General features: G+C 45.6%; 2 protein-coding genes across 3 annotated transcripts; both read right to left on the bottom strand.

The window, feature by feature from the left end:
* Positions 1–2,545: 2,545 nt before the first annotated feature.
* JPT1 (Jupiter microtubule associated homolog 1) lies at positions 2,546–15,313 on the bottom strand. Of its 2 annotated transcripts, none has more exons than XM_044298399.1 (5): positions 15,179–15,313; positions 9,367–9,518; positions 7,712–7,797; positions 2,974–2,992; positions 2,546–2,878 (listed from the first exon to the last, which is right to left on the bottom strand). In XM_044298399.1, exons 1-5 carry the CDS (start codon positions 15,232–15,234, stop codon positions 2,766–2,768), a joined length of 426 nt encoding a protein of 141 aa, XP_044154334.1. In that variant the 5' UTR covers positions 15,235–15,313; the 3' UTR covers positions 2,546–2,765. The 2 variants fall into 2 exon arrangements, with proteins under 2 accessions (XP_044154334.1, XP_044154333.1); XM_044298398.1 differs by lacking the exon at positions 15,179–15,313 and adding an exon at positions 13,513–13,861.
* Positions 15,314–42,374: 27,061 nt separating this feature from the next.
* On the bottom strand, positions 42,375–52,223 carry SUMO2 (small ubiquitin like modifier 2). Its single transcript, XM_044296997.1, has 4 exons — positions 52,077–52,223; positions 49,333–49,464; positions 46,039–46,110; positions 42,375–43,051 (listed from the first exon to the last, which is right to left on the bottom strand). The coding sequence occupies exons 1-4, from the start codon at positions 52,095–52,097 to the stop codon at positions 42,989–42,991; spliced, it is 288 nt and encodes a 95-aa protein (XP_044152932.1). The 5' UTR covers positions 52,098–52,223; the 3' UTR covers positions 42,375–42,988.
* Positions 52,224–72,089: the final 19,866 nt, after the last annotated feature.

Below are 72,089 nucleotides of genomic sequence, written 5' to 3'. Positions count from 1 at the left end.
CGTCACTTCAGCCGCCTTTCCACTCAGCATAAAGCCCACATTTGGGGGGGGGGGGGGGGTAATCCTTCCTTGACAGGACAAACCACTGGCGATGAGGGGGAGGTGTTTTTTGTGCAGCAGTGTGTGCCGTCATGGAGACTGGGAACTACAAATACTTTTGGGGGGGTATATTACAAGAATGCATGCTGAAAGTTTCTACAAGGGATTGCGTAGACCATGTCTTTAGAACAGGGATCAGGAACCTCTGGCACTCCAGTTCTAAAACTACAACTCCCAGAATCCTCCTTTCACTTCTGTGGGAGTTCGAATAGCCACCAAGTAAGTTTGGATGCTGGGAGTTGTAGGTTCACAGCTACTGGAGCACCGAAGTTTGCTGATCCCTGCCTTAGAACATTGAGGTTTGACATGTTCTAAAAGTTGTTTCACACAGTTGTGACTTGGGGCACTGGTGTAAGAATTAATGATTTTGGGTATGGCTACAGCTGTCAGACAGGAGTGTAGTGGTGGTCCCATAGAAATGAATGGGCTTCCAGTGCAAATTGCATGTGTGCAGCAGCAACCAGTCAATTAGGAGAAAAAAAAAAAGTCCCAACTGCTAGATTTTCTTTTTGTGGTTTAGGGGTTAGTTGCAGCATGCTGCACCCCCATTAATTTCCATAGCATGGTCATACCCTTTAAACAGGATTAATAAGTTGATTGAGAGCAGGAGGTGTTGCTGTCTGAGAACTGGGAAGTTGTTTAATATGATGGCAGATAGTCCACGTCATCACTCATTGGTAGCACAGCTTAGTACTTTCAGCAATAGTGTAGTACAGACAGGTATAGGAGTTCTTTCCTTCCCAAGGCAATTACTCTGTATATTGGGTTGCTATCCTATCTTAGTATTAAAGGGGTTGTCCGGGTTCAGAGCTGAACCCGGACATACCCTTATTTTCACCCCGGCAGCCCCCCTGAGCCTAGCATCGGAGCATCTCATGCTCCGATGCGCTCCAGTGCCCTGCGCTAGATCGCGCAGGGCACAGGCTTTGTTTTTAATAACACACTGCTGGGCGGTAACTTCTGCCCAGCAGTGTGTTCGGTGATGTCACTGGCTCTGAGGGGCAGGCTTTAGCTCTGCCCTAGCTGTTTTACTGGCTAGGGCAGAGCCAAATCCCACCCATCAGTGCCGGTGACATCACCGGGGTTCCTGTCAGCCCCATAGGAGAGCCTGGTACGTCACCGGAACTCTGGAAAATGCCTTTGCCCTGCGCGATTTAGTGCAGGGCAAAGGAGAGCATCGGAGCATGAACTGCTCCGATGCTCATGTCAGGGTGGCTGCCGGGGTGAAAATGGAGGGCTATCCAGGTTCAGCTCTGAACCTGGACAACTCCTTTAAGGCTGAACCAGGAGTATTGTATTTTTCACTGTATCCATCTTGGGTCCACATCAGAGTTGAAAGAAAAAAAAAAAGAAAAAAAAAAAGTCCTATTCTTGTCCATTTTGCAGACAATAGGCATATTTCTATAGTGTGATGCCTGTTCCACATATTACAGAACACACAGGGTGGCAGTGTTTTGTGGATCCACAATTTGCAGACCGCAAGACACTTCACGGTCGTCGTGTGCATGTAGCCTTAAGGTGTATTGGTACCTTATAAAAAGGGGTTGGCCCCTTGATACAGTAGTGGCATATCCTAGCGACATGCCACCAGTGTCCGATAGGTGCAGGTCCCAGAGGTGGGACCAGTGCTCTCTAGGATGGCGTTTGCAAAGTGGAGGATAGCAGATCATTTTCATGAGTGCATGCGGCTCAGCTATTGTCAAAGTCCCACAGAAATTAAAGGGAACCTGTCATCAGTTTTATGGTGTCCTAACTAAGGGCAACATAAATGGCGACTGATTCTCTAAGCAAAATGCTGGATCACTTTCTTTAATTGACCCAGTCAATCTGCCAACATCTTGTATTGAAAAGCGCCAGCTGATAATGATGAGTCATACATATTTATCAGCTCCTGACTCTCCCTGCTGAGTGACAGTGTTTTCCATATGAAATCAGCAGGTGGGCAGGGGAGAGGCTATAGCTCTGAATTAAATAAACGCTGGACTCACTGACATCATGCTGGACTCAAATCAGCTCATTAGAATGTGGCATCTGTGTGTATATTATGAGGTAACCATCTGTCACACCAGTACGTGACTACATCTAAGGCACTTTTTAGTAGTTAATGATTATATATAATTAGTTTGATTATAATCAAATATCCACATGACAGGTTCCCTTTAATGTCAAGCACAGCCACGGCTATTTGCCTCTATGGGGCTTACAGAAATTGCCAAAAAGATGAGCGCTAGCTTGGCTGTCTTATAAATGAGTTAAGGGCAGCCACAATCCACTATCCTTCACTCTGCAGGAGACTAGAGCTTCACATAGGCTGCTAATGTATGAGATGGGACAGCCCCTTTAAAAGTTGATTCATGCTGTCATTTTACACCACTAGTAGGATTAAGCCATGTGTGAATGCACCCCTAGGCCGCCTGCTTATAATAAAGGCATGAGGCGTGCTGACTGTAGATTAAACATTTAAATATTCTTTATTATGTCAAACATTAAGAAAACATGGCTACCAGAAAAACACATTCAAGCCTCTTCTAGTAGTTCCAGGGAAATGGGAAAAATACATGTAACCATTTGTACAAAAGTCAGGAAAAAAAGTGCTTTAAACCAAGGAGAGATGTACAGACATACATGGAAAAAAAAAACAAAAAAACCCTTAGTGGTGTAACTGTTCAGCCCAAGACCAGACTGGACTTTCCTCCAGGAGGGTTTCTTCTGCTGGGTACAGCGACGGGTGGAGCGGGCTGTGCGGGTTCTCCACAAGCCTCTTTTGCGGGCTCCGTTTCTACAGAAATAATTACCAGGATTAGAACATGAACAAAGCTATTGATAGAAACAAGACAATATGAAGGACAAGCACATCAGATGTCTACTACTTACCAGGTTCTTCTGCTTCACCCTAAAAGAGAACACAGATGAAGGGGTTATAGGTAAGACGTTTCCACTGATTGTACAATAATGCCCTCCAAGGGGACAGATACTCTGTAGTCTCAAACATTCAAGAGCAACTGTCAGCATGATCAACCCCATTAAGCCAGGCATACTGCCAGTAGGGTTGATTATGCAGATTTAAGTGCACTGGTTCTGTAACACCCCTATAAGCAACTCCATGTGTATTCCATTTCTGTTCCGCCAAAAAAAAAAAAAAAAAAAGTTATTAGAACATGTCCTATTATTGTCCACATTATGGACAAGAATAGGACTGTTCTATTAGGGGGTCAGCCGTTCAGTTAGGCAAAATACAGAATGCACACCAACATCTATTTTCTGTGGACCGCAAAATACATATGGTCGTGTGCATGAGGCCTAACTGTTCCTGCACCATGGCTCAGCAGCAGATCCACTGCACAAGTGCCATTTCCTGAGCAGCTCAGAACCAGTCTGCACATGAGCTGATGACAAGACTGCTCCCGGAAACTGATGCGCTGGTTTGGGCTTAGCCCTGTAAAATCAGAGTATGCACAGCACAGAGGAGTTACAGAGATGGTGCACCAAGCACTTTGTTCAGCCCCTTGGTGCTCAAACCAGCTCATTTGCATATGACCAAACATCTTGGCATGGTTTTATATACAGACATTACAAGCATTTTAATCAGCATGACCAACCCTACCAGTATGCATGCCTGGTTTAATAGGGTTGATTGTGCAGACAGGGGCTCCTGCACCTTTTAGAAGATGTCTTTCAAGATCTGCCATTGGACGGTCCTCCTTTAGTAGGGCATCCACTTAAGAGTTATCCAACACTGAACCCCCCACAACGCCCAGACCCACAATACTGACAATTATCTGGTCCCTGACTAGGCTTTCCTTCCAGACTGCTGATCACATCTATCAATAGGAAGGGGGTGGGTGTAGAGGTGCAGCCCCAAAAGCAAGCTGCATCATGTGACGCAAGGCAAGCAGGTCAGCGCTGCAAACCCTGTCTAGGGATGTTATCTGCACACAGGGGAGATACAAAGACTGCTGCAGAGTGATCTGGAAGGAAACCAGGCAAGTATTATTGTGGGTCTTGGCATTGTTGGGGGTGGGGTTGGTTAGTGTTAACTAGGGATCGACTGATTTTTTTTTTTTAGAGCCGATACAGATAACTTGTGAACTTTCAGGCTGATAGATGATATTCTGAGCATTTTCATTTAAAAAAAATAATTCTGTTCTGGCATTCACATTTCTTTATTGTTTATACATTTTATGTAAAATTAGGAAAGGGGGTGATTTATACTTTTTTTATTATTTAAATAACCATTTCCCCCTTAGGGGCTAGAACCCTTGTCCTCCATTAGGGCGAATAGGACTTCTCCCTGCTGCCCTGTGCACACAGAAGCAGGGAGCTTACCATGGCAGCCAGGGCTTCAGTAGCATCCTGGCTGCCATGGTAACCAATCATCGCCCCAGGATTACACTGCTGGGGCTCTGATCAGAAGCTGCCATCGCCACCAATGAGGAGGAGGAGACCCTGTGGCCACTGCTACCAATGATTTTAATACTGGGGAGGGGGCACACTGCTACCAATGATAATTAACCCTTAAATACATGAGGCAGAATCATAGCCTCCACCCTGCCTCTGACAGGGAGCTTCGATCAGCGGCAGCAGTTAACCCCTCAGGTGCAGCACATTAACTGCTGCTGATTGCAGCTTCCTGTCATAGGCTGGGCACCGCCTCCTTTATTTGTATTAGATGTTAATCATTGGTGGCACAGTGCGCCCACCCCTCATTGGCAGTGCAGCACAGGAGGGAGGGAGACACCAACTCCTTCCCTGTGCTGCTGTCAGCGCACTCATGTTCTAGACGCATTATCGTTAAGGTTAGATGCCGACAACTTTGAATATTGGCCAATATTGGTAACTGATAGTTGATCCCTAGTGTTAAAACCTTTAAACCAGTTGTACAGGGAAGGAACATATTGTCAGCTCAATGTTAAAAAAAATTACTACCTTGTCCCAGAAGTGGAGACCATGTACCATGTTACTAGTCCCAGAAGTGGAGACCAGCAGGAAACAGACAAGTGTTGGGGAAATTGGTAAAGGATCATTTGATGTCCTAATACATTATCCCTGCTAGACAACCCCTTTAAAATGGGGTTCAGTACAGCAACCAAACATGCCATGTACGCTAACCACTGGTCTTTCTTTGGGATCACATGGCTAGCATGTCACTCAGAACAGATTTGGCCCCCCATTCACTTCAAAGGGAGCAGCACTGCATTAACCATCTCCACCTGCTACAGAAATGGACAGCAGTTCCAATGCTGGAGCCACTGCAGAACAGCCGATTGGAAGGAATGCAGGACCCCGCCAGATACTGATAGCAGTATTATTAATGCACCACAAGCCTTCTTTGAGTAGGTCTTAAAGGGGTTTTCCAAGAGTGCCGATGATAATGATCTGCGCCGATGACAGGTCATCAGTATCTGATCAGCAGTGGTCCCGGTGTCTAACCCCCACGATCAGATACCGATAACCAATCCTCAGGATAGGTCATTAGGTATCAATCTCAGAAAACCCTTTTAAAATGTGCCATGTGCCCTACTGTAGAGGCAAGTCCTGTAAAAAATAAATAAATAAATAATCCTCAAGCAGAAGCTATATTGATGGCTATGAATGTACAAGTATAATGGTCATTAGCCGATCATGCCAGCTTTCCCATCTAATTGTTGGCACACATCAGTCCAGTTAGGCAACACCGCCAGCTTATTCCTTTGTCCACCCGTGGCAATAGGGTAAACCAAGCAGTACATAACCAGTTAATCACAATATATGGTCTGTCTGTAAAATGCACAGAATGTCAGACTGCGCTCAACATCTCCACTGCCGTACAGAGGTGCGGACACAATAGCACTAAACATGGCAGCGAGCCCATGGGTGCCTTTCACTGGGGACAATATGTCACTCTAGTTACAGGAGAAATCAGCAATAATTAAAAGTTAAAACATCCACAAGTTGCCTTGGATGACCTTATTGGGGGCACAATATATAAAATAGACAGTAAATGTCTGGTCATGAAAGGGTTAATCAACCACACCAAGTGGATGAATCCCGATTATAGGAAGTGAGACATGAAGGAAGAATGCACCTTCCACATCAGCGAGGTCACCGGGCATGAGTCACGACATGCTAACACAGCAGGTCAGGATGTCACAATGTGGTGTCGGCAGATCCCTATGACACATCCAGTTAAAACCCCATTACAAGTGCAGTAGTGTCCAGTGTGAAGGTTTGGTACTGGACCCACCCGATTGGACTTAAGGACCACTAACTCTTGCAACTTCGACCCTTCTTGGAGAAAACACACTGAAGGTGGAACGTATACCTGCAGAGCTGTGGACTATAAAGATACTACTGGCGCCAGTAAGTGAGGAACTTTGATTGTTCAATTGAAAAACAGCTTGTTGAAAACTCTCTGCAAAATCTACTAGGAGTTATCAAAGACTATTCCATTGTGAAGTTGAGGCTCACACGTACAAGCGGAGATCATACCCTGACCATTACGCGGGACGCCGCGGATTGCTGATCTGAGCCGCCTAAGTACATTTATTATGCGAGTAGACTATAATACAACTGACAAATAATCCATTTGGAAATTAACGCTGTTACTTTGAACTGTGCGAACATATTTGTATTCAGGACTATTAGTCTCTGCAAAAGATCTCAGGATATCGGATCGACTATTTCATCCGTCCTTTTTGTATATGGCACACTTCTGATATTGGACTGAACATTCGGATAGTTCTCATCCTCCATATATGTGAATTATTGGTCACATCCGATTTTTTTTTATATATATATCAAATAGGTCCTTTTACCATTGTGTTACAGTGATTATATATTTTAGATATTATTATTGATGTGTATGAATGTGTGTTAGAATATGTGTTTTTAATATAAAAATTGATTTTATTCAATAAAGTACCACGGCTACTAGATATAGTGAGTGCCCAGCCCTTTCTTTTGTATAATTTTTTGTTTGTTAGATTGGGTGAATCTGCAGGCTGTGAGCACCCATCCAGGTTTCCCCATACAGTAGTGTGAGCCATCATCTGTGAATTAACCCAGTGTGAAGGTTAGGCTTCAAAGAGACCATCATGATCAGGGGCTTCATGGGCAGTTTTCCCCACAAAGTGTTATAAAGCTTCAGATCAGCCTCTCATGCAAACAGCTGAGCATCAGGGGTACCAGGAGCCAGACCCCTGACAATCCCAAGTGATGGGGGGGGGGGGGGGGGAATCATGCACACAAGCATATGTTTAGTCCACATCTGATCTGCATTTTTTTTTGCAGGTTGAATGTGGACCCGTTGGTTTCACATGTCCATTCCATGGCCCTGCAAAAGAGATGGGTGTCCCATTCTTGTGTTTTGTGGTCAAGTATAAGACATTTCTACTGAAGTGAAGAAAAACACTTCTAGGATCAGGGCAAGGAGATCATCAATAGATTGGTGGGGTCCAACATCTAGAGCATCAGTAGGTAAAAGCAATGCCGGAGCCACAGCCCTGTAAGCACTACAGTCCACTCTTCGGATGGGAGGGGGATCCCACAGGTTAGATCCCCACAGGTACCACATCACGAGATGGGAATAAGCCTTAGAACTGCGCTAGATCGTCTAACCAATGACTATACTCACTTCTGTGTGTTCTGTGGCATCGCTGTATTCATCCTCTGTACATGTTCGGTGTGGATCATCCCCACAAGCTGCGCTTTCAGAAACTCCTAGAGGGCAGAGAACATCTTTATTATGGTGGAAACAAGCATTTACCAAATCAGAAGTGTCAGGAGAGGGGACATGTCCACATTAAAGGGCATCTGTCAGGAGATTGGCTGACCTGTTGGCAGCCAAAGACATCCGTGTTGGTCACATGTTCATATGTGTCCACATTGCTGAGAAAATGATGTTTTAATATATGCAAATGAGCTTCTAGGTGCATTGGGGGCGTTGCTGTTACACCTAGAGGCTCTGCACTTTGATAGGGCCAAGTAGTGCAAATGTGATCACACCTAGCCCTGTAAAAGTGCACAAGGCATGGTACTTAGACCAGGTGTAATGGTAACGCCCCCATTGCTCCTAGAGGCTAATTTGCACATTTAAAGACATTTTTCTCAGCAATGCAGGCACATATGAACATGGCACCAACACAGATTTCTTCAGGTCAGCCAGTTTCATATGTACAGATCTGACAACAGATGCCCTTTAAAGCTTAGCTCCCTATGAAGCACAGGACAGCAGATCACTCAAGGACTTTTAGTCCATCTAGATCAGACAAAAAGACATTTAAAGCCATTTGTGTAACCCACTTTAAAGGTCGAGGAGCTTCCCAGCATCTAAAGATTTCAGGTCCAGCTTCAGTTTGCAGGCACACAAGCTCACCCCAGTTATCTGCAATTCACCCCAAGTTAGGCTACTTTCCCACTTGTGTTTGGTGTGGATCCATCATGGATCTGCACAGATTGATCCGTTCAGATAATACAACCGCATGCATCCGTTCAGAACAGATCCGTTTGTATTATCTGTAACCTAGCCAAGATGAATCAGTCTTGAACACCATTGAAAAAGTCAATTGAGGATGGATCCATTTTCAATTGTGCCAGATTGTGTCAGTGAAACCAGATCAGTTCTCCATTGTGCCAGGACAGATCTGTTTGGCTCAGTTTCGTCAGGCGGACAGTTTTGGTGTCCGCCTCCAAAGCGGAATGGAGACCGATCGGAGGCAAACTGATGCATTCTATTCGGATCCTTTTTCATTCAGAATGCATTAGGGCAAAACCGATCCGTTTTGGACCGCTTGTGAGCTCTGAACGGATCTCACAAATGGAAAGCCAAAACGCCAGTGTGAAAGTAGTCTTACAAGCTAGCTGATCATTTCTGGAGACCTTTCTAGGGAAGCTGACCATCACTAATCTTACACAACCTTCACTAGTGTAAGGGACAGGAGAGGCGAGAACTGATTATCTATCACCACTACACCACCCTGCTGAAGAACTAAGGGCCTTAGATTAATAGAACATTTTGATTAACATTTTTAAACTTTCCCAAGTGTAGATGGAAGTTAATAAATGACACAGTATTACATAATCAGTACAGCTTTGACACAACAGCCCTGATTAAAACCAGGACTGGTGGAATGATCCTCCTTCCACATATGTAACCTGACCAGCCGTCTACAATTACATCTCATACAGGTAAAGGGCAGCACAAATAACAGGAGTTATGAAGCTCATCTGCCTTGTGCCACCAGCACCGATCTACAGTTAACTATGCAGATTTACATAGGACTGCTTTACCTGGCTCAGAAGCACAGGACGTGGGGGCCGGTTCGTTGTCTGGTATGCCAAATATGTTGGAAGCCATCATGTGTCGTCTAGCTGGTTGTTGTTGCTGTTTTGCACCTTCACCGAAGACGAAGCTGGAGCCACCGCCAGGAGGTCTCAAGACCCTAAACAAGAGAGTCACTGGGTTTAGCCAACCAGAAGTTGAAGCATCAGGAATTGCATGCAAGCTGGCCTACAAGTAATCGTTAAAGTGGTTTTCCAAGACTTAAGGAGGTTCTGTATCTTTCCTGATGACCCATCCTCTGGATAGATCAGCATCTGATTGGCAGGGGTCCTGGATGTTTACCAAGGCCAGCAGCGATACAATGTACAGCCATGCTACTGCCAGCACCTTCTCAATAGCTGCTCAGTGGGGGTCCTGTGTGCCAGACCCTCACTGATCAGATACTGATGACCTACTCATTAAATAGGTCATCAATTGTAAAGTCTTGGAAAACCCTTTTATTGTTTACTCGAGATAAACATTTTATCCAGCTCATATTCTGGCTTCCAATCATGCTAAAGATAACAGGAAGTTCAGCCATATTTGTAGTCACCGACATCCTTCCCAGTAATTGAGCGTTCCAGCAAAAAAAAAAAAAGAAGTATTACAGGGGATTGCCATCCAGATCTCAATTTACCCTTAAATGATACCAATGAAAACTACCTCACACAGCTCTATAGGAAGGGGGGGAGGGGGGGGGGGCAGTATGGGTCTTAGTAAAACAAAAAACTAAATGTATTTGGCATCTATCCACACACACACACACACCTCATCAGTAAGTCCAAAAAAACCTTGCTCCCGCAGGTTCCCCACAGGTGACACTAAGGAGACTCATTCCAGTCACGGCCTGCTATTAGCTGCCCCCACCCCCCTCATTTTCATACGAAGCCACTCCCCCTCGTCTGCCCGCCCTTAGTCTCTGCTCTAACCTCCCTCCTCCCGTCCGTAATCCCGCGCATGCGCCGTTGAACGAGCACAGTGGGGCCGGGGCATTGCAGTTTACCGTGCATTATCGCGTTCATCGGCGCATGTGCAGGGTTATGGACAGGAGGAGGGAGGTTAGAGAAGAGACTAAGGGCGGGCAGTCGCGGCGGTGGGGGGAGTGCCTTTGTGTTAGGCCTGCACAATATAGCGCCAAAGCAATCGCAATCAATCGCCATATTGCAATCGCCAATTGGCCTGCTCAAAAATGCTGCAATTGTATTACCATATTTTTTGCTTTATAAGACAAACTTTTCCCCCCCCCAAAAGTGGGGGAAAAGTGGCAGTGCGTCTTATAAAGCAATGGTTGACTTTTTACGTGGCTGACACGGATGTATCGCCGGCCGCTATGCTGCACAGCGTGGCCGGCGATATATCAGTTAGGCTACTTTCACACTTGCGTTCGGGGCTCCGCTTGAGAGTTCCATTTGAAGGCTCTCACAAGCGACCCCGAACGGATCCGTCCAGCCCTAATGCATTCTGAGGGGATGCGGATCCGCTCAGAATTCCTCAGTCTGGCACTGTTTGTCCTCCGCTCAGCAGGCGGACACCCGAACGCAGCTGGCAGCGTTCGGGTGTCCACCTGGCCGTGCGGAGGCAAACTGATCCGTCCAGACTTACAATGCAAGTCAATGGGGACGGATCCGTTTGAAGTTGACACAGTATGGCTCAATTTTCAAATGGATTCGTCCCCCATTGACTTTCAATGTAAAGTCAAAACTGACCCGTTTGCACTATAATTTTTGTTCATGGTAATGCAAACGGATCCGTTCTGAACGGATCTAAGCGTTTGCATTATAGGTGCGGATCCGTCTGTGCAGACACCAGATGGATCCGCTCCGAACGCAAGTGTGAAAGTAGCCTTACAGTATGGGGAGGGAGGAGGGGCTGAAGGCAAGTCGTTATTTTAATGAACAAATGTTCTTCTATTTATTTTATTGATCTGTTCTGTGCAGCGCTATTAAGAAAATGGCAAGTTGTATTTTGTACTTTTGCAGTAATGCAAATGTGTTATTTAATTTAGTAAAAGATGTTTTATTTTGAAAAACACTGCATTTCAGTTCTGGAGTTAAGCATAACTACATTTCTGCATTATCAGTAATGTCTGTGTGCTTTTGCCTTGAAAATCCAAGCAAATAGACCTAGGACAATACCCTTAAAATAGCGCATCGCAATTTTTAGGGCCCTAGTCGCACAAAATTCCCATATCGTGCAGCCCTACTTCATAAAAAAATGACCCAGGGGCCTGAGCACCGGCTGTTGTAACACCGCCCCTGGGCACCTTCACAGCCTCATTTGCATACGGATTAAAAGTGTTTTTCTGCACAACGATGCTAGCAAGGAACTAACGTAAGCTCAGTTTTAATAGGGGGGATGCTGTGGACATAACACTGTTATTAGGTTAATGGGGTGAGTAAAGCCAGAGATGTGCAGCACATCCAGCAGCTCAGAACATGTGGCTTTTGCTGCAGATTTCCCCCTCTGCATAGCAAAGTGCGAAACCTCTGGAAGCTGACATGCCACAGAACCTAAGGGCTACGTGCAGATGTCCTTGTGGACGCTACAGCATGTGGAGGAGGTTCTGTACATGCATCCACGTGTTCATATCAAATGTCTAAGAGGGAAATACTCACTTTAAAAGGCATTTTCCAGGAGCAAAATATTGCCTTGGCCACATGAGAGATGAATGTGACACTGATTTAGGAAGAGGCCGCTGGACCTCCGCTGATCAGCACCAAAGCCCTTGTCAGTGCTGCAGCCTCCTTGCAGCTTACCAAGCACATTGTACAGCGGCTCAGCCCCATTCACTTCTATGGGGCTGAGCTGCGCCTAGACCACATGACTGATGAATGTGGCATCACTGGCCTAGACTAAACCAAGAGAAGGCCACAATGCAAGCGCTTGTGCCTTCTCAAACAACTGATCAGCAGGGGTCCCGATGTCAGACCATCACTGATGACCTATCCAGAGGATTGGCAGCAAGTATACAAGTCTCAGAAAACCCCTTTAATACAAGGCACTTTGGCTACTTTCACATTTGCAGCAGCAATTCCAGCAGAGAACAGCCTTCTGGAATTGAAAACGGAATGCCCACCGGCCCGATTAAGTAAAGTGGGGTCCGGCAGAGAATCAGCAAAAAAATGAGCCGGTTTGTGCTCAGCCGATTCCTGCCATTTTGTCGGATCTGTCGCAGATGTGAAACTAGCCATACTAATGTATTGTGATTGTCCATATTGATTCCTTTGCTGGCTGGATTCATTTTTCCATCACATTATACTCTGCTCGTTTCCATGATTACGACCACCGCTGCAGCGCAGACACGGGGTGGCCAGGACGGGAGCTGCTGCACATGCGTGCTCCCACAGTCCCTACAGTATGCAAGCATGACCACCACTGCTGGATTACAGGCTAGTCGTAACCATGGCTACAAGCAGCTAATGTGATGGAAAAATGTGCCTTGCATTGCCCTTCTCTACATAATTGCCATTTTCTGAAGTGAGACAACCCCTTTAAGAGCTACATAGCCACATTTACTGTCCCTACTGAAGCCAAGCCTGGAGGAGTTATCAGTTATTGGGAAAAAAAAAAAAACTTATGCAACTCATCAGGACTTACATATACATTAGCTAGGAAAAACCCATACTTACACCTGCATAGTTCTGTTATTCATGCTGTGTTTACATGCTGCAGCAAAATTGTGGAGGCGTGTAACCGTGACTCAGCTCTCCCTCATGAATATTCATGGGCGTGAATAATCTGTCCTTCCCCGCCCCCTGCACATCCCAACTTTGCATAAAAATGAAAATCTCCTAGCTCACAGGCAGATAGATATAGATCACCCCCAAGCTATATGGCCGCTACATATATCCCCAAGCTATACGGCCGCTACATCCACCCAAGCTGCTATGGGATCTAGACAGTGATAAAGCTAGCTGCATATGGTGCCTACCCCCAGCGTACCCTAACTGCAGGAAAATAACCAGAGCTGCCCGTACAGAAACCCATCCTCAACATCCACTAGTGCACACTGGGAGTTGTAGTGCACAGAGCAGTAATAAAGTTGCCGGCACTACCTGAAGCCGCCGTACAGTCTAGCCTCGTGTCTCGGCGTGCAGGTGCTGCCTGCCTCTCACCTGCCACCTCCAGAGCCTGCGTCAGCACCGTCCAAATCCCAGCAACCGCTTTTGGCAGAGCGCATTTTACATTGAGGCACATCACTTCCCGAGCCGCAGAGGTGGTCGCCTCTTCTTGCCGGAGTCCTAGGTGCTGGCCATAGGTATTGTATGGATGAGCCTGGCGACCTAGCAGTAGTCCCAGCTGATGCGCAGGTGCCACGCCTGGCTTTCTGCAAGCTGAGCTTCTATACAAGGATGCTGGTTCAGAGCCCACTGAGGATGCTGGTGGATCACAGGGAGGGAGCAGGCACACCATTGAATCTTTCCGCACAGCTGCCGACACTGGCAAGGATCGCGCATAAGCGATGCCTCACGGGAGCCGCGGCAGCCAGAGGGGGGGCAGGCACGCAAGGCTCTGACGTCTCATGTATAGAGCCGGGCCACTCCCTAAGGTAGGGAGAAGCCTGTACACGAAACGAGCCTGGTGGATGACGTCAGGGGGCACGTGACCAGCATCTGCCGTGCAGAAACACGGCAGAATCAATAACCGTATGCAAGTAAATTATAAATGTATTGTTAATAATGTTATAAGCCACCATAACAGCTATAACGCGGACAACCCCTTTAAGTAGCGCATCCTAACCGCCCCCCAGACAATTGTCATCTGCATGACTAGCAGCAGCGCACAGGTCCAGCCATGCTGGGAGGACGCACACGTGACACTGCTACATTTCCTTTGTTAAAATCTTCTCTGGGAATAGAGCAGCTGAGGCGCCTCACCCTTCATAACTGGGACACAAATCAGGACTACTCCCCCCCCCCCCCCCCTTCCAGATGACAGCAGCACAAAATTCCCAACGGGAACCCCACCCAGAAGGGAAAAAAAAAAAAAGTAACCCATGACGGAACGAGAGCCAGAGAGGCGGAGAAGCAACAATAGAAAAGACTCAATATACAATTGCAAGAAAGGCTGATCTTCAGGGGGGAGAGGATCTCAGGGGTCCACATGGAAGATTTAGGGTTCATTAGAAAGGGCTAACATGGGGTGAGTGATGGCATATAGGGCATCACATAATTAGATGCCATACGGTGGCCTCCAACACCCATAGGGAGGGACCATTCCCTTCACAGCCCAGGACAGACATGAAGAACTCACATGTGAACAGGGACTAAGCTACACATTACTGGATGCCGCATCATTGGCAGTAGACAGAGGCCAAAAAAAAAACAAGAACATCTGGACACACTTAGCCTTCTACATCACAAAGCCAGCCCAAGATATGGTTCATCATCCCAAATTTTGGCAGCAGAATAAGAGATATGCCTGAGACCAGTCACACCCATGCACCCCCAGAACACAGCCTAATAGAGAAGAGCTTGCATTAACGCAGAATGCACTGGGTTCTACCAGCACAGCGCCTCCTTTGCCTGCAGGGTGATGTGATGAACTACAGGTCATTAGCATGAATGCGTCTGATCTAGAACCTCCTAGCATTTTTAAAAGGAGCTAACCTGGAAGCAGGAGTGAGTAAGTAACCATTAAAACTGGAATATAACCCATTGATCAATACGCAGGTACATGCTGGTATCTGTAGTGCCCCCCCAAAGCAAGAGACTACACCCAGTAGACTGCGTAAGGCATGCAGTAAGTGAGCTCCCCCCACCTAGCTCTGGATAGTATTACCTAGAGCTGCTGCGACAGTCGGGGTCAAGCCCTTGGAACATAGACGTGGTCGTCATATCGTCTACCGGCAGCTACTGACAAGCAAAATGAAACGTTACCGCATTTATATAGTGGACCACGCCCCTGGTGGCGTCTTATTGGTTGCTTCGAACCGTTACGCCTCGTCTGATTGGCTGGCTGCCGTGCTCCGCCTGGACAGTTGGCGGTTACGACTGTCACTCTAGCATGATTTTTAGTGCGTGGTCCCTGCTTCAAGTCCCGCCTTCCAACATAAATCCACCAAAGAAGAAGCCGCTTTCACCTCAGTTCTCTTACTGGCTATTGAGCTTGTCAGTCATTTCTCCCCCCAGTCTTTCTTTGTGAGCGGATGCTGGCGTGCTCCAGCAGTGTGAGGTCACTGGGAGGATAATTTGGGTGGGGTGTCTGGAGATGGATAGCAGCGTCTATGAGTAGCACATTAGCAATGCGGTACACAGAGTGCGGGGATGTCGGTCAGTAGTGAGGAGTGTGTTGAAGAAGTGGCGCCAGCTTCTCATTTCTAGGCACTGGTCCATGATGCCTTTGTTGCCCATAACAACCAATCACAGCGCAGCTTTCATTTTCAAAGAGCAGAATGCGAAATAAAAGCAGCACTGTGATTGGTTATGTTTTTTTTTCTTTTGCCTATAGAAACCAATCACATCGCAGCTTTCATTTTTCTAGAGAAGAATGCAACATAAAAGCAGCACTGTGATTGTTTTTTTTTTCTTTTGCCCATAGAAACCAATCACATCGCAGCTTTCATTTTTCTAAAGAAGAATGCAAAATAAAAGCAGCACTGTGATTGTTTTTTTTTTTTTTCTTTTGCCCATAGACACCAATCACATTGAGTTCATTTTTCTAGAGCAGAATGCAAAAAAAAAAAAAAAAGCAACAAAGACAGTTTAAGTGGGTTCTCCTTCTCCAGGAATTAAAACATATAAAAATAAAATTGAAATATTATTTTATGATAAATATATTCACAATTACCTTTCATTACTTATAATGGCTAATTTTGTCTAGGGAGCAATCATTAGGAGAAATAAAATGGCCGCCGTCCTATCAGTACACACATAACCTGTCCTAATCACACAGCAGGACAAGTTACTTCACAACACTGAGCTAAAGAGCTGCCTCGTCCTCTTCTCTGCTCATGATCCTGAATACAGGTGAATCTGTAGGAATGGAGAAGGTGAGGAGACATGAGAGGAGGTGAGGCTAATTAGCAGCAGCACTTGTATGCAGTCTCCATTACCACAGCAACACATCGCCACAGTCTGTCCTGTCCGTCTGCTATGTACTTCATGTCTCTTCATGAACTAAATTCCCCAGAGATTCTTATCAGCTCTATTAAAGTTCTTATCAGCTGTATTCAGGGTCATAATCCCTGACATGTAGAGAGGAGGATGAGGCAGCTCTTTACCTCAGTGCTGTAAAGTAACTTGTCTGCTGTGAACTAGCCAGATCAGAAAAAAGGTTGTAGTCAACATTTCTTTGCCCCACTGGAGGTAAACTACACCGGATCTCGGCACTTTGCTACAATTCCAAGTTTATTTTTCTTTTAGGACACATATAGCAAAATACAAATTTTAGTTACCATTACACCTAGAGGCTCCGCACTCTCTGCAAATGTGGCACCTTCTGCACTTTGATTGATAGCACCAGGCAGTCAGTGAAAACATCATCACACCAGGCCCTGTCATTCAAAGTGCAGAGGGCGCAGCAGTTGCAGAGAGAGCAGAGCCTCTAGGTGTAATGATAACGCCCCCATTGTCCCTAGTGGCTCATTTGCATGTATTAAAACATCATTTTTCTCAGTAATGCGGGTGTCACGGCCTTTGCTGTGTGCCCCGTGACACTGGTGCCATGCTTGCTGCTGCCGATGGCAACGTCTTGCTGTTATGTGGTGGCAGTGTCTCGGCTTTGGCTGTGTGCGCCGTGACATGGTTGCCACGCTTGCTGTTGCCGGGGGCAATGTTGTGGCTGGTGTGTGCACTTCCCCTTTAAGTTGTAGCCTTCCCCTGTCTGGTGCAGTAAAAGTTAACTACCTGGCTGGGTGTGGTCACTAGGTGCTTCTTATACCTGTGGCCTTTGGCCAGGAGTCAGTTGTACTCCAGCCTTGGTGTGTGCTGGGGTTATGCTCCTTGTCTGGTTGTTCCAGCTCCCAGTGTGAGGGCCATCTAGTGGGACATTGATGTCTTCTCGTTCTATCCTCCATGTTCCCCTACCTTACCTGTGTGGGTTTATGTTCAGGGTTTGGTGTCTTGTTGTTGTCACATATCTGGTAAGTTGGCGTTTTATGTCCAGCATGTATGCAAGTTGTACCCTCTTAGTTGTGTCTGCCAAGTCTGGGTGCTGTTGCTGGTTCCTGTGTGTCAGTACATACTGCATCTGCTTGGTGTTTGGATTGCAGTACGTTTGTATGGGTTCCAGTTTACCTTGGTGTGGTGTTTATCTGTCATTCCACTTGCCTTCCTTTCCCTGCTGCTAGGCCATTTGAGACTCTTGTTTATCCGTGTCTAGGAAGAACAGGTCGTCTCTCCCCTGCTCCTATGTGAGGGATTATCAGGGCGACTCGGGGCCAAAGGTATCCTGGGTAGGAGCCGCCCTACCATCGGGGTCCGCTCATACGGTGAGGATTAGGGACGCTGTAGGAGGTGACCTGATCCTGGCCTAGCTGCTTCATTATTATACCTTACATTGTACGGTGGGGGGTTTCCCCCACTCCCCACGTGACAGCGGGCACATGGGACCAACACCGATGTCTTCAGCTACCAAGTGCACATGTAACAGGTCAGCCAGGGTCATAGGGACAAGTCTGCTGACAGATGCCCTTTAAGAATATTTTATTGAAGGCACCACGATCTTGGCTGTGACACCCTTCATACTACCAAAGATTGCTGTGTAGCAGTGCATCCATTAAACTGAATGGGATGCAAGTTACTGTGACCCCAGAATCAAAAAATAAAATAAAAAATCCAACACTGCTGGGGTCTCAGTGGCACTACTACGCCATTCACTTCAGTGGCGGCAATGCTACACACAGATCTTTGGTCATGCGGTGGGTGTCATGGACAAGATCACCATGTATCTGTAGGTCTATTCAATAGTCACCAAAGTTGCAGGGGTCGGGGGTATGTGAACTATTCCAAACAGCCTACTTTGATTACACTAGATGTCAAAGAAATATGTGGGGGGTGTCCCTGTTGTGTCAGGTTGTTGCACATTTGTCCTTTCAGTCAGTAAATCATTAGTGTTACCCTTCTCTGGGTCTGGGGTCTTATTACTTACAGCTGACCACCAAAAAGATGTGGATCGCACTTATTAGATAAAAATCGCCACAAATAGACTATCATCTTTATAAAATTGTACACCAATTATCGCAGTTGCTGATGACGATCAATATCTGCCAAAGTATCGTCATCGGATGAATGTAGGTATGGTGTGATTATGGTCAATCGTTCACCACTTTTCACAAGTGCATTTGGGTTTTTAAAGGGGCTGTGCAAGAATGGGGTCATGCTTCTGACTTGCCTGCTTCCCGGCACTGGCTCCTTCTCCTCCCTGCCTGCGAGGCTCCACTGGACTCCAGTGATGTCAGCATCCAGTTTGACTTCGCCTCAGCCAATCACAAGCCGTGGCTGTCGCACAACATATGTCGGCATGTAGCCCCAGAGCGCCAGGCTTACTTCAGTTGTTTTTTTTTAACCATGATGGCATCCCTCAATAAAACAGTGTTTTATTTTTTTATTTTAACCTTCCTCTGAAAAAAAAAAAAAAAAAAAAAAGACACATTGACAGGATTCATAAGCATTAGCATCAAAATGGCAGAAAAGCAACCATAAAATGCCATGCCCAGAAACCACTGCAATTTGTGAAAAACACCATGACACCCCCCCCCAAAAAAAAGAAACAAAACAGAAAAACGCATGTGTGTACTACGTTCAGGGGCGTAGCTATAGGAGGTGCAGAGGTAGCAGTCGCTACCGGACCCAGGAGCCTGAGGGGCTCAAAGACCCTTGTGCCACATAAGACACTGGTATTATAGAAAGTGTATGCATGTTACACCTCTGGCTGGACAGAAGGGGTTAGGTTAAGAATTTGGTATGGAGGGGGGGGGGGTGCAGTTTCAATTTTTGCCTCATGCAGCATGAACGTTTGAGGGAAGGGGGGCCCAAGCTGAACTCTTGCACCAGGGCCCATGAGCCTTTAGCTACGCCCCTGACTACGTTTCATAAATTACTATAGACTTCATTTTCCAAAATGAAGCCAGTTTTCCTTTACATCAGTTGTGATAAATCTCCCCAACTGTGTCTTACCACTAGTGTTTTATTCATGGTACTTTCCCCTACAGAAATATAAAAATTCCTGAAAAATCGCCAAGAACTCCAGCACACTGCGTTTTTGAAAAGAAGACAAAAATTGCTTCCTAATAAACAAAAACTCCAAGAGCTAAAACACCAGGATCCCTTGTTTCCCCTCCTGTGTTTCCTGTTTCCCCTCCTGTGTTTCCTATTTCCCATAGACCTTCAGCTAACATCTGGTGCTGGTGTGCTGGCGAAAAACAATGCCAAAAACATTGGTTAAAAAAAATCCACCAAAAAAACGTAAAAACAGCAAAGCACATTACTAAAAGCCTACAACAGAATTTATCTTTTACCCCGCACCATTTTTTTTGTTGTAAAAATTTAGCAAACATCGTGTTTCCAACTTTTCAAACCCCAATGCGCCTAAATCTAGGCGGAAGTAGCATTGGTAGGGAGGGGGCATAGCCAGCGGTCCTGGCAAATTTATCCTTTTTTACTCCTAGTTTTCTGAAATAAAAGAAAACTTAAATCTACAACATCTCCAAGCTGCTGTAAATTTCAGTCTAGGCGCATGGACAGCCGGAGGATCCGCCTAATTAATGATGAAGAGTGAGCCGTGAATAGGCACATTCTCCGGCAGCACAAGGGATATCATAGACTGGTTAAAACCGTTGGGTGTGTGCTAAATTTTCCCTGTGGGGTTGTTTTTGTTTTTTTGGATTTTAATGTTGTTGGCCTACCCTCAGTATAGTCCATCATTATCAGATCAGCGGTGGTCTGACAGCGCACATCAATCTGCTGGTACCGTGTAGCTCCAGAGCCTGAAGAACTGCACAGCTCCCCCCATTCTGTAGTGGCCAGAGCTGGTTACTGCAACGCTGCTCTCATTGGAGTGACAAGTTCTTTTTCAAAGCCAACTTACGATGCAAGAGCTGCAAGGTAACAACTGATCGGCGTGGGGTGCAGGATGTCGTTGCTTTGCTAATCTGATATTGATGGCCCCTCCTGACGGGTTTTCCAGGATTTTTATATTGGTAACCTATCCTCAGGAAAAGACATCAATATCGGATCAGCGGGGGTCCGACAGCTGGCACTCCGGCCGATCAGCTGGTTGAAGAGCAGGCCGCGCTTCGTGCGAGAACCGCCTTCCCTTTATTGTTTACCTGCTCGTTATCGACAGCGCAGCGGTGAGCAGTGTAATTACAAGCAGTCCCAATTAGGGATGAGCAAACTTGTGTTTTCAAGTTCGGCGTACAAGGTTCGCGTTTGGGTTATCTAAGAATTCCGTTATGGATTCCGCTATCACGGACCATAACTTATGGTCCGTGGTAGCAGAATCCATAACGGAATTCTTAGGTAACCCGAACCTCGTACACCGAAGTTCGCTCATCCCTAGTCCTAATGACTTCGATGGGACGGCTCCTTCCTATTCAAGTGTATAGGAACAAGCCGCCCATAGAAGTGAATGTCCACCCCCGCTGTTCTGATGTTGATCACCTATCCTGAGGATAGGTCAACAATATTAAAATCCTGGAAAACCCCTTTAAGATTACTTTACTGTAAATGGATTATGCGTTTTGAAAACAGTGTGGTTTCTTCACAACAGAAAGACCCTTCTAATCACTAGATCAGCAAGGGTGACCACCACACAGTAGATCAGGGATCAGTAGTAAACCACTGGATCACTAGGGACTGGGTATGCTGATGGTACTGGTTCTGACACTATACTGTACAGTGAGGAACAGAAGTATTTGAACACCCTGCGATTTTGCAAGTTTTCCCACTTAGAAATCATGGAGGGGTCTGAAATTCACATTCTAGGTGCAGTCCCACCTTATGGACCAGACAGATTTTTGCAAAATGTGTCACTTTATGTGGTGATAACTTTAAAACGCTTTTACTTATCCAAGCCATTCTGAGATTGTTTTCTCGTCACATATTGTACTTCATGACAGTGGTAAATTTGAATCAAAATATTTCATTTTTATTTATAAAAAAAATGCAAAATTTACCAAAAATGTGGAAAAATTTGCAACTTTCCAAATTTCTATTTCTCTGCTTTTAAAACAGATAGTGATATCTCATATAATAGTTATTACTTTACAATTCCCATATGTCTACTTTTTAAGGACCAGCTCAGGTCGAAAATCACTTTGTGAGGCTTACATAATATAAACCACCCAAAAATGACCCCATTTTAGAAACTACACCCCTCAAGGTTTTCAAAACTGATTTTACAAACTTTTCTAACCCTTTAGGTGTTCCACAAGAATTTATTAAAAAAGGAGATGAAATTTCAGAATTTTCTTGGCAGATTTTCCATTTTAATCATTTTTTCCGCTAACAAAGCAAGGATTAACAGCCAAACTAAACCTAATATTTATTGCCCTGATTCTGTAGTTTACAGAAACATCCCATATGTGGTCTTAAACTGCTGTACAGGCACACGGCAGGGCGCAGAAGGAAAGGAACGCCATATGGTTTTTGAAGGGCAGATTTCACTGGGATAATTTTAACTTGCCATGTCACATTTAAATACCCCCTGATGCACGCCTAGAGTAGAAACTACAAAAAAGTGACCCCATTTTGGAAACTACGGGATAAGGTGGCAGTTTTGTTTGTACTATTTTAGGGTACAGATGATTTTCGGTTGCTCTATATTACACTTTTTGTGAGGCAAGGTAACAAAAAAATAGCTGTTTTGGCACAGTTTTTATGTTTTGTTATTTACAGCGTTCATCTGACAGGTTAGATCATGAGCTATTTTTATAGAGCAGGTTGTTACGGACGCGACAATAACAAATATGACTATCTTTTTTTGGTTGTTTCGTTTCAGTTTTACATAATAAAGCATTTTTGAAAGAAATGATTTTTTGTGTCTTCATATTCTCAAAAGCCATATTTATTTTTATTTTTGGAGTGACTGTCTTATGAGAGGGGCTAATTTGTTTTCAGTATGAGATGACGGTTTGATTGGTACAATTTTGGGGTGCATATGATTTTTTGATCGCTCGCTATTACACTTTTTGTGATGTAAGGTGACAAAATGGCTTTTTGACATCGTTTAATTTTGTTACAGTGTTAACCTGAGGGGTTAAATCATGTAATATATTTATAGAAAAGGGTATTACGGACGTGGCGATACCTAATATGTATACTTTTTATTTATTTAAGTTTTATACACGAATATAATTTTTTAAACAAAAAAAATCATGTTTTAGTGTCGCCATAGTTTTTTTTATTTTTTGGGTGATTCTCTTAGGTAGTGTATTATTTTTGCGGGATGATATGACGGTTTGATTGGTACGATTTTGGGGTGCATATTACTTTTTGATTGCTTGCTATTACACTTTTTGTGATGTAAGGTGACAATGGCTTTTTGACACCGTTTATTTTTTTACAGTGTTCATCTGAGGGGTTAACTCACGTGATATGTTTATAGAGAAGGTTGTTATGGACGCAGCGATAACTAATATGTATACAGTTTTTTTTTTTGTTTTTTTTTACATTTAACACAATAAAAGCATTTTTGAAAAAAAATAAAAAATCATGTTTTAGTGTCTCCATAGTCAGAGCCATAGTTTTTTTTTATTTTTTGGGCCATTGTCCTATGTGGGGGCTAATTTTTTGCGGAATGATGTGATGGTTAGATTAGTACTATTTTGGGGGGCATACACCTTTTTGATCGCTTGGTGTTGCACTTTTAGTGATGTTAGGAGACAAAAATAGCTTTTTTTTTACACAGTTTATTATTTTTTATGGTGTCTATCGGACTGGGTGGATCATGTGATATATTTATAGAGCCGGTCATTATGGACGCGGCGATACCTAATAATATGTGCTTTTTTTCCTTTTTTTTTCTTATAAAATCAGGGGAAAGGGCGTTTTTTTTTCTTTTTTTAACTTAAAACTTTATTTTTTTATTCAAAACACTTTTTTAACTTAAAACTTAAGTTAAAAAAAGTGTTTTGAATAAAAATTTTTTTTAAAAACTTTATTTCTGTTCCACTCTGGGACTTTAACTTTTGGGGGTTTGATCCCCTCTGCAATGCATTACAATACATCTGTATTGTAATGCATTGCCTGTTAGTGTATGACACTGAGTCATACACTAACAGGTTGCCTAGGAGACCCATACCAATGCCGTGCAAGGCATTGGGCAGCCTCTGCACGGCATCGGGCTGCCTTCTGACACATTAAGTCACCGCCACAGCAGCGCGGGGACTCGATGCGCTCACTCACCCGCCGGAAACAACTTCTATGTCGCGAACCGCAGGGACCCGGCTACCAGGCACTGCCGGACGCCTGCAGTGATCGAGCGCGCACCGGTCCGGTGCCTGCCAGGCATGTACGGCGGAATGCATTCTGGCAATGCTTCCCCCGCCGTACATGCACGACATTTTGCGTTAAGGGGTTAAAGAATTTTTTGGTCTTGCACTGCTGAACATAAGTATTTCAACACCTGACAAAATCTGTGTTAATATTTGGCATACAGGGAGTGCAGAATTATTAGGCAAGTTGTATTTTTGAGGATTAATTTTATTATTGAAGCAACAACCCTGTTCTCAATGAACCCAAAAAACTCATTAATATCAAAGCTGAATATTTTTGGAAGTAGTTTTTAGTTTGTGTGTGCAGGTGACTATTACTGTGCATAATTATAAGGCAACTTAACAAAAAACAAATATATACCCATTTCAATTATTTATTTTTACCAGTGAAACCAATATAACATCTCAACATTCACAAATATACATTTCTGACATTCAAAAACAAAACAAAAACAAATCAGTGACCAATATAGCCACCTTTCTTTGCAAGGACACTCAAAAGCCTGCCATCCATGGATTCTGTCAGTGTTTTGATCTGTTCACCATCAACATTGCGTGCAGCAGCAACCACAGCCTCCCAGACACTGTTCAGAGAGGTGTACTGTTTTCCCTCCTTGTAAATCTCACATTTGATGATGGACCACAGGTTCTCAATGGGGTTCAGATCAGGTGAACAAGGAGGCCATGTCATTAGATTTTCTTCTTTTATACCCTTTCTTGCCAGCCACGCTGTGGAGTACTTGGACGCGTGTGATGGAGCATTGTCCTGCATGAAAATCATGTTTTTCTTGAAGGATGCAGACTTCTTCCTGTACCACTGCTTGAAGAAGGTGTCTTCCAGAAACTGGCAGTAGGACTGGGAGTTGAGCTTGACTCCATCCTCAACCCGAAAAGGCCCCACAAGCTCATCTTTGATGATACCAGCCCAAACCAGTACTCCACTTCCACCTTGCTGGCGTCTGAGTCGGACTGGAGCTCTCTACCCTTTACCAATCCAGCCATGGGCCCATCCATCTGGCCCATCAAGACTCACTCTCATTTCATCAGTCCATAAAACCTTAGAAAAGTCTTGAGATATTTCTTGGCCCAGTCTTGACGTTTCAGCTTGTGTGTCTTGTTCAGTGGTGGTCGTCTTTCAGCCTTTCTTACCTTGGCCATGTCTCTGAGTATTGCACACCTTGTGCTTTTGGGCACTCCAGTGATGTTGCAGCTCTGAAATATGGCCAAACTGGTGGCAAGTGGCATCTTGGCAGCTGCACGCTTGACTTTTCTCAGTTCATGGCCAGTTATTTTGCGCCTTGGTTTTTCCACACGCTTCTTGCGACCCTGTTGACTATTTTGAATGAAACGCTTGATTGTTCGATGATCACGCTTCAGAAGCTTTGCAATTTTAAGAGTGCTGCATCCCTCTGCAAGATATCTCACTATTTTTGACTTTTCTGAGCCTGTCAAGTCCTTCTTTTGACCCATTTTGCCAAAGGAAAGGAAGTTGCCTAATAATTATGCACACCTGATATAGGGTGTTGATGTCATTAGACCACACCCCTTCTCATTACAGAGATGCACATCACCTAATATGCTTAATTGGTAGTAGGCTTTCGAGCCTATACAGCTTGGAGTAAGACAACATGCATAAAGAGGATGATGTGGTCAAAATACTCATTTGCCTAATAATTCTGCACTCCCTGTAGAAGCCTTTGTTTGCAATTAGAGGTCAAACGTTTCCTGTAGGTCTTGACCAGGTTTGCACACAGGGATTTTAGGCCCAATCCTCCACACAGATCTCCTCTAGATCTGTCAGGTTTTAGGGCTGCCGCTGAGCAACATGGAGTTTCAGCTCCCTCCAAAGATGTTCTATTGGATTTAGATCTGGAGACTGGCTAGGCCACTGCAGAACCTTGATATGCTTTTTACGGAGCCACTCCTTGGTTATCCTGGAAGACCCAGCCATGACCCAGCATCTTCAATGCTCTGGCCCCATTCACCCTCTCCTTAATACAGTGCAGTCAACCTGTCCCCTTTTCAGAAAAGCACCCCCAAAGCATGATGTTACCACCCCCATGCTTCACAGTAGGGATGGTGTTCTTGGGATGCAACTCATCCTTCTTTTTCCTCCAAACACGAGTGAAGTTTAGACCAAAATGTTCTACTTTGGTCTCATCTGACCACATGACTTTCTCCCATGCCTCCTCTGGATAATCCAGATGATCATTGGCAAACTTCAGATGGGCCTGGACATGTGATGACCTGAGCAGGGGAACCTTCCGTGCAATGTATGATTTGAAACCATGACGGCGTAGTGTTCTACCGACCTTTGAAACTGTGGTCCCATCTCTCTCTTCATGTCATTGACCAGCTCCTCCCTTGTAGTTCTGGGCTGATTGCTCACTTTTCTTATCTTCAGTGATGCCCCACGAGGTGAGATCTTGCATGGAGCCCCAGTCCGAGGGAGACTGACAGTCGTCTTTAGCCTCTTCCATTTTCTAACAATTGCTCCAACAGTTGATCTATTTTCACCAAGCTGCTTGGCAATTGCCCCGTAGCCCTTTCCAGCCTTGTGGAGGTCCACAATTTTGTCTCTGGTGTCTTTTCACAGCTTTTTGGTCTTGCCTATGGTAGTAGCTGGAGTCTGACTGACTGTGGGGTGGACAGGTGTCTTTAAAGAGCTCAGACAGGTGCTACTAAGTTAGATTAATGAGTAGAATAGAGGTGGACTTTTTAAAGGCACAGTAACAGGTCTTTGAGAGCCAGAATTCTTGCTGTTTCTCAGGTGTTCAGCAGTGCAAGACAAATACATTCTTTTAAAATTATACAATGTGATTTCCTGAATTTTTTTTTTTTTATTCTCTCAGAATGGGAATACACCTACAATGTGAATTTCAGACCACTGCATGATTTCTAAGTGGGAGAACTTGCAAAATCGCAGGGTGTTCAAATACTTCTGTTCCTCACTGTATATAGTCGGCTATGTGATTATAAATACAATATTCTTTATATTTTCTAATGTAACTGGGATCCTTGGCATTAAATAAAGTGATGCAGCACATTTTGCAGATGCTGTGTGCAATTTGTGCCAGGAGGGGTTCAGTGCCAACTCCTAGTGTTCTCCTCTGTCCTGTGGCTGCGATCCTCCAGACCAGCATAAAGAAGAATGCCTGTGATCGCAGTGACAGCTGTGGATGTAGATATGGCAGGGCTTCTCTGCCTGTACTCCGCTGCTGGGCATATCTGCTGCAGTCACTTCTTACTGTAATTCTATTTGAAAAGATTGGATCATGACTGAAAGTGGCTGTTTCATCTTAGACAGCCCCTTTAAGATATAAGCTGCTGCATCGATCATCTGATTGCTGCGGGTTCAGCTCCCGGCATGCCCAGCTAACAGCTCCATTGAGGTGGGACCTCAATCACACATTGATTGTCTTTAGGAGACAACGTCTTAAAGGGAACCTGTCACTGGGATTTTGTGTATAGAGCTGAGGACATGGGTTGCTAGATGGCCGCTATCACATCCGCAATACCCAGTCCCCATAGCTCTGTGTGCTTTTATTGTGGGAAAAAAGCAATTTAATCCAAATGCAAATTTCTCTGAGATGTGTCCTGTACGTGAGATGAGTCCAGCGTGAAGGAGCCAGCACCTCCCCGCATTCTCAGAATCTCCTCTATGATCCCCGACGTCAGACAGCCAGAGCGCAGTAATCTGGCGATACGCGAGCTAGCGCATGCGCAGTGTCCTCATAGTGTTCCTTCCCTGTGCTGGCATCAGCCTCAGGGAAGGAACTGCGCATGTGCTAGCTTGCGCATCACGAGATTACGGCGCTCTGGCGGTGCTGACCCGCTCTCGGTTTAGCTCCATTGAAATATTCTATTATAGTACAGATAGACTAAAAAATGCAGACTCATTCGTTTAATTAGGGCTCGCTGCATTCTGTACGGCCACGCGGTGTCAACGAAAGCGCAACACGACCACACCATGGTGGTACCCTAACAGTTAAATGTCTGGCACGTGCCCATTTAGCGATCAGCCTTCAACCCGACGTCTTCATATCCCGACTGCTATGTGATTTGTCATCGAATGCTTTCCTGCGACAGGTGAGGATAACCCTGCCAGCTGTCACTCTGTTTTCTCAGCCTCCAGATAATGGCACGTTGGCATCCATGCAAATCAGCAGCTGTGCCCCAAGCGGTAACCCCATCTACAGAGTAAAATAAAAAATGGCACGAGGCATGACTAAACGTGCGACAGGGAGATGAGCATTACATTCCAATGTCAATGTTTCATGTTAATATCGTGCTGGGGGTTCTGAGCAAGGAAGGGGTTAAAATAATAAAACAAGTTATACTTACCTGTTCAAACGCGAGCCCTCCCTCAACCCCGGTCCAGTCCTCCTCGCCATTGACCTCGGCGGTATACATCACTGAAGCCAATGATTGGCTGCAGTGGCCAAGTGCAGAATACAGTCACGTCACTGCTGCAGCCATGTAAAGAAAGCCAGAATGATGACGCTGGGGCGGAGGGGGGTTGAAAGAGTAACTTGTTTCTATTATTTTTAACCCCTTCTCTGCCATTTTGCCATTTTTATTTGAACTTTTATTTTAAAGGGAATGTAAGTTTAAAAAAAAACTACTGTTAAAATGAAGTTTTTATGTTAAACATTTTTTTAGTTCCCCATGTCACTGACATATGACATCTGACATTTTGCTGTATTATTTAGAAATCCTTTCTCAGTTATATCCAATCGCTTAGGTTTATTGCACACATGGCCGTATTGCAGACTGCATTTGCGGATCCGCAATACACGTGTGCATTCCGCATGACGGATGCAGACCCATTCCCTTCAATGGGTCCGCAAATCGGCACCGGCCGTGTTCGCAATGTATCACGGATGTGGACCCATTGAAGTGCATGAAACACCGGCCGTCTGCGCACTGTATCACGGATGTGGACCCATTCACTTGACTGGGTCCGCAAACCAGAAGATATGGAGTAGAGGCAGAGAGTGGAAGGCCACGGAAGCACTATGGAGCGCTTCTGTGGCACTTCGGTCCGTGCCTCCGCACTGCAAAAAATTGAACATGTTCTATTTTTTTTGCGGTGCAGACGGATTTCGGACGCATTGAAGTTGACTGGGTTGCATCCGTTAGCGCAAGCCACACGGAGGGTGCCAATGCATTAGGGACCGCAACTTGCTGTCCCCAATACACAGCACGGGTGGCATACGTTCATGTGCATGAGCCCTAACAGACTGCCTGTCGGCCTCAGGGGTTGTTCGCATCATGTTTTGTCCCACATTTATTATATACATTGCGAATAATAAAGGATGCAGAAGTGTAGTACACCACACTGCTATCCTGCTGAGTCCAGAAAAAATTCAAGAAAATGTTAACAGGTACTTTTTTTTTTTACAGTGGAACCCTATGGTGATGTATGCCGCTGTATGATGTCCATCTGAGGCATCCGTTTAATGCATACTCCATGTGTATACGTTAAACATTGGATCAAAAATTTGCGGTCCCCAATGCATGGGCACTATCCGTGCAGCTCCCGCAACGGATCCAGAACCATTAAACCTGAATGAGTCTGTGATCTGTCCTCACTGGGGCCGCAATACGGGCACGGCTGTGTGCATGAGGCCTAATACAGAAGTAGGAGCAGCGTTCAGTCCAGGAAATAACATAAGACGAATCTAGGATATAGATAAGGGAAAAAATATATATTCCATCAGACCTCAGATCAAACCCTCAATCCTCATGAGACCCATTTTCCTCGTCAGACCTCAGATCAAACCCAAAACATGAAATGAACTTAGTTCTCCTGTTCTGGACGGTGCCACCGCTCTGCAGATCCGGTGGTCTCTCCTGCACTCACCACTCCCTGGTCTTTTTCTGGCCCGCTCTGCAGTGTGTCCTGATATCGCACAGCATCAGGTCATAGTGCGCTCCTATGTGCTGACACGCTACACAGTCAGGACACACTGCAGAGCAGGCCAAAAGACCAGGGAGCATACTAATGAGCTATTGTATGCCTCCTGCATACCAATGAGCGCTTCTTTAGGGCCCATTCAGACGGCTGTAGTGCTTTGCGGATCCGCAAAACACGGATACTGGCCGTGTGCGTTCCGCAGTTTGCACACCGCACATGGCTGCAACCATAATAGAAAATGGCTATTCTTGTCCGTGATTGCGGACAAGATAGGACATGTTCTACCTTTTCCATGGAATGGAACCACAGATACGGACAGCACGCGGTGTGCTGTCCACATCTTTTGGGGCCCCATTGAAATGAATGGGTCTGCACCCGTTCCGCAAAATTGCAGAACGGATGCGGACTCATTCATACGGCCGTCTGCATGAGCCCTTAATGGAAGGGCTCATTAGTATTCGTTCCATAAGACACACTGCCACCCCCACCCTTCATTCATTCATTCCTATGTCTAACTTCAAAGAAATATATCGCTATGTCTCTTTCTGGACAGCGGAGAAGCAAATTGTGGGGGTGTCACATGCCACCTGTATCTCTGGGGTGAGGGACTATTTTCTATGCAGGGGTTAACAAAAGCTGATTGCAGTGCATCCTGGGAGATGTAGGCACTTGATGGTCTCACGTGACTAGCTGCTGCTGTTCACTGAAAGAAAAGACACACGTCCTCCAGGTAATGCGAGTTAGGCCTCATTCACATGACCGTATGTTTTTTTGCGGTCTGCAAACAATACGGATGACATCCATGTTGCATCAGTTGTTTTTTTGCGGACCCATTGTAACAATGCCCATTCTTATCCGCAAAACAGACAAGAAGAGGACATATTCTATCTTTTTTGTGGGACTACGGAACGGACATACGGATGTGGACAGCACGCGGTACCGACACATTGAAACGAGTCCACATGCAATCCGCAAAAAATGCACAAATGAGCATGGAGAAGGCTACGGAACTCACAGGAACACTAGTGTCAGACCCCCATCGGTCATGACTTACCGTATTTTTCGCCCCATAAGATGCATTCCTCCCCCCCAAAAGTGGGGGGAAAATGCCCCTGCGTCTTATGGGGCGAATACTAATGAGTGCTTCCATTATGGAAGCGCTCATTAGTACCGGAGGACCAGGAAGCGGTGAAGGCTCTGTACTCACCTCTTCCTGGTCGTCGACTGTGAACAGCGTGAGGGCGCTCTGTGACCTAACGCTGTGCGCGTCAGATCACAGCACAGCCGACAGCAGGAGAAAGCGGATCGCGATGTAGGTGAGGAGTGGTGGCGTCCAGGAGCAGGAGAGGTAAGTGTTTTTTTTCTTTTATAAAACATGAGGCTGCTGGGGGCACAATGGCTGATAATGGGGGCAGAGAGGCATAATGGCTGATAATGGGGGCAGAGAGGCATAATGGCTGATAATGGGGGCAGAGAGGCATAATGGCTGATAATGGGGGCAGAGAGGCATAATGGCTGATAATGGGGGCAGAGAGGCATAATGGCTGATAATGGGGGCAGAGAGGCATAATGGCTGATAATGGGGGCAGAGAGGCATAATGGCTGATAATGGGGGCAGAGAGGCATAATGGCTGATAATGGGGGCAGAGAGGCATAATGGCTGATAATGGGGGCAGAGAGGCATAATGGCTGATAATGGGGGCAGAGAGGCATAATGGCTGATAATGGGGGCAGAGAGGCATAATGGCTGATAATGGGGGCTGAGAGGCATAATGGCTGATAATGGGGGCTGAGAGGCATAATGGCTGATAATGGGGGCAGAGAGGCATAATGGCTGATAATGGGGGCAGAGAGGCATAATGGCTGATAATGGGGGCAGAGAGGCATAATGGCTGATAATGGGGGCTGAGAGGCATAATGGCTGATAATGGGGGCTGAGAGGCATAATGGCTGATAATGGGGGCTGAGAGGCATAATGGCTGATAATGGGGGCAGAGAGGCATAATGGCTGATAATGGGGGCAGAGAGGCATAATGGCTGATAATGGGGCTGAGAGGCATAATGGCTGATAATAGGGGGCTGAGAGGCATAATGGCTGATAATGGGGGCTGAGAGGCATAATGGCTGATAATGGGGGCTGAGAGGCATAATGGCTGATAATGGGGGCTGAGAGGCATAATGGCTGATAATGGGGGCTGAGAGGCATAATGGCTGATAATGGGGGCTGAGAGGCATAATGGCTGATAATGGGGGCTGAGAGGCATAATGGCTGATAATGGGGGCTGAGAGGCATAATGGCTGATAATGGGGGCTGAGAGGCATAATGGCTGATAATGGGGGCTGAGAGGCATAATGGCTGATAATGGGGGCTGAGAGGCATAATGGCTGATAATGGGGGCTGAGAGGCATAATGGCTGATAATGGGGGCAGAGAGGCATAATGGCTGATAATGGGGGCAGAGAGGCATAACGGCTGATAATGGGGGCAGAGAGGCATAATGGCTGATAATGGGAGCAGAGAGGCATAATGGCTGATAATAGGGGGCTGAGAGGCATAATGGCTGATAATGGGGGCTGAGAGGCATAATGGCTGATAATGGGGGCAGAGAGGCATAATGGCTGATAATGGGGGCTGAGAGGCATAATGGCTGATAATGGGGGGCTGAGAGGCATAATGGCTGATAATGGGGGCTGAGAGGCATAATGGCTGATAATGGGGGCTGAGAGGCATAATGGCTGATAATGGGGGCTGAGAGGCATAATGGCTGATAATGGGGGCTGAGAGGCATAATGGCTGATAATGGGGGCTGAGAGGCATAATGGCTGATAATGGGGGCAGAGAGGCATAATGGCTGATAATGGGGGCAGAGAGGCATAATGGCTGATAATGGGGGCTGAGAGGCATAATGGCTGATAATGGGGGCTGAGAGGCATAATGGCTGATAATGGAGGCTGAGAGGCATAATGGCTGATAATGGGGGCTGAGAGGCATAACGGCTGATAATGGGAGCAGAGAGGCATAACGGCTGATAATGGGGGCTGAGAGGCATAATGGCTGATAATGGGGGCTGAGAGGCATAATGGCTGATAATGGGGGCTGAGAGGCATAATGGCTGATAATGGGGGCTGAGAGGCATAATGGCTGATAATGGGGGCTGAGAGGCATAATGGCTGATAATGGGGGCAGAGAGGCATAATGGTGATGAGAGGCATAAGGGATGATATGGGGCTGATGAGAGGCATGGGGGTCATTTACATTGGGGTCTGATTTGAGGTCTTATTAACATTGGGGGTCTGATTGCTGGTCTGATGTGAGGTGTAATTAAAAATATTTTTTTCTTATTGTCCTCCTCTTAAATCTAGGCGCGTCTTATAGGGCAGAAAAACTGATTGAACTTGTCTGCAAAACCACCAGTTTTTCCCTCAACAGATCCTGACAAAATCCGTATTGCTAATGTGAAAGAGGCCTTATGGCCTTTTTCACACAGTCAGTGTTTGGTCAGTGATTTCCATCAGTGATTTTGAGCCAAAAACAAGTGCGGGTCCAAAACACAGAACAGGTGCAGATCTTTCCCTTCTACCTTATGTCTGTGTAGGATCCACTCCTGGTTTTGGCTCACAATTACTGATGGAAATCACTGACCAAACACTGACTGTGTGAATGAAGCCTATAGCAGGGATCAGCAACCTTCGGCGCTCCAGCTGCTGTGAAACTACAACTCCCAGCATGCAAACCTGCTCAGCTTGTAACTCCCACAGAAGTGAATGAAGCATTCTAGGAGTTGTAGTTTATGAACGGCTGGAGTGCCGGAGGTTGCTGATCCCTGCCTTATAGTCTACGAGTCCGTGAAATAACATGGATGACATCTGTATTTTGTCCGTGCTTCACGAATCATTGCTAGGAGATGCTCTTAAAATGACGCACAGATCAAACATAGATCCTTCACCAGGGCTGAACCACTGACCATCTTGTTACGAATATGGCCTTAATTTAGCAGAAAATTTATATATTTGCACACTAGCTGCAAGGATTGACTTGATTTACACAACTATGCTTGGTCCAGGAAACAGCCCGTGTTGGCCGCATTTCCCGGACAAAGAGGCTTCCCTGATCCGAGCGGACTGCATCATAGCGATTTATGATCCAGTCAGTTCCTATATGATCCTGGGTCTGTTGTCCTGTACTCACATCATCATGCATACATCATGGGCTGTTTCCGGGACCAAACATGGCCGTGTGAATCAGTCCTTAACCCCTTAAGGACGCAGGGCGTACCGGTACGTCCTAACTTTAACTAGGCATTCCGGCGCCGCAGGGGTTAATCGCAACGGGATGCCGGCTGAAATCATTCAGCCGACATCCTGTCACAACTCCAGGGGGGGTCATGTGACCCCGCCGTATCGGCGATCGCTGCAAACCGCAAGTCAATTCAGACCTGCGGTTTGCTGCGATTTCTGATACCCGTGGTCCCTGACCGCGGGGATCAGAAACTTTTAAAATGCCCAAAATGATTTGCACCCCTGCATGATTTATGTGGGCGGGTGGTGCAAGGGGGGTGTCGCAGGCGGGAGTCGCAGGCGTTGCGGGAGGCGGGCGGTGCGGCAAGCGGGATCGCGATCCCCCGCCCCCCTCCCCTTGAAAATTCATTGGCTTCTAGTGGTTATACCAGGGTGTCAGCACATTGCGGTATGGAAAAGGTTAACTGTCAGGGTCAGGGAGCTCCCTCCCTCTCCCATCGGGGGGCTGCTGTGCCTTTGCAGCCCCCCGATGGAGAGAGCTCCCAGACAGCCCCCCGCCAACCCTTCCCCGTCTGCGAAGTTGTGGCGGACGGGGAAGGTTCCCATGGCAACAGGACTCCTTCTCAGGCGTCCTGCTGTCCATGGTGCTGAACAGATCTATGCTAAAAGCATAGATCTGTTCAGTGTAAGTAAAATACAGTACAGAACCCTATATAGGGTTCTGTACTGTATTATACAGACATAAGACCCACTGGATCTTCAAGAACCAAGTGGGTCTGGGTCAAAATAAGTGAAAAAAGTTAAGAAAAAAAAAAAATCACTGAATAAAAAAAATAAAAAAACAATTCCCTACACATGTTTGGTATCGCCGCGTCCGTAACGACCTGATCTATAAAACGATCATGTTACTTTGCCCGCACGGTGAACGCCATAAAAATAAAAAAATAAAAACTATGAGAAAATTGCAATTTTGCCCACCTTACTTCCCAAAAAAGGTAATAAAAGTGATCAAAAAAGTTGCATGTACGCCAAAATAGTACCAATCAAACCATCATCTCATCCCGCAAAAATCATACCCTACCCAAGATAATCACCGAAAAACTGAAAAAACTATGGCTCTTAGACTATGGAAACACTAAAACGTGATTTTTTTTTGTTTCAAAAATGAAATCATTGTGTAAAACTTACATAAATAAAAATAAAGTATGCATATTAGGTATCGCCGCGTCCGTATCGACCGGCTCTATAAAAATATCACATGACCTAACCCCTCAGGTGACCACCGTAAAAAAATAAAAATGGTGTAAAAAAAGCAATTTTTGTCATCTTAAGTCACAAAAAGTGTAATAGCAAGCGATCAAAAAGTCATATGCACCCCAAAATAGTGCCAATCAAACCGTCATCTCATCCCGCAAAAATTGAGACCCTATATAAGATAATCGCCAAAAAACTGAAAAAACTATGGCTCTTAGACTATGGAGACACAAAAACATTTTTTTGGTTTTAAAAATGAAGTCATTGTATAAAACTTACATAAATAAAAATTTTTATACATATTAGGTATCACCGCGTCCGTGAAAACCTGCTCTATAAAATTACCACATGATCTAACCTGTCATATGAATGGTGTAAATAACAAAAAAAAACGTGCCAAAAAAGCTATTTCTTGTTACCTTGCCGCACTAAAAGTGTAATATAGAGCAACCGAAAATCATATGTACCCTAAACTAGTACCAAAATAACTGCCACCCTATCCCGTAGTCTCTAAAATGGGGTCACTTTTTTGATGTTTCTACTCTAGGGTTGCACTACTCTAGGGTTGCATCAGGGGGGCTTCAAATGGGACATGGTGTCAAAAAACCAGTTCAGCAAAATCTGGCTTCCAAAAACCATACGGCGCACCTTTCACTCTACGCCCCGCTGTGTGGCCGTACAGTAGTTTACGGCCACATATGGGGTGTTTCTGTAAACTACAGAATTAGGGCCATAAATAATGAGTTTTGTTTGGCTGTTAACCCTTGCTTTGTAACTGGAAAAAAAATATAAAAATGGAAAATCTGCCAAAAAAGTGAAATTTTGAAATTGTATCTCTATATTCCATTAAATCTTGTGCAACACCTAAAGGGTTAACAAAGTTTGTAAAATCAGTTTTGAATACCTTGAGGGGTGTAGTTTACAGAATGGGGTCATTTTTGGGCGGTTTCTATAATGTAAGCCTCGCAAAGTGACTTCAGACCTGTAGTGGTCCCTAAAAATTGTTTTTTTGTAAATTTCAGAAAAATTTCAAGATTTGCTTCTAAATTTCTAAGCCTTGTAACATCCCCAAAAAATAAAATATCATTCCCAAAATAATTTAAACATGAAGTAGACATATGGGGAATGTAAAGTCATCACAATTTTTGGGGGCATTACTATGTATTACAGAAGTAGAGAAACAAACTTTGAAATTTGCTAATTTTTCAAAATTTTTGGTGAATTAGGTATTTTTTTTAGGCAAAAAAAATTAATTTTTTTGACTTCATTTTACCAGTGTCATGAAGTACAATATGTGACGAAAAAACAATCTCAGAATGGCCTGTATAAGTCAAAGTGTTTTAAAGTTATGAGCACTTAAAGTGACACTGGTCAGATTTGCAAAAAATGGCCAAGTCCTTAAGGTGAAATAGGGCTGAGTCCTTATGGGGTTATCCCACGATTAATGTAAAAAATGAAAATCATAGAACACGACAATCTCTTTCTAACAAAGCTAGAACCAGCCCTGTACCTCACATGAATCCAGAGATCACCATATTCATTGATCTGCTAGATTTATATCAAGCTGACAGCTCAAGGGGCGTGTCCATTCTGCTGCAGTTCTCTCCCTATTACAACTCAGGAGGCAGCTGAAGGATTAAACTGAGCATGTGCGGCCATCTCAGTGAGCAGGACAAAGAAATTAAAAAAAGAACAAACAGTAGGTGGCGCTATACACATACATGAATAAGGGCTCCTTCACACTTGCGGAAGGACGGATCCGGCAGGCTGGTCTCCCTGGTCCTTCCGCTGTTTCACCGAGCCGACGGACCGCCGCTCCGTCCCCATTGACTATAATGGGGACGGGGGCTGAGCTCCGGTGCAGCACGGCGAAAGCCGCCGGACTAAAAAGTCCTGCATGTCCGACTTTTTAGTCTGGCGGCTTTTGCCGCGCACTGCCGTGCTGCGCGGGAGCTCAGCCCCCCATCCCCATTATAGTCAATGGGGCCGGAGCGGCGGTCCGGCAAAACAGCAGAAGGACGGATCCGACAGGTAGACCAGCCTGCCGGATCCGTCCTGCCGCAAGTGTGAAGGAGCCCTAACTCACTGGCTATACAAAATTTTTAATGACAGGCAATTACAAAAGTATTCAGATCCAGATGCTGGTTTGAAAAAAATAAGTTGAATATTCCTCTTGGTTAAACACCTTTAAAGCACAGCTCCCATGGGGGAAAAATGATGATACGTGGCCTCCTGGTAATGCTCCCCAGCTCAATTCACTTGATATAAATGGGTATTACTCCCCCTCCATTGTCAGTAGGTGTCCCTGTACACTGGCAGGGTCACCGTACAGAGACACACCACATGCCAAAGAGAAAAGCAATGATCAGTTGTCAATATATTCCTACATTTCAAGGAGGAATAACAGAGGAATGTGACAACACAAAGGTAATATTATGGGGAATGCAAGGATTTGCTAAAGCAGACAAGTCAGGAGAGCTACAGGTCTTCCCTAGACCTGATGAAAAGTGGATTGGTTTACCAGTGTGACAACAACATGGAGACTCAGGGGAGCACTAATTGTAGGTGGCTGGCAAATACCCTGATGGCAGTGAGATCCCTTAAAGGCCACTGATTGGCGCAGTTGGAGCTCTTTAATATACTCCGCTCATGTCATCACCCGCAATAGGCTGGGCCCAGACTCTGATATCTGCCACAACGGACAGTACAAGCAGATGTTTTTTTTAAACCACATATACCAGAAAAATTGCACATGGAAATTGGAGCATAAGGCTACTACCACATACGCGCTTTGCATTCCAGCTGTGAGATCCGGCAGAGGATCTCAAAACCGGAGCAAAACGCTTCAGTTCGATTTAATACATCAGGATGCATCCGTTCTATTTGGATGTGGTTGTATTAAAGGAAATCTGTCAGATTTAAAGTGATACTATCGCCATGTATAACATAACACCTCCTTCCCTGAAGTACCTTTCATTTGGCATTTCTTGTTTTCTATCTTGCAAAAATCATCTTTGTATGATATGCACATTAGGCAGTAAGGTGCCCAGGGGGGCATTACTTTCTTTCAATGGTGCCCAGGAACACCCCCATCCAGTGCCCAGGCCTGCCCTCCAGCAGAGCCCAAGCACGCCTCTCCTGGGCTCAGACTCCACGTCCCCATTAATGCTGTTGTAATTCCATGTATTTAAAATTTTTGCATAGTCACAGTTATTCAATAAAATATTTATTTTTCCTTATTTCTTTGTCCTGCTCACTGAGATGGCCGCACATGCTCAGTTTCCATCCTTCAACTGTCTCCAGAGCTGTGATAGGGAGATCTTAGACACGCCCCCTGAGCTGTGATAGGGAGAGCATGGCCACACCCCGAGCTGCAGCAGAAAAGACACTCCCCTGAGCTGTGATACGGAGAGCATGGGCACTCCCCTGAGCTGTCAGCTTGATATAAATCTAGCAGAGCAATGAATGGGGAGATCTCTGGATCCATGTGAGGTACAGGGCTGGTTCTCATGTCCTATATGAGGTCTGATTTTCATTTTTTTTTACATTAATCATCCAGAACAGCCTAAGTGGATCATCTAGTGTGAAACTAGTCTAATGCAGATTCGTATATCCACAGCACGCCCTTTTGGTTGCAGAAAAACTGTAGTTTATACTCTTTGCCAGTAAAAGCAGTAGAAACTGCAGCAAAACCCATTTTTAACAAAAATGATTAGCCACATATGAAAGTATGTTCTCCAAGTAGGGTTGTTTCGATACCAAAATTTTGATTCGATTTTGAATCAATAAAAAAGTATTGCAACACTCAATACCACACGAAAAAAAATAAAACACCAAAAAAGCAGCGTACATTCCACATTTTATGGAACGTCCGGCCCATAATCGAACAGTCCGATCCTATTTTTTGGGGGAACAAGGTGACAAAATAATGGCGAATCACGCGTTTTTAATTTATTTTCTGTTATGGCATTCCCCACATAGGAGATATTTTTTATATTTTAATAGTTTGCACTTTTTTGGGAGTGGCGATATGCCATCTGTTTATTTGTTTACCGGTATATATTTTATATGGAACATTGGGAAAGGGGGTAATTTAAACTTTATATATTTTTTAACTTTTTATTTAATAACTATTAGCCCCCTTAGGGGTTCGAACCTGGGATCTTTTTATCCCTTGTCCTATTCACCCTAATAGAGCTCTATTAGGGTGAATAGGACTTCACACTGTCCCTGCTGCCCGATGCTTTGTACACACCGCAGTAGGGAGATTACCATGGCAGCCAGGGCTTCAGTAGCGTCCTGGCTACCATGGTAACTGATCAGAGCACCAGGATTACACTGGCGGGGCTCCGATCAGAAGCTGCCACCAATGAGGAGGAGGGGAGGGGACCCTGTGGCCACTACCACCAATGAATATAATACTGAGAAGTTGGGGGGGGGGGGGGGGGGGGCACACTGCACCACCAATGTTTTTAGTACTGGGGGAAGGGGGCACACTGTGCCACCAATGAAGACAAGTAACCTTTTAATACATATACAGGAGGCTCACCTGAGGGGGTTAACTGCTACAGATCGCAGCACACCGTCATAGAGATCGGGTGCCAGCTATGTGATTCTGCCGCTAGCACCTGCCACCTGTATTAATAGGTGAGTTATCATTGGTGGCGCAGTGGTCACAGCCCCTCTACTCTTATTGGCAGCAACGGCACAGAGGAGAGACTCCTTCTCCCCTGTGCTGCTGAGGAGAACATGGCATGCGCTGAGAGCAGCGTGCACCATGTTCTCTGATACTGCTGCCCAGCCTAGTATCGTAAGTGTCAAATCCCGGTATCGAATCTATACCGGTACAAAAGTATTGATAACTCGATACCCGCTACAACCCTACTCCAATGGGCTAATGAATTAGTCTGGGACAGGAACAGGTAAAATACCTGCAGTCTAATCATGCTGCATTACTAATCCCTACTGTAAGGGTGCGTTCACACTTAAGTGTTTGATCACAGATTTCAATCAGTGATTGTTAGCTAAAACACAGCCTACACAGATATGAGGTGTAATGGAAAGATCTGTTCTGTGTCTTGACGCACACCTGGTTTTGGCTCACAATATCTGATGAAAATCACTGACCAAACATTGACAATGTGAACGCACCCTAACACGGGTGACCCGAAAAGAGGAGTGTAATGTCCAGTGCTTTGGACACAATGACCAAGCATGTATAAATAAATAGAAAAAAATAAAAAATCATTGTTTGCATTTTTTTACATTTAGGCATTTATTTTTTTGGGCATTTTTCACATTTCAGATATTACATGGAATGGAAGTCAGTGGGCATTATTAAAGGGAATCTGTCATTACATACCTCTCAGACCAGCTGACACAGGAGATGCGAGATCATCCGAATCATATGCTGTTGGTCCCATCTCAATCCATGGTCGCAACGTAGAGAAATCAGCGTTTATAATAAGCAAAGTAGCCTCTTGGCGTAATGAGGGCTGTGCTGTTGCACCCAGAAGCTCCATTCACTCACTTCTACTCTATGCCCCCCACCACTTTGACTAACAGGGCCAGGCAATCACGCCTGGCCCTAAAGTCTCCCTCGACTACCCAAACACTGTTTATTAGACCTAGTGGCCAGTGTGAGAACTGCAGGATTATATACATTAAGTGAAGATCGTGACATGGAAATTAAAGACTTAAAAAATGCTTAGAAAAAAAGTTGAACACTTTAAATAGGTCATTTTCTGATGACCCATTCTCTTTAAAAGTCACACTGCATGCAGATTTATTTGTAAAAACTTATGGGATTACTTTTAAATTCAAAAACAGGTATCAGGCCGTACAACTATCCAGAATGTAGGATGCATGTTTGGCGAATGGGGAGAACCAGTCTTCCAGTCAATCAATATCCAAGAAAATGTCTGAAAAGCATGCCTGGATTTGAGGACCCATTCTAGTCCTAATACTACTGCCCCTGACTCCATGTCCATGCTCCCCCTATGTACCCATAAAACCAGCACTGGAATACAGAGTACTCTGGAGCCCTCTCCATTATATATGTGCTTGCTCATGAGTCCTTACAATGTACTCCAATGCCAGGTTGCAGGTGCACAATGAAGGAACAAGGGTATGGACATATAAATTAGTGATCATGAGCCAGGGGCAAAATTACTATTTGTGTATTACTGCACTTCATAGGGTGACGGACTCCCTTTAAACATGACATTCCTGCTTCTCACATAAGGAATGGATTAAGCCAACCAGTGTGTAAAAAAAAAAAAAAAAAAAGTAACACCCTTTAGTGTGCTCCTCAGACTTCTTTCTTGGAGGCTTCCTTTTTTATAATTGTATATTTATTAAAGAATATATAAATGACAATGCACATCTACAATAGATTCATGCACAATAGTACAAGGTAAAAGATGAAACATGTAAAGCTTGGAGGCTTCTTTTAAAATCTCATCCACTATGCTGCTACTGTGAATGCTTCAGATTTTCTGCATGCAATTCCACTGTGGAAAAAAATGCAGCATTTATGCCACATGTGGCATTGCCAAACACAGACAACCCGTGCCTATGTTTTATTCGGTCATAGGGAAGTCAGAGGGTGGTCCCCAGCCTGGGACATGTGCCAAAGAAGAAAGCCACCAAATATCCCAGTGCACCCATTATACGGTCAGCTATTAATGTGAACTACCATGTATTAAAAACATTTATAAAAAAAATATATATTTATATTCAGCCTGGTGCATCTGCAGCACACGATATATGTAGGCAATATCAGCCAGAACCGTGTTGATTTCAGGAGGTTATCTTAAGACAGATTCTTTAGATTAGGTTCAGACAGGATGAAAAATTTTAAAAAAGCTGCTTTTATATAAATATTTGTTAGAATTTTTTTTTTTTACCATAGATCTGCATGCGGTTGCCGCATACTACACCAAACAGTTAAATCCACAGGATAAACTGATGGATTTTTCACATAGCATGTGACTGACATTAGCAATTAAATCCTATTGCCGATACTGTAAAACCCTGCACCCTTTCCACCTGCAATTCTGAAATAGAGAATAGTCAGCAAACAACCCGTGTCTTCAGATTCCCCCTCCGTGCTGACAGATGACACCATTTTTTTTTTAAACCAGGTTTATTTAAACAACGAGATGCCGGAAGGGAATTTCTACCTAAGAATTTTCAGCTTTTTACATTTTTTTCCTATTCACCCAGCTACATGTAACAGCTACATACAAAAAGTTATAAAATCGTAATCAGTTTAATAAAAAGAAAGGGGGGGAAAAAAAGAAAAGAAAAAAAATTATACCAATTGAGTGGTGGGCTTGCTTCCTTAAGTATTCTAACCCATTACCCAGCAGAGGTGCCACATTTTGCCACGTAGGGCACCTCGGCAACAGCAGTCGTGTATCTGTAAGGAGTTGACGGGCTTGTAAAAAGAGAACGCAAAAATAATTTACTGGAATAAAAGTAGACAGCGTAGCGATACCAGAGCGCAGTGGGAGACTGTGCAAAGCACCCACCATCTCAAATTAACTTGGTCCAGAATGGGAAAGGATATTAAGCAAAAAAGATAAAAGGAACGGGAGCTGGGGCAGGAGTGAAAAATTAACCCCTAGCATAACACACACATCCACCCTATTTTATGTACAGTATGGGAAGGGGGATGATGGTGAACATAGGAAACTGAACAGTGGAGGCAGTGGGTGAGGGGCTGGGCAAAACTTGTTCTAGAAGTTTCCTCCCGTCTGCTGCTGGAAAACATCAATCGTATCTTCATCCTCCATTTCCAACTAGAGGGATAGACGGGGGAAAGAAAAATTAGAAGACACTCACTTCATCACATAAGACAAGTTTATATTCTCAGCGGCAGTATCCAAATCAGCCAGCGACGGGCAGAGGGCAACCCAAGTAATTTGTCAGCTAGGACCAGATCAGTGTGAGCCTCTTATTTTTTTATATTTATGCCTTTTAAAAAATAAAATATGTCCCAAGGCAGTTCCCTCCGAGTTCAGCATCAAGCATCTAGGGGCTTTTTCAGCAGATCCAGTGATGTACTGGGCCTTACCATGGGAATGCTAGGCAGAGGCTTTCACATAGCAGTGAGCCTGGTGACATCACTGTCACTAATGGGTAGGCTTTAGCTAAAGCCCACCCTTTAGTGCCAGTGACATCACCTGGAAGACTGCTAGGCGGAAGCCTCCGCCTAGCAGTGTAAAAATATAAACAAAAACAACCCTTGCCCTGCACGATAAAGCAAGACGAGGGATCATGAAATGCTCCACTCAAAGGGGCTGCCTGGGTGAAGGGGATATGTCCGGGTTCAGCTCTGAACCTGGACAACCCCTTAAGGGGTTGTCCATCTCATGCCCTGGGCCACATTGCTAGGATATGCCCCCAATATCCAATAGCTGTGGTTCTTATCTCTGGGACCCGCACCTATCTAGGACAGAGCCTGCAAAGTGAAGGAGAGCGGACTGTGCAGAAGTCCCATAGAAATTAAAGGGGTTGTCCAGGTTCAGAGCTGAACCTGGACATACCTCCATTTTCACCCAGGCAGCCCCCCTGACATGAGCATCGGAGCAGTTCATGCTCCGATGCTCTCCTTTGCCCTGTGCTAAATCGCGCAGGGCAAAGGCATTTTTCTGAGTTCCGGTGACGTACCGGGGCTCTCTATGGGGCTGACAGGCAGCCCGGTGACGTCACCGGCACTGATGGGCGGGATTTGGCTCTGCCCTAGCCAGTAAAGCGGCTAGGGCAGAGCTAAAGCCCGCCCCTCAGAGCCGGTGACGTCACCGAACACACCGCTGGGCGGAAGTTACCGCCCGGCAGTGTGTTATTGAAAACACAAGAGCCTGTGCCCTGCGCGATCTAGCGCAGGGCACAGGAGCGCATCGGAGCATGAGATGCTCCGATGCCAGGCTCAGGAGGGCTGCCGGGGTGAAAATAAGGGTATGTCCGGGTTCAGCTCTGAACCCGGACAACCCCTTTAATGGGAAGTGCAAGCACGGCCACCACTCCATTTCTATGGGACTGCCAAAAATAGCCAAGCACTTGCATTTCCCATTCATTTCCATGGAACTTCTGAATAGACAAGTGCGCTGCTTTGCCTTTTACAACGCTCCCATAGAAGGGAATGGAGAATGGATGTGCATGTAAGATTCGCTCTTCACTTTGCAGGCAGCGTTCTAGAGCTAGCTGCAGGTCCCAGAGGTGAGACCCAATCCTATCAGACATTGGAGGCATATCCTAGCTATATGCACCCAATGTATGAGATGGGCCAACCCCTTTAAGGCTACTTTCACACTTTTGTTCGGGGTTCTGCTTGCGAGTTCCGTTTGAAGGCTCTCACAAGCGGCCCCGAACGCATCCGTACAGCCACAATGTTTTGAGTGGATGCGGATCCGCTCAGAATGCATCAGTATGGCTCCGTTCTGCTCAGGAGGCAGACACCGCCTGGCCGTGCGGAGCCAAACGGATCCGTCCAGACTTACAATGTAAGTCAATGGGGACGGATCTGTTTGACGTTGACACAATATGGTGCAATTTCAAACGGATCCGTCCCCCATTGACTTACAATGCAAAGTCAGGACGGATCTGTCTAACAATTAGACCTAGATTTTTTTTTCTGAAATATAATGCAGATGGATCCGTTCTGAACGGATCCCATCGCTTGCATTATAGGAGCGGATACGTCTGTGCAGATACCAGACGGATCCGCTCCAAACGCAAGTGTGAAAGTAGCCTTAAACTGATCTGGCATAGACATGCCTGCTATGACATACACTGAGGCCATGATGTTAGTGACAACACAGCCTTACTAGTAACCTATAACTAATGCATATTCTCTTTGTACCCAAGTCACAGTTTCAGAACAGGACAACCCATGAGAGTCACAACTACTAAAAACAGCCGATTGGTAGGGATGTTGGGAGATGGACCGCTGCCGATTTGATATGGGAGGTGACCTATTCTAAGGGTAGGCCATCAATAAGGTGGTCATGGAGAACCCCTTCAATTCAAAATAAGGATGTCAGACATTTGATGAAATGTGCAAGATTTAACACATTCAATGGGATTGGTCTTCCCAGACTGAACAGTTTTTAGCAATCAAGGGGAAGAAAATTAAGTGCATACTCCCTTTGAGGGGCCAAATTGTCCGTCCACCCAGCATTCAGCCTGCATTAACTAAACCACTATCACACAAGGGAGTATTGTGACGATTAAAGGGGTTGTCCAGGATTTCAGTGGCCTATAATCAGGATATGCCAACAACTTCAGATTGACAGGGGGGTCAGACACCCGCTGATCCTTGTACCACAGGAACAGCTACACAGCTCTGTCCATTGTGTATTAGACCGAAGTGGTAATTGTAGCTAAGGATACACAGTGACGTGTGTTGGGAAACTTTTTTTGTAAAGGCAATCAATGGTATTGCACTGCAACAGCAAGGAGTCTGTCGCACAAAAATCCAGCTTGGATGGATTTTTGGGCGACTGTCGTGTCACAGTGTGTTGCAGTGTGACACCATTGTCTATCATTATGTGTAGCCCCAGCCTAAAGCAATGCAGCAGTTACCAGCTCCATCCACTACACAAGGACTACCCTCAAAGACAGCCGATTGGCAGGCGGCACCCTGTCAGACTCCGAGATTTGATACTGATAACCTATAAAAAGGCTAGGCCATAATATAAAAATCCTGGACAGTCACTATAAGTTGTTAGGTAGGTTACGATCCAGGTCATGCAGAGTATACGCATTTATAACACAAATCACTCACCTGTGCTGGCGTGTCCGTCTCATTAATAGGCTGGCCATCAAACCGGAATCTAATTTGCCTCATTGACAATCCCTACATGGCAGAGGGGAAAAAATTGTTTTTTATATAATTGAAAGAAATACTAATAAACAGGCAGCAATTTAGTATTTGGTCCTCCCCCTAGATACCAATTACTTAACAGTCATATAGGTCTTCAATATCAGATTTTTTTGGGGGGGGGGGGGGGGGGGGGGTTGACACTCAACACCCTAAATGCCACGGTCAATAGAGACTGACATTTAGATAGTTACAGAAGCTCCCCATCACTATCAGACCCTGTAAGGCTACTTTCACACTAGCGTTCGGGCGGATCCGTTCTGAACGGATCCGCTCATAATAATGCAGACGGAGGCTCCGTTCAGAACGGATCCGTCTGCATTATTTTTAGCATATAACAGCTAAGTGTGAAAATAGCCTCGTACGGATCCATCCAGACTTTCAATGTAAAGTCAATGGGGGACGGATCCGCTTGAAGATTGAGCCATATTGTGGCATCTTCAAACGGATCCGTCCCCATTGACTTACATTGTAAGTCTGGACGGATCCGCACGCCTCCGCACGGCCAGGCGGACACCCGAACGCTGCAAGCAGCGTTCAGCTGTCCGCCTGTCCGTGCGGAGGCGAGCGGAGCAGAGGCTGAACGCCGCCAGACTGATGCAGTCTGAGCGGATCCGCTCCATTCAGACTGCATCAGGGCTGGACGGCTGCGTTCGGGTCCGCTCGTGAGCTCCTTCAAACGGAGCTCACGAGCGGACACCCGAACGCTAGTGTGAAAGGAGCCTAAACACTATTGCAGGGTGCTGATGTATTGGCAATAGCACTGCCATAATGGCATGGGTATTAGGCTGTGTAACACAGCCTAACAGACTGCTTGTCACTGCAGCATTCAGACTTCAATGCAGTGGTATACATGGTACTGCATTATAAAAGCCATGTCTCTAAAAGGGCCATCACAGGCGCAAACTGGATACATGTGTGTCTCTGGACACTATGAACATGCCCATGGTCAGGTGCCAGGGAAGGAAGATATACATATCTCCCACAGAAACCTAATATCTGTAACATACTTGGACTCCAACGTTAGCCGGAACCCAGATGGGTCTGTTGGTACCAGAACCATCTCCCTGTGACCTCCTGGTCTGGAGCTATGGGCCCTAATGTGTTTTGTGGGTCCTTGGCTGCCATCCCAGAAGAGGAGGGGACTGCTGACATCACTGCCCCCATGTGACCGCAGCCAAGGACTATTACACCATTATAACCCAAAGGAACAGTCATCTACCCGGTAACTGACTTTCTCTGTGTAATCCTGTTTGTACCATACTACCTGTATCTGTAACCTCAGACCACTGTATATATTCTTAGTGTATATTGTGTTATCTAGCGTGCCCTTAAGGCAATTCAATATATCATTTAATCTTGTGCTGTCTTGTATGTCGATCACGAATCCCCGCGTCAGTGTTTCGGCCTAGTTATAAGCTACCGCGGGTTGGTTTCTCGCTCTATATAATCCCGCGAGCGGACCGGGCTTATATCAAAACGAGAAGCTGGTGGCAGATTTCCCAGGCTGAGGAAGCGCCGTTTCACTGGGGCACTGACCAGGGTCCCTCAGCTTGTTGTCTCTCTGTGCCAATGTGGACAGGAGGTGTAGGTGTAAACTGCAGCAAGCTGACCTTACATGCTCCTCTGGGAGGGCGTAACATCACATCTTGGTATCCAGTAACCATACAGCACCTTGTGAGCTCGACGTAGTTGACGTCAAGCGGGCACAAGGGGTGGTATCCCTCACAGCTAACCTCTGGCACTCCAGCTGTGGTAAAACGACGACTCCCAAGATGTACACTTGCTCAGCTGTTCTCAGCGCTCCATAGAAATGAATGGTGCATGCTGGTAGTTATAGTATCACCACAGCTCGAGTGCCAGAGGTTGGCCATCACTGGGCTAGGGGATGAAAGCTACATTCCACAGGGTTTCAGTTCCCCATTCTTATGACTGGCAGAGGTCCCAGTAGAAGAACAACCACCATGGTAAGGGATATCAAACAACCAGAATCCCCTTTTAAAATTATGGCAATCTTGCAGCAAATTTTCTGCACAATTCGTGGAATAAAAATGTCACATCTTAGGCCACTGAATCATGTAGAAACATATCACTGTAAACTGTCTTCATGCCCACAGCCCCAAGACCACATCTTAAGAATTGGGGTTTAGCGGCTGCAGATAGCACCAGTGAGTTTGATATGCCTCAATGCGGACTTAGAGTCTTCATGGTAAAGTTGCTTTTATGATTAATCACAAGAAGTGGAGATGCGAGGACAGGGCCCAGTGAGCTGTAGGTAAGGGCGATGTGGGCAGTCGCCAGACTATTTCCTTAGGGCTCTCTCACACAAGTGGATTTACTACAAAACACACAGATAAAGTTGTCACTGATTTTGCAGCAAAAAGATCAGAGAGGCAAAGACCATTATCAATCATGTTACTGCTCCGTGTCTCTGCTGTCTGGAGCAGGGCTTGGCTCTCTTTCACTCAGCGGATTACCCGCACGGCATCCGCTCGTGTGAAAGAGCCCTTTGGTTTCTACAGGATTTATTTGCATAATATGAACATATGGATATGTGTGACATATGCCCAACAGGAGCCTACACATCGCAAACCCACATGGGGGCATATTTACTGGCGTTTGTTTTTAGTCTAAAAATAAGCCGTTTTTTGCGTCAGGTTTACTACTGAAATTGTGTCTGGCTTTTTTACCTCATCTGACTATTTTGATTCTTTAGACTAATTCAGACATTTTCTAACTTTTGCGACTTCTTTCTGAACCATTTATGTTGGGGCACTTTTTTTCTTTTCTTTAAACACCAGAATTTGTTGCACAGTCTAATTTCTACTCCATAGCTGATGTACTTCTCAACGGCGAGTTGGTGACTTTTTTGCAACTTTTTGCTGCGTAGAATCTGTAGATGTGGCTTTTTCCAGGTGCAAATAAATTAGACCAGTCTAAATGAATATGAGCCTGTCATACGGAAAAAGAACCACTAGAGGTCAGACTGATAGCAATACGCCAAGTCTAATTCATAAAGTGCTGTGCGACTTAATACTCAGCAAAAGACTGACAGTCGAATGAAGTACGCCAGTCTTATTTTACACCTTAAAGCGGGTGTAAAAATAAGTGTGCCCCGTGACGTGAACTCAGCACGAGCATTGTACAGACATCCAAATGCTGAAGGTGCAGCTAATGGTCTCCTCCAGGAGGACTCACCTGTCGTTCACAATAAGCCTTCATGAGCTTGTTGAGTGGTGTATGTTTCTTGATCTTGAACTGGACGACAGAGCCATCCTGGCCAGCGACCTTCAGGTTGATGTGGTCATTGTTTTCAGTCTTCACGCTCTCCTGCAACATCAAGAAAGCTCAGCTGTTACATCTCCGCAATCTAATTACCAATTTAGTCTAAGCCTGTCCACACTGTGGATTCTGACTGTCAAAAAACCACCAGGTATACAGTGGCAGACACGACCACGGCTGTTCAGTTTGGATTCAGAAGATCCGCTCACAGCTTAGCTTGACCGAATGGAGCGGACGCCCACTGTGACTCCAAGCAGCACCCTAGGGACATGTCCCTTCATGGAGCAGTCATGGCTTTAAACCACTGCGCTGCCTCCCATTGAAAACAATGAGAGGCAGGCACCACTGCTGGCAGAATTCTGCTGTGTGAAGCGACCCTTAATTTAAAAAAAAAAAAAAAAAAAAAAAAAGTTTTAATCTGGCCTGCAAACATGATCTAGTCCAGGGATGGCCAACCTGCGGCCCTCCATGCCCTGCTGTATACTCATAGCTGTAGACCAGTCATGCTCAACCTGCAGCCCTCCAGCTGTTGCTAAACTACAACTCCCACCATTCTCGGACAGCCTACAGCAGGACATGGTGGGAGTTGTAGTTTTACAACAGCTGGAGAGCCGCAGGTTGGCCAACCCTAATAGTCTCTGAAAAAAAATAATGCAAGATGACCAGAAAAGGAGGGGGTGGGGGTGTAACCTGTACTTGGCTAGGAGGAGTTTGATTGGAGTGGCGGTTAAGCATAGGCCCGGCCAATCCATTTAAAGCCTCTGGCAAGTGACAAACTTAGCCAGGCACATTCCAACTAATCCTGGCGATTTGTGGGGACCCCAATAGACAGACCCTCCATGCATGATCCAGCAGATAGGTGATAAAACCGAGGTAATGGAGGATTACCAACCGGGGCAATTAGCTCAGCCATTAGATAAAACTGGCCCCTATGAACATCTACTTCCATCGTGAGACCTGCAGGGTGTTAAAGGGGTTGTCCGGGTTCACCCAGGAAGCCCCCCTGACTTGAGCATCAGAGCAGTTCATGCTCCGATGCTCTCCTTTGCCCTGTGCTAAATTGCGCTAGACAAAGGCATTTTCAGGAGTTCCAGTGATGTACCATTGTCTCCATGGGGCTGCCAGGAAGTCCGGTGACATCACCAGAACTGATGAACAGGCTTTAGCGCTGCCCTAGCCTGCAAAACGGCTAGGGCAGCGCTAAAGCACACACATCAGAGCCTGTGCCCTGCACGATATGCTTCAATGCTATCGGGGGGGCTGCCTGGTGAAAATATGGGTATGTCCAGGTTCATCTCTGAACCCCGACAACTCTTTTAAAAGGGAGCCTGTCACCAGGATTTTGTGTATAGAGCTGAGGACATGGGTTGCTAGATGGCCGCTAGCACATCCGCAATACCCAGTCCCCATAGCTCTGTGTGCCTTTATTGTGTAAAAAAAAACGATTTGATCTATATGCAAATTATGAGTCCTGTACGTGAGGAGTCCAGCGTGTAGGAGCGCAGCATCCTCAGAATCTTCTCATTGCTCCCCGACATCAGACAGCCAGAGCGCCGTAATCTCGAGATGCGCTGTTCCTTCCCTGAGGCCATCACAACACTGCGCATACGCTAGCTCGCACATCACGAGATTACGGCGCTCTGGCTGTCTGACGCCAGGGAGCATGGAGGAGATTCTGAGGATGCGAGGAGGTGCTGGACTCATCTCACATACAGGACACATCTCAGTAATTTGCATATGGATCAAATCATTTTTTTCCCCTCAATAAAAGCACACAGCTATGAGGACTGGGTATTGCGGATGTGCTAGCAGCCATCTAGCAACCCATGTTCTCCGCTCTATACATCAAATCCCAGTGACAGGTTCCCTTTAAGTCTGTATACAACACACTAACTGGGGTCCACTGGGAGATAACAGGAAAGACCAGCAGCAGGGGCGTAGCTCAGGGACCCTGATACAAGAGTTCCGCTTGGGGCCCCCTTCCCTCAGTTCTTTGTGGCCAGGGGAGCACATAGCCTTCAGGCTACCTCTGCATCCCCTACAGCTACCCCCTTGAGTAGCAGCATCCAATCACATCTTAAAGGGCCACAAACCTCAACTCCCAGGAGAGCCCTGCAGTTTTTAGTTTCCTTATAGCGCCACCAGAGGAAATCAAGTATTACATGCACCCTACTGAGTGAATGGGTTATGCATGCAATGCAAGGATGTTCTGGATATGTTGGTCGTAGCCACATTATGTAATTGATGGAGTGGTGGGGGGGGGCTGCTGAGACAAGACCAGTGGACAGGCAGTGTAGGAGTTAACAGATAAGAAATGTAAGGTCACAATGGGGAATAACTTTAACCCATAAGTGTCCTCACTGGGCTGTAAGTGATACAATAGTGCTGATCGTTAGGGAGACTCTTTACAGGACCCCTCATCATCACCAGCGCCCCTTATACTGGGCGCCCACCACAGGAGCCCCATCACCCTGCCTCCAATGCAACCTCCATACTTTATCCACCCCCTGATATCCAGGGAAGGCTCCCCCTCCCCACAGCGACCTATCCATCCCAGGCCTCTCCCCATCCTACACCAACACCCGCAGGCCCCGCTCTGCTACCTACGGCCCCCATAACGACCACCGCCCGCCTTTCACACAACCTCCCCGCGACCTGACCTTTGGTTTATCGTCGGCCATGCTGGGAATAATGCCGGTATCCGGTAGCGTCTCCTCCTCACAAAGAGCCTAAACCCGCGCGGGTCGTCTGTCGGGAGAGAGCACGTACAATCTTTAAGAAACACTGCGTGGTAACGTGCGCGCCCCCGTCTGGCCACGCCCACCACGCAGCCTTACAGACTCCCGCTCTCTGGACCACGTGACTAGAAGACTGCGCATGCCCGACTTCAGGTCTTGCATAACGCGGGCTGCAGTGCTGAACCCTGGGGTGCCTTTGCATTGTGTGTGTTCGCCATAGAAATAGTGTGCGCCAGAAGCTCCATATACACAGTCTTTTGGAGTAGAACTCCATGTTTTTATAGGTGTATTGTTTAGTCCCAGTATGGGCATGTTCACATGGTATAGTCAAATGCGTTTTTTTTTTTTTTTTTGCTGCATTGATAGCAAAACTGTAGTGTCTTCTTTGTTACAAAAAGTGTGATTTCACAGCTCCACCTGAATGAACCCTATAAGGTCATGCACACGACCGTATGCATTTTGCGGTCTGCAAAAACGGATCCGCCAAAAATACAGATGACGTCCGTGTGCATTCCATATTTTGCGGAACGGAACAGCTGGCCCCTAATAGAACGGTCCGTAATGCGGACAAGAATAGGACATGTTCTGTCCTTTGTGGAACAGACAAACGGAATGCACATGGAGTAACTTCCGTTTTTATGCGGACCCATTGATGGTGGGATGCCAGGGAAAGGAGATATACATATCTCCTCACAGAAACCCAATAGCGGCACCATGTTTGGACTCTAGTTGTAGCTGGAACCCAGGCGGATCAATTGGGCCCGGAACCACCTCCCTACGACATTCTGGTCTGGAGCTATGAACCCTAAAGGGTTTTGTGGGTCATTTAATGCCAGCCCAGAAGAGGGGGGAGTGGACCCTTCCCAGAGGAGGGGCCGGCTACAGGTTAAAAGGCTTGTGCCAGCAAGCGGGCGTGTCTTTTTCTGAAAGGGGGTCACATCGTGCAAATGTGTTTGGAGAGACCTGGAAACCAGCTGACATCACTGCCCTCCATGTGAATACAGCAAAGGAACATTTATCTACCCGGTAACTGACTTGTGCTCTGTGTAAACCTGTTTGTACCATACTACCTGTATTTGTAACCTCAGACCACTGTATATATTCTTAGTGTATATTGTGTTATCTAGTGTGCCCTTAAGGCGATTAAATATATAATTTAATCTCGTGCTGTCTTGTATGTCGATCACGAATCCTCACGTCCGTGTTTCGGACTAGTTTTAAGCTACCGCGGTTGGTTTCTCACCCTATATAATCCCGTTAGCGGACCTGGGCTTATATCAAACAAGAAACTATTGGCAGTCTTCCCGGGCTGAGAACGCGCTGTTTTCACGGCGGCAGTGAAAAGACTCTCTCAGCTTGTTGCCTCTCTGTGCCCACGTGGACAGGAGGTGTCTGTGAACACTGTACCAAGCTGACCTTACCTGCTCCTCTGGAGGGCGTAACGTCACGCTTTGGTAACAAGTGACCATACCGCGTCTCGTGAACTCGATGTAGGTGACGTCAAGCGGGCGTGAGGCGTGGTATCCGTCACAGTGGTAAAGCTCCCAAATACATATAAATTAAACAAACAAAAGACATGGAGCTCATAGAATACCTATAAAAATATATCTTTAATAGCGTATCAATTAATTGCAAGCATATTACCGTTAAAAAATGAAGGTGGCAGAGAAAAGACACCATCCCAGCTTTACACAGACTGCATAGATTAATAAATATAATGACAACAACTAATCTAAATAGTAGAACAAGACGTGGCTTGGCAGCCGAGGAGTATGGCAGCGTGAAGCACGAGCTCCTACACCCAGCAACTTAAAACTCATAAAAAGTCCACGCAGACGAAAGAATTCTGGGCTCTGACCGCCATCTCCCCGCACAATGACAAGGGGGAAGAGAACCTGGCAACAGCAGGGGAAATTAGACTTCTACTTCGACCAGGACAAGCTTCAAGGAGCTACGGGCAGTGTCGGACTGGGGTAACCAGGGCCCACCAGTAAAATTTATTTTGGGGCCCACCGTACGGATACATTCAAATATAATAAATACTCTAACATGTTTTTTATATGAACATAGGCTGGTTGAGGTGCTGTACATTGAATATATGTATGTAGTGCAGTCAATCTAATGTGTTATGTGCCACTTACGGAGGGGTTTCGAGACTAGGAGGCCACCTTGCTCAGGGGCCCACCAGGGGATTGCCCTGTACCCTTGTGGGCCAGTCCGAACCTGGCTACAGGCCCTCCATATGCAGAGTCCACGGCAGGCTCTAACTCCCCGCTAAATAGGGAGTCTCAAGTAGGTGAGGAGGAACGAAACAAGCGGTCGGACATGGCACTTACCAGCTCCTTGGGGACAGCGGAAGAACAGCAAAAACTCGCCAAGCGCGGTGCAGACTGCCCCAGCAAGACGCAGAAAGAGCCTTCAGAGGCACAATCCACCACGTGGTCGGCGCCATCTTCGCCACTAGCAGCCCGGAGGAGAGGAGATCGCGCTCCCAGGACAACTCCTTCAACACCTCAGGGGTGAGTGATAGTCCTGTTACCCAGTCTTTACCCCACTCTGCTCCTAACCTTGAGAGATTCCAGACTTCAAATCAACCGGCCTCTGGAACTCTGTTAAAGGGAATGCTGTTGGAGGTCAGCAAATCCCTCCATGCAGATATGCAGCACATGATGACCCCAATTCAAACTGCCATTACTGACCTAATACCCAGAGTCTCCCACATTGAAGGAAAGATGGGGGAATTTGCCTCCTCTCATAATAATCTGGTTGACTCATATAACAACCTCTCTGAGGAACTTGACAAAGTAAAAGCTAAACTGAGCGATCTTGAAGATAGTTCCCGCAGAAATAATATTAAGTTTAGAGGCATTCCTGAAGAGGTGCCAGGGGGAGAGCTGAAACAATACATTTGCTCTCTTTTTCAATCCCTGCTGCCTTCTCTTACTCCGCAAGACCTAACAATTGACAGGGCACACAGAATCCCAAAACCATCATTCCTTCCCTCCACGTATACATTTCTTCTATGATAAAGAGCGGATACTTGAGGCTTCCAGAAAGAAGGGAACCCTCCCAGCTCCCTACCATTCTGTGAAGCTTTTTGCTGACCTATCAGCCGCAACCTTAAAATGCAGGAAATAGCTAGCTCCAGTTACCTTGGCTCTGCATAATCATAAAATCGCTTACCAATGGGGTTTCCCGGTTAAGATACTAGTCCATAAAGACGGACATGTATGTGCCATCAACTCTGTAGAACCTGGCAAAACTCGTCTAGCCTCCTGGAACATAGACATTGAGGAATCCCAGAAGGACAACTCAGCGGGTACTCAGTACATCACCCAGGAATGGCACCAAGTGGAGCCTGGAAGAGGCACCAAGCATTGAGGACTTTTTGTCTACATAACATGGGTGTTAGTTGTAGCAGTTGCTGTTATACCCAGTTCGTGCTAATTCAACTAGGCTCCTTGGCAATTCAATGTTGTCTTTACGTATGAATTTGAGGCAGACTGCAGTACTGCCTACGTTATGCAGTTTATGTTGGTATTGTGTTTTCTTTCTCTTATTTTAGTATTTTTCAGTGCACATTTATAATCTCCCATGTGCCTGAGGATACCCAGGACCTTCACAAGAATGCGACCTGATCTTAAGTGGCTGCGGCTGATTCGCCTTGAGACCGGTGTTTATGTAATGTTAAGCAGTTTTTCTTGCCTACAATGGTTCTCAAAATTGTTTGAAATTAAGAGGGCTCAATAACCCCCAAAAAAGAGCTTTCCTGTGGTTGGAGGCGCTGGACCTCAATTGCGATGTTATATGTGCCCAGGAGACTCACCTACTGGAAAAAGATGACCACAGAGTCCACCAACCCAAATTCCCTACTGTTATCCAATCTCACTTCACTAAAAAACAAAGAGGAGTGCTTCTGGCGTTCAGAGATACGGTGGCGTTTCCTCCAATATCGTGCATGGTTGATGAGTCGGGTAGATATATCATCCAGACTTGCTCTATCAATAATGTTCGATATACTATTCTGGTGTTATATGCCCATAATTCCCATCAAATATGTTTCCTGAACAGAATCATGAAAAGGGTTAACAAAATTAAGGTGGGCCAACCTATTGTATGTGGTGACTTTAACCTGATCTCTAACACAGAGCTTGATTCCTCAGCTCCGCCCAGGGATGGACACCCCTCCCTCCATAAATGGGCCCACACAGAAGAGTTGTTTCAGCACCCCCAGGAGAGAGATTATTCATTTTTCTCTTCCGCGCATCAATCTTATTCTCGTATAGATATGTTTCTGATATCTATACCCCTCTTACCTTTAGTCATAGGGACTACTATAGGTTTGATTAAGTGGTCTGACCATGCAGCAGTCACGATTTCACTGCAAGAAGCTTACTCTCCCACGCACCCTTCGCTATGGCGCAACAACACCTTTTTTATGTCATACCCGACATATAAAGCTGAACTAGAGGAGGCCCTAAAATAATTTTTTCGTAATAATGCAGGTCCTGTCTCATGCCTGAATACACTGTGGGCCGCTCACAAAGCTTTTATAAGGGCAATTTTTATTAAATTGGGTTACGCGGCAAAAAAAGCGAGAGATAAGAAGATTAAAGAGCTATTGAACGCTATAGGAGACTTAGAAAGCAAAAATAAAATTACCCCCCTCTATTCGAACCAACTAAAAAAAACTAAGACTCAAACTCAAAGATTGCCTCCTGTATAAACAGAACTTACTAAAAATAAAGGCCAAATACTACTCCCAGAATAATAAAGCTGGTAAATTACTAGCACAACAAATAGAACACCAGTGAACGAAAGCCAGAATCCCTTATATTATGTCACCTAATGATAACTCAAAAATTTTAGACCCACAAGGCATAGCAGATTCCTTTATGGAGAATTATTCAGCCCTATATAACCTAAACCCACCCACAGGCCCACATACTGATCCCTTGGAGGAGATTAACACGTACCTTGCCAAACTCTGCCTTCCAACTATAAACACGGAGCAAAGGGACATTTTGAGTTCTCCTATCACAGATCAACGGATACAAAAGATTATCAAAACCTTCCCTAGCCATAAGGCCCCAGGCCCAGATGGCCTTTCTAACTGTTATTATATGACCTTTCAAGATATTCTTTTACCCTATTTACATGATGCCCTACAGAAAGGTTTCTCAACAGGCTCTTTCCCAGAGGAAATGCTTTAGGCGGTTATTGTCACCATTCCCAAACCTGGGAAGTCCCCAGATGCGCCACAGAACTTTAAGCCCATCTCGCTACTAAACACGGATATTAAAATATACGCGAAAATTTTAGCAAGGGGCGTGGCCTGGCTGCCGAGCGGTATGGCTGCCTGACTTCTCAGCTCCGGCACACAGCATTGTAATTAGCAGTATCCCTTGGCCCAATCTGACAAAATTCTCACCTGAACATCTTGGGAGATCCAGATAAGATGCCTAGAGGGAAGAGGCTTCAGCCAAAGCAAGGCAAGTTGGGGTTTTACTTCGACAAGGATGCTGAAAGCATGAGCCCAGGGGTGCGGCCGCCATCTTGCCACCAGGCGCCGGCACCTCTCTATTCCTCACCTGCAAAGGCTCCTCCGCCTGCCAGAGATGCCGATCCACTGTTATCTACGGTCTCCCCTGCACCCGATCAGCGGGAGAAGGCGAACACCTCATCGCCTACCGAGACCCAGGCTCCTCTAACAGCATTACCATCGTCAGCCATGGGAAGTCCTGCGAAGCAGTGGCTCAGGGTGATGAGACACAAGAGGTAAGCCTGACCCCTGAACAAACCCTGGCTAAGCACTTAGCAGAGATTTTCCAAAACCTTCCTACCTCCGATCAGCCAGCATCTGGCAACACGTCTCCCATGTGGAGAATAAAATGGGTGAATTTGCATCTTCCCATAACCACCTTATAGACTCCCACGATGTAATGGCTGCCGAAATTGATAACATCAAGGCTAAGCTCACAGACCTGGCGAAATAACATAAAATTCTGAGGTATCCCTGAGGATATCATCCCGTCTGCTTTGACAACTTATCTGCAAGCTCTCTTGAAACAGCTCCTTCCCACTGGTACAGATATGGACTTTACTATAGATAGGGCACACAGGATCCCTAAACCCTGTCATCTCCCAGAAACAGAGCCACGTGACACTTTGGCGAGACTGAATTTTTACCATATAAAAAAAGCAGCTCTGCCCGCTGCAAGGCAAAAACCTGAGTTACCTGCACCTTATAACATGGTTAAGCTGTATTGCTCCAATCACCCTAGCTCTCAGGGATCATAAAATCGCTTACAGATGGGGATTTCCTGTGAAAACTTTGCTCATGCACAGTGGGAAGCTTCATAGTATTTCTTCGGTGGAAGAAGGCCGCCAATGACTTCAATCCTGGAATATCGCGGTCGAAGAATCTCCTAGAAACCAAAAGAACCCTCTACAACACCTAGAACCAGAATGGCGTACAGTCAACGCCCGCCGAGGGACCAAACATTAACTGCCTTTTTTTTTCTATTCATGTGCCATGGAGTGTCTCCTTCACCAGTGGCTTCAGCACGAACTTTAACCCCCTGATTTCCACTCATCCAGAGATAGGATGGCGTTCTCAGTCCGATTTTCCTTTGCAAAGGAATTTACACAGTTAAGATGTATGTTTCAATTATTTTTTTATGTTATGTTTCTGTTCAGTTATAGGTCTTCTGCTAGGGTACATGGTATACTATCCGCATTTGTACGGATTTCTACTCCTCCAAGTATGTTTTATGTCCTTACAAAACTACCCCCTTTTGACAAGACACACAATAGTTTTAGCGCATTTACGCCTCACTATGGTAATCAAATTTGTGTCTTTAAATGTTAAGGGCCTTAACAGCCCCCAAAAATGCTCTTATATGTGGAGAGAAGCAATACAACTTCATGCTGATGTTTTTTGTGTCCAGGAATCGCATGTGGTGCTGCAAGACGCCCACAGATTGAATCATCACCTCTTTCCAAATATTGTACAATCCCACTATCACAAAAAAACACAGAGGGGTGATGCTTGCTTTTAAATCTTCAATGGTGTACCAACCTATTGCCTCATCCATAGATCCAAAAGGCAGATTTATAATACAGGTATGCAAATTGAATAACATCATATACACCATAGTGGCGGTTTATGCCCCTAATAAGCACCAGATGCAATTCTTTCACAGATTATTAATTAAAGTATCTAAGCTAAAACAAGGCCACACTTTACTTTGTGGAGACTTTAATATGACCCCCGATGCTAAAGTGGACTCCACGGCCTCTTCCAGAGGTCCGCTGCTACACAAAGAAGAACTATATGACCTATGGAGAATCCACCACGTTCAAGAACGTGATTTTGCATTTTTCTCTAATGTTCATAATACTTACTCCTGTATTGATCTGTTTCTTTTGAGAAGATCCCTCCTACGATTAGCCTCGCAATCTACCATTAAAACTATCAAATGGTCGGATCATGCCGCTATATCACTATCGATTGAAGAAACATATAACATCAAGGAGACTTTGTGGCGTTGCACAATGACTTCTTGCTATCTAATCCCAATTACAAATCTGAGATGGAAAAGGAGTTAACTGAATTCTTCTCTCTAAATGATGGGTCAGTGTCTAGCCCGTTTAGCCTTTAGAACGCTTACAAAGCCTTCATGAGGGGGATCTTTATAAAATTAGGGCATCGCGCAAAGACAGAAAGAGAAAAAAAGATCAATTTCATTATTTCCAAGCTGTCTGCCCTAGAATCTATGAACAAAACCTCCTTCACTGAGGAGCGCAAAGCACAAATTAACTCCCTGAGTGTTCAAATCAAAGATTGTCTATTATATAGATATGAGAAACACCTACATTCAGTGAAAGCACGCTATTATTCCTAAAACAACAAAGCAGGGAAACTTCTCGCTAACCGAATTAAAACACGACTGGCTAAATCCAGAATTTCCTTTCTACTACATCCGGATAAAAAGAGCAAACTATATAACCCAAAAGACATAGCGAACCAATTTATGGAATAGTACTCCTCTCTCTACAATTTAAACAATTCCCAACAAACCTATCAGACCCCTACCCTAGAGATGAATTCCTTTCTATCCTCCCTTAATCTTCCCTCTCTAGCCCCACAACATCACCAATGGATATCTCTCCCCTTCTCTCACACAGAGATATCGCAAACTATACCATCCCTACAATACCTATTATAAAACTTTTATTACTAGCCTGGTCCCATATATGCAACTAATGTTCCAACAAGCCTTCGCTGATGGCTCCTTCCCATGAGAAATGTTAATGGCCACCATAGTAACAATTCCTAAGCCTGGTAAACCCCAAGATACGCCCCAAAACTTTAGACCCATTTCACTTTTAAATACAGACGTCAAGATTTATGCAAAAGCATTGGCGAATAGACTGGCAAAAATTCTCCCAACACTAATCGGAATTGACCAGGTAGGCTTTGTTAAGGGTAGGCAACTCACAGACAACACAAGAAGAGCACTAAACCTCATTGACCACATTACTCGCCAAAAGATCCCGGCCTGCCTGGTTACGCTGGATGCCGAGAAGATGTTTGACCGATTGAAATGGTCCTTCGCCTTCTCAGTCCTTGGGAAGTTGGGCCTTGGAAATAGCCTTATTACACCCATAAAAGCCCTGTATACAGCCCCTTCTGCGAGGGTATTTGTTAATGGTACATTGTCGTCAACCTTCCCAATCACTAATGGAACCCGTCTGGGGTGTCCATTTTCCCCCCTCATTTTTGTACTAGCTATAGAACCCTTGGCCCAAGCCATCAGACAACACCCTGACGTATCAGGGATCAACATAGGTAATAAACAACACCGTATTTCCTTATACGCTGACAATATCCTGCTAACTCTATCGTCTCCACAAACTTCACTAGAAATAATCCTACCACTCCTAGCTGAATTTGGCCGTCTATCATATTACAAGGTTAATGAAGGTAAATCTCGGCTCCTGCCCTTCCACTTACCTTCCCAACAAATACAAGACTTAAAATCCAGATTCCCTTTTGACTGGCAATCGACCCATATTAAATACTTGGGCATCAACCTCACCTCATCCACTCACCTCCTGTTTCAGCATAACTACCTTCCCCTCCAAGACACCATCAAACATAATATTTCTAAATTTGGGAAATTTAGGGTTTGGTTTGGTCGTATAGCTACCTTCCAAATGATGACACTGCCCAAACTTCTATTCATTTTTCGCACTGTCCAAATTAAAGTGCCCTCACATTTCTTCACCAACGCTCAAAACCTCCTTAACTCTTTTATTTGGGCAGGTCACAAACCACGGATTTCTTCCACGCTACTATATAAAACCAGAAGAGGGGGTGGCCTAGACCTCCAAAATATAACTGACTATTTTTTGGCTACACAAATCAACCTACTTTTCCATTGGTGGAGTGGAGATACCTCCGTCCCATGGATTCAAATTGAGTCCTTTCTTGCCCTTTCAGGGCACCTCCGAGCCTTACTTATTGACAGCTTAAACCCTTCTACTACTACACCCATGCAACTGCCTTATCTTCTTGACAGGGCCTTGCATCACTGGCGCACCTTCCATCGCAGATGTATACAGGGAAGCATGAGTATCCCTTCCGTTTCCCCTTTACAATTATTAGAATGGAAAATCCCTGACGTAGACCTTTCTGTTTGGAGACTGAGGGGCAGCCAATGGATCTCCCAGTTATACGATAAAGGACATCTTCTGTCCTTTTAAGAGCTCCAACAACAGTTCGACCTATCCAAAAAGGACTTCTACAAATATTTACAGATCCGCCACCTCATACAGGCCTACAAACCTTGTGATATTATCGCTAATAGACAGGTATTGGAGAGGTAGATGCCCCCCCTACAATCAGCACACCTACCTTCTCTTAGACCTTTATACATGAGTCTTGGTGACAAACAGTCCTTCCATGAAGTAACCCCCTTTCTAACCTAGGATAACAAAATAAATATATCTATTTCCATAATTAAATGGATCCCAGCTCTGAGATTCATTTCTAATACCTTCTTTAGTGTCTCCCTTTATGAAGCTGCTATTAAAACCTGTCTGAGATAGTATTTCATCCCGGATAGGCTAAGTAGAATATATCCTGGTAGCAGTCTAGTTCAAATACTCTGATTCTCATGTAACAATTTACCATCCGCCCTAGCAGAATCATATTGATCCTGCCTATAAAGCTGAGCGAAAAATTTACCAAAACATTCCGTAATACTTTTAGTTTTTTCCCCGAATTTTCCCCGAATAATCTATAATACTTTTTAAAGCTTGGGCCTGGGTCATGTGATTTCGTAAGGTTAGCTAGCATCCTCCCCGCCTTGTTGCCAAATTTAAAAAGATTTGCGGACTTGTAAACTAGGGACAACTTCGTTTTTTGCTCCAAATAGTGCGAGTAGTTATGTTGCGCAGTTACCCACCGTGTCCTATTGAGATCTGTAGGGTTCTCTAGAAAGGATGTATAGGCGCCACGCACCTCCTCTGTCGCTTGTTGAAGCTGGAGTTGTTTCTTTCTCTTTTTCGCTGTAGTGTAAGAAAATTTTCCGCCCTCTAATGACCGCTTTTGCTGTTTCCCATATTAGCGTATGATCGTCCCTGTGATCTTTGTTATCCTCTAAAAATTCCCACCACCAGCCCTTCAATCTATCAATAAAATCTTCATCAGCAATCATATAGTGGGGGAGTCGCCATAAGTAGTCGGTACCTCTCGGGACACTCTCTACTAGCTCTAGGGATACTGGGGCATGGTCAGAAATCACCATGTCCGAGATCTCTATTGCCTGAACTCTCCCCATAAGTCGTGGCGAGACCAGAACATAATCTAATCTGGACCACGACTGATGAGCGTGCGAGAAGTAAGTGAATTCCCTTTCGGTTGGATTAAAAAATCTCCATGTATCTACCAAGTTAGTGGCCGCCAGAAACGGTTTAACCACTTCAGCCCCGCTAGGTGAAACCCCCTTCATGACCAGAGCACTTTTTACACTTCGGCACTACACTCCTTTCACCGTTTATCGCTCGGTCATGCAACTTACCACCCAAATGAATTTTACCTCCTTTTCTTCTCACTAATAGAGCTTTCATTTGGTGGTATTTCATTGCTGCTGGCATTTTTACTTTTTTTGTTATTAATCAAAATGTAACAATTTCTTTGCAAAAAAATGACATTTTTCACTTTCAGCTGTACAATTTTGCAAAAAAAACTACATCCATATATAAATTTTTCGCCAAATTTATTGTTCTACATGTCTTTGATAAAAAAAAAATGTTTGGGCAAAAAAAAAATGGTTTGGGTAAAAGTTATAGCATTTACAAACTATGGTACAAAAATGTGAATTTCCGCTTTTTGAAACAGCTCTGACTTTCTGAGCACCTGTCATGTTTCCTGAGGTTCTACAATGCCCAGACAGTAGAAAAACCCCACAAATGACCCCATTTCGGAAAGTAGACACCCTAAGGTATTCGCTGATGGGCATAGTGAGTTCATAGAACTTTTTATTTTTTGTCACAAGTTAGGGGAAAATGATGATGATTTTTTTTTTTTTTTTTTTCTTACAAAGTCTCATATTCCACTAACTTGCGACAAAAAATAAAAAATTCTAGGAACTCACCATGCCCCTCACAGAATACCTTGGGGTGTCTTCTTTCCAAAATGGGGTCACTTGTGGGGTAGTTATACTGCCCTGGCATTCTAGGGGCCCAAATGTGTGAGAAGTACCTTGCAATCAAAATGTGTAAAAAATGACCGGTGAAATCCAAAAGGTGCACTTTGGAATATGCGCCCCTTTGCCCACCTTGGCAGCAAAAAAGTGTGACACATCTGGTATCGCCGTACTCAGGAGAAGTTGAGGAATGTGTTTTGGGGTGTCATTTTACATATACCCATGCTGGGTGAGAAAAATATCTTGGTCAAATGCCAACTTTGTATAAAAAAATGGGAAAAGTTGTCTTTTGCCAAGATATTTCTCTCATCCAGCATGGTTATATGTAAAATGACACCCCAAATCACATTCCCCAACTTCTCCTGAGTACGGCGATACCAGATGTGTGACACTTTTTTGCTGCCAAGGTGGGCAAAGGGGCGCATATTCCAAAGTGCACCTTTCGGATTTTGCAGGCCATTTTTTACACATTTTGATTGCAAGGTACTTCTCACACATTTGGGCCCCTAAATTGCCAGGGCAGTATAACTACGCCACAAGTGACCCCATTTTGGAAAGAAGACACCCCAAGGTATTCGCTGATGGGCATAGTGAGTTCATAGAATTTTTTTTTTTTGTCACAAGTTAGCGGAAAATGATGATTTTTTTTTTCTCTCTTTTTTCCTTACAAAGTCTCATATTCCACTAACTTGCGACAAAAAATAAAAAATTCTAGGAACTCGCCATGCCCCTCACGGAATACCTTGGGGTGTCTTCTTTCCAAAATGGGGTCACTTGTGGCGTAGTTATACTGCCCTGGCAATTTAGGGGCCCATATGTGTGAGAAGTACTTTGCAATCAAAATCTGTAAAAAATGACCGGTGAAATCCGAAAGGTGCACTTTGGAATATGTGCCCCTTTGCCCACCTTGGCATCAAAAAAGTGTCACACATCTGGTATCGCCGTACTCAGGAGAAGTTGGGGAATGTGATTTGGGGTGTCATTTTACATATACCCATGCTGGGTGAGAGAAATATCTTGGCAAAAGACAACTTTTCCCATTTTTTTATACAAAGTTGGCATTTGACCAAGATATTTTTCTCACCCAGCATGGTTATATGTAAAATGACACCCCAAAACACATTGCCCAACTTCTCCTGAGTACGGCGATACCAGATGTGTCACACTTTTTTGCTGCCAAGGTGGGCAAAGGGGCACATATTCCAAAGTGCACCTTTCGGATTTTGCAGGGCATTTTTTACACATTTTGATTGCAAAGTTCTTCTCACACATTTGGGCCCCTAAATTGCCAGGGCAGTATAACTACCCCACAAGTGACCCCATTTTGGAAAGAAGACACCCCAAGGTATTCCGTGAGGGGCATGGCGAGTTCCTAGAATTTTTTATTTTTTGTCGCAAGTTAGTGGAATATGAGACTTTGTAAGGAAAAAAGAAAAAAAAAGAAAAATCATCATTTTCCGCTAAATTGTGACAAAAAATAAAAAATTCTAGGAACTCGCCGTGCCCCCCACGGAATACCTTGGGGTGTCTTCTTTCCAAAATGGGGTCACTTGTGGCGTAGTTATACTGCCCTGGCAATTTAGGGGCCCAAATGTGTAAGAAGTACCTTGCAATCAAAATGTGTAAAAAATGGCCTGCGAAATCCGAAAGGTGCCCCTTTGCCCACCTTGGCTGCAAAAAAGTGTCACACATGTGGTATCGCCGTACTCAGGAGAAGTTGGGCAATGTGTTTTGGGGGGTCATTTTACATATACCCATGCTGGGTGAGAGAAATATCTTGGCAAAAGACAACTTTTCCCATTTTTTTATACAAAGTTGGCATTTGACCAAGATATTTTTCTCACCCAGCATGGTTATATGTAAAATGACACCCCAAAACACATTGCCCAACTTCTCCTGAGTACGGCGATACCAGATGTGTCACACTTTTTTGCTGCCAAGGTGGGCAAAGGGGCACATATTCCAAAGTGCACCTTTCGGATTTTGCAGGGCATTTTTTACACATTTTGATTGCAAAGTTCTTCTCACACATTTGGGCCCCTAAATTGCCAGGGCAGTATAACTACCCCACAAGTGACCCCATTTTGGAAAGAAGACACCCCAAGGTATTCCGTGAGGGGCATGGCGAGTTCCTAGAATTTTTTATTTTTTGTCGCAAGTTAGTGGAATATGAGACTTTGTAAGGAAAAAAGAAAAAAAAAGAAAAATCATCATTTTCCGCTAAATTGTGACAAAAAATAAAAAATTCTAGGAACTCGCCGTGCCCCCCACGGAATACCTTGGGGTGTCTTCTTTCCAAAATGGGGTCACTTGTGGCGTAGTTATACTGCCCTGGCAATTTAGGGGCCCAAATGTGTAAGAAGTACCTTGCAATCAAAATGTGTAAAAAATGGCCTGCGAAATCCGAAAGGTGCCCCTTTGCCCACCTTGGCTGCAAAAAAGTGTCACACATGTGGTATCGCCGTACTCAGGAGAAGTTGGGCAATGTGTTTTGGGGGGTCATTTTACATATACCCATGCTGGGTGAGAGAAATATCTTGGCAAAAGACAACTTTTCCCATTTTTTTATACAAAGTTGGCATTTGACCAAGATATTTCTCTCACCCAGCATGGGTATATGTAAAATGACACCCCAAAACACATTGCCCAACTTCTCCTGAGTAAGGCGATACCAGATGTGTGACACTTTTTTGCAGCCTAGATGCGCAAAGGGGCCCAAATTCCTTTTAGGAGGGCATTTTTAGACATTTGGATCCCAGACTTCTTCTCACACTTTCGGGCCCCTAAAAAGCCAGGGCAGTATAAATACCCCACATGTGACCCCACTTTGGAAAGAAGACACCCCAAGGTATTCAATGAGGGGCATGGCGAGTTCCTAGAATTTTTTTTTTTTTGCATAAGTTAGCGGATATTGATTTTTTTTTGTTTTTTTCTCACAAAGTCTCACTTTCCGCTAACTTAGGACAAAAATTTCAATCTTTCATGGACTCAATATGCCCCTCACGGAATACCTTGGGGTGTCTTCTTTCCGAAATGGGGTCACATGTGGGGTATTTATACTGCCCTGGCTTTTTAGGGGCCCTAAAGCGTGAGAAGAAGTCTGGAATATAAATGTCTAAAAATGTTTACGCATTTGGATTCCGTGAGGGGTATGGTGCGTCCATGTGAGATTTTATTTTTTGACACAAGTTAGTGGAATATGAGACTTTGTAAGAAAAAACAAAAACAAAAACAAACAAAAATTTCCGCTAACTTGTGCCAAAAAAAATGTCTGAATGGAGCCTTACCAGGGGGGGGGGGGGGGTGATCAATGACAGGGGGGTGATCAATGACAGGGGGGTGATCACCCATATAGACTCCCTGATCACCCCCCTGTCACTGATCACCCCCCCTGTAAGGCTCCATTCAGACATCCGCATGATTTTTTACGGATCCATGGATCGGATCCACAGAACGCATGCGGACGTCTGAATGGAGCCTTACAGGGGGGTTATCAATGACAGGGGGTGATCAGGGTAATCAGGGTGATCACCCCCCTGTCACTGATCACCCCCCCTGTAAGGCTCCATTCAGACATCCGCATGATTTTTTACGGATCCATGGATACATGGATCGGATCCACAGAACGCATGCGGACGTCTGAATGGAGCCTTACAGGGGGGTTATCAATGACAGGGGGTGATCACCCCCCTGTCACTGATCACCCCCCCCCTGTAAGGCTCCATTCAGAAATCCGCATGATTTTTTACGGATCCATGGATCGGATCCACAGAACGCATGCGGACGTCTGAATGGAGCCTTACAGGGGGGTTATCAATGACAGGGGGTGATCAGGGTAATCAGGGTGATCACCCCCCTGTCACTGATCACCCCCCCTGTAAGGCTCCATTCAGACGTCCGCATGATTTTTTACGGATCCATGGATACAGGGATCGGATCCACAAAACGCATGCGGACGTCTGAATGGAGCCTTACAGGGGGGTTATCAATGACAGGGGATGATCAGGGTGATCACCCCCCTGTCACTGATCACCCCCCCTGTAAGGCTCCATTCAGACATCCGCATGATTTTTTACGGATCCATGGATACATGGATCGGATCCACAGAACGCATGCGGACGTCTGAATGGAGCCTTACAGGGGGGTTATCAATGACAGGGGGTGATCAGGGTAATCAGGGTGATCACCCCCCTGTCACTGATCACCCCCCCTGTAAGGCTCCATTCAGACGTCCGCATGATTTTTACGGATCCATGGATACATGGATCGGATCCGTAAAAATCATGCGGACGTCTGAATGGAGCCTTACAGGGGGGTGATCAATGACAGGGGGGTGATCAATGACAGGGGGTGATCAGGGAGTGTATATGGGTGATCACCCGCCTGTCATTGATCACCCCCCTGTAAGGCTCCATTCAGACGTCCGTATGCTTTTTGCGGATCCGATCCATGTATCCGTGGATCCGTAAAAATCATACGGACGTCTGAACGGAGCCTGACAGGGGGGTGATCAATGACAGGGCGGTGATCAATGACAGGGGGGTGATCAGGGAGTTTATATGGGGTGATCATGGGTGATCAGGGGTTTATAAGGGGTTAATAAGTGACGGGGGGGGGGGGTGTAGTGTAGTGTAGTGTTTGGTGGGACTGTACTGACCTACCTGAGTCCTCTGGTGGTCGATCCTAACAAAAGGGACCACCAGAGGACCAGGTAGGAGGTATATTATACGCTGTTATGAAAACAGCGTCTAATATACCTGTTAGGGGTTAAAAAATTCGGATCTCCAGCCTGCCAGCGAACGATCGCCGCTGGCAGGCTGGAGATCCACTCGCTTACCTTCCGTTCCTGTGAGCGCGCGCGCCTGTGCGCGCGCGTTCACAGGAAATCTCGCGTCTCGCGAGAAGACGCGTATATGCGTCCAGGAGGAATAAAGCAACCACCTCCCGGACGCATATACGCGTACAGCGGTTGGGAGGTGGTTAAAGGGATTCTGTCACCTCCCCTAACCCAAAAAACGATTTTAAAGCAGCCATGAAGCACAGCTTACCTTGATTAGGCTGTGCTCTTTTATCTTGTAATCCGTCCAGCAGTTTCTGCAAAAAACGACTTTTATTGATATGCAAATGAGTCCTGAATGTGCCCAGAGGGGCGTTTTGTTCCTCTTAGAGAGCCCAGTACCGCCCCTCTTACAGTGCCCAGCCCGCCTTCCTTGCACTGTCTAACCGCCCCCAGCCTGCCACAGCCTCTCCTCCCCCTCCCTCACGCCGAACGAACTCTCGCACAGGCGCAGTACCCACTGAGGGCTGCGCCTGTGCGATCAGCAGGAGACTGAGGGCAGGAGCTTCATCCTCGTCACTGGGCATGCGCCGAGCCCAGTGACGTCCGATGCTCGCTCTTCCCTGCTGACTGAGGGAAGAGCGAGCATCGGACGTCACTGGGCTCGGCGCATGCCCAGTGACGAGGATGAAGCTCCTGCCCTCAGTCTCCTGCTGATCGCACAGGCGCAGCCCTCAGTGGGTACTGCGCCTGTGCGAGAGTTCGTTCGGCTGTGAGGGAGGGGGAGGAGAGGGGGGAGAGGCTGTGGCAGGCTGGGGGCGGTTAGACAGTGCAAGGAAGGCGGGCTGGGCACTGTAAGAGGGGCGGTACTGGGCTCTCTAAGAGGAACAAAACGCCCCTCTGGGCACATTCAGGACTCATTTGCATATCAATAAAAGTCGTTTTTTGCAGAAACTGCTGGACGGATTACAAGATAAAAGAGCACAGCCTAATCAAGGTAAGCTGTGCTTCATGGCTGCTTTAAAATCGTTTTTTGGGTTAGGGGAGGTGACAGAATCCCTTTAAAGGCATATCTCCCTGACACATTGGCACGTTTATCCCTAAGGGAACTGCCTAGTTTGCTGGCTGTCTTCCTCTATATCATGGACTGCGTTAAAATCCCCGGCAACCAAAATCTGGGACTTACCCTCTTGTAAAATCGCTAACTCCAGGTCTCGAAAGAAAGAACCCTGCGCCGAGTTAGGCCCATACACATTTAGGATGGTCAGTTGGCCCACGTCAGTATCCAATTTTACCGTCAAGAGTCTCCCCTTTTCGTCACTATTAATAGACAGGACATCACAGCAAACCCTTTTGTGGATGAGTAAAAGCACTCCCGCCTTTCTACCCTCAGAAGGAGAGCCTAACACCCGTCCCACCCAGAGGCGTTTCATACGCCAGAAGTCTGCCTCCTCCAGGTGCGTTTCCTGCAACAGAGCTATGTCAGCATTCATTCTTTTAAGATGTTTAAGAACCATAAGCCTTTTCTGGGGGGACCATAGTCCCTTTACGTTCCATGTGACTAGCTGCTTAATTTCAGGAGCAGATAAATTGAACAGTAGTTGCAACCTGGAGGAGGCAGATCAACATCCAGCATCCAGTGTCCCCCTCCCAGGGTTACATCCCAGTACCACGACAAGGTTCCAAAATAACAATTCCCTCCCAAACCCACAAACTTTAACAGAAACATAGACCATCAACCCCTTGGATTGTGACCACCAGCCAACATACCGAAGAGACCCATTTTAAAACAGGCCATGTCCCCACCTGTAGAAATAGATATTTCTCCACGTGGGCTCATAGTACTTATGCTGATTCTAAGTCCAGGGGGGTTGCTATAGCCATTCACAAGACTGTCCCGTGTACCATTCTGAACTCTATCCAGGACGGCCGAGGCCGTTATTTGTTTCTGAAAGTGAATATTGCCTCTAGATTGTTGATCCTTGCTAATATTTAGTGTCCCAATACAGGTCAGACGGGTTTTGCGGATGCGGCCTTTGTGGCGTTAGAGGACGCGGACGGCCTGCCGATTATCCTGGGTGGGGACATTAATCTCCCTCTGGACGCTAAACTGGATACATCCTCAGGTAGGTCCTCTATCTCTTCTGGGGTGGCCCGGGGATTTCAGAGACACCTACACTCGCTCTGTTTGGTGGATGTATGGCGGGTTCTCCATCCTACAGCGAAGGACTTCACATTCTTCTCCCTATCTCATAACTCGTACCACCATCTGGATTATGTATTCATTTCACACAACCTGTTGGACCTACGCCCGGAAGCCGGGATAGAACCTGTTCTTTTCTCAGACCGTGGGTGGCTTTGGGTTTGGGGGATCCCACCCGTACAAAGGGCTCTTGGAAATTAAATGATAATGTGCTGAGGGATAGTGTATGCATAGCTGACATTAAAACGTCTATCTCGGATTTTGTGGAGGTTCACAAAGTAGACCGCTCTAGTCCTACCATTAAATGGGAGGCTCTTAAATGTGTGATTAGGGGCAGATTGATCTCACACGCATCTAGGTTAAAGAAAATGCGCTCCACGCAGATTATTGAGCTGCTACAAAAATTGGTTATGTTAGAAGGACGCCACAAAAACAGCCTTGACCTGAAGGTATATCAGGAACTGTGTGATGCCAGGTCCGCTTTGCGGAAGCTCATTGACCAGAAATATCTAGTGGCCAGGGATAAGCTTAAACAGTTATTTTATAAATTGGGGGACAAAAGTGGCAGGCTCCTAGCGAGGACACTAAGACCACGTATGGCCTCGGGTTATATCCAATCCATTAACTGTAGAGAAGGTGGGAAGGTACATGCTACCAGGGACATATTGAAGGAATTCCAGGCCTACTATGAGAATCTATATAATTTGACCGGGAAATACGCGGACTTGGCTCCAGAACTTAAAGCTCAGAAGATTAGACAGTATTTAGCGGGATTAAAGGGGCCAAAACTGTCGGCCGAGGATAAGGAAGATCTAGAGGGGGAAGTGTCTGAACAGGAGATTCAGGGGGCTGTGGGACAGCTGGAGGTAGGTAAGTACCCAGGTCCAGACGGGTTCACGCCACGTTTTTATAAAACATTTCTGGAAGAAGTGACAGGTCCTCTGAGGGATATGTGTAATTCCATTGTAAAGGGCTCTCTTTTCCCGACGCAGGCTCTGACGGCACATATCTGCGTTCTTCCTAAACCAAGGAAAGATCCTTTGGTTTGTAGTAACTACAGACCAATATTTTTAATCAATATAGATGTAAAGATCTATGCTAAAATTCTCGCCAACAGATTGAAGGTCCATTTGCCTTCTGTGATATACGCAGATCAGGTGGGGTTTGTTCCTGGTCGTGAATCGAGAGACAATACTATTAGATCCTTGGCACATATTGCTAGGGCTACGTCCATGAAC

Source organism: Bufo gargarizans, chromosome 6 (genome assembly GCF_014858855.1).
Source record: "Bufo gargarizans isolate SCDJY-AF-19 chromosome 6, ASM1485885v1, whole genome shotgun sequence".
NCBI classification, from domain to species: domain Eukaryota; kingdom Metazoa; phylum Chordata; class Amphibia; order Anura; family Bufonidae; genus Bufo; species Bufo gargarizans.
This window is presented reverse-complemented; position numbering and strand designations above follow the sequence as displayed.

What these genes read in the sequence shown, in the direction of transcription:
- JPT1 (XM_044298398.1), bottom strand. Translation starts at nt 13,577, where the DNA reads ATGCGCTCTGCCAAAAGCGGTTGCTGGGATTTGGACGGTGCTGACGCA. An exon ending in GCAGGCTCTGGAGGTGGCAG is followed by an intron (nt 9,519 to 13,512) that starts GTGAGAGGCAGG and finishes TCTCTTGTTTAG; the next exon opens with GGTCTTGAGACCTCCTGGCG. An exon ending in GTCCTGTGCTTCTGAGCCAG is followed by an intron (nt 7,798 to 9,366) that starts GTAAAGCAGTCC and finishes TCTGCCCTCTAG; the next exon opens with GAGTTTCTGAAAGCGCAGCT.
- SUMO2 (XM_044296997.1), bottom strand. Translation starts at nt 52,097, where the DNA reads ATGGCCGACGATAAACCAAAG. An exon ending in AGGCTTATTGTGAACGACAG is followed by an intron (nt 46,111 to 49,332) that starts GTGAGTCCTCCT and finishes TCTGCCATGTAG; the next exon opens with GGATTGTCAATGAGGCAAAT. An exon ending in AGACGGACACGCCAGCACAG is followed by an intron (nt 43,052 to 46,038) that starts GTGAGTGATTTG and finishes CTATCCCTCTAG; the next exon opens with TTGGAAATGGAGGATGAAGA.